At 41.7% G+C, this 72,089-nt stretch overlaps 4 protein-coding genes across 7 annotated transcripts; 2 read left to right on the plus strand and 2 right to left on the minus strand.

Moving 5' to 3' along the window:
• Window positions 1-1,083: 1,083 nt before the first annotated feature.
• Window positions 1,084-3,201, plus strand: LOC131233138 (uncharacterized). Its single transcript, XM_058229753.1, has one exon. It carries the CDS (start codon window positions 1,336-1,338, stop codon window positions 2,296-2,298), a length of 963 nt encoding a protein of 320 aa, XP_058085736.1. The 5' UTR covers window positions 1,084-1,335; the 3' UTR covers window positions 2,299-3,201.
• A 5,419-nt stretch (window positions 3,202-8,620) lies between these two features.
• Window positions 8,621-15,660, minus strand: LOC131233148 (protein SCO1 homolog 2, mitochondrial). Of its 4 annotated transcripts, none has more exons than XM_058229770.1 (7): window positions 15,448-15,660; window positions 13,608-13,734; window positions 13,358-13,433; window positions 11,721-11,927; window positions 9,961-10,050; window positions 9,713-9,845; window positions 8,621-9,271 (listed from the first exon to the last, which is right to left on the minus strand). In XM_058229770.1, exons 1-7 carry the CDS (start codon window positions 15,507-15,509, stop codon window positions 9,148-9,150), a joined length of 819 nt encoding a protein of 272 aa, XP_058085753.1. In that variant the 5' UTR covers window positions 15,510-15,660; the 3' UTR covers window positions 8,621-9,147. The 4 variants fall into 4 exon arrangements, with proteins under 4 accessions (XP_058085753.1, XP_058085747.1, XP_058085768.1 ...); XM_058229764.1 differs by having other exon boundaries at window positions 11,715-11,927; XM_058229785.1 differs by having other exon boundaries at window positions 11,715-11,927; window positions 13,358-13,491; window positions 13,608-13,729; window positions 15,448-15,657.
• A 4,882-nt stretch (window positions 15,661-20,542) lies between these two features.
• Window positions 20,543-52,111, minus strand: LOC131238028 (succinate dehydrogenase [ubiquinone] iron-sulfur subunit 3, mitochondrial-like). Its single transcript, XM_058236156.1, has 4 exons — window positions 51,995-52,111; window positions 22,739-22,977; window positions 22,443-22,652; window positions 20,543-20,846 (listed from the first exon to the last, which is right to left on the minus strand). Exons 1-4 carry the CDS (start codon window positions 52,109-52,111, stop codon window positions 20,669-20,671), a joined length of 744 nt encoding a protein of 247 aa, XP_058092139.1. The 3' UTR covers window positions 20,543-20,668.
• A 12,793-nt stretch (window positions 52,112-64,904) lies between these two features.
• On the plus strand, window positions 64,905-67,028 carry LOC131233175 (uncharacterized). Its single transcript, XM_058229794.1, has one exon. It carries the CDS (start codon window positions 65,405-65,407, stop codon window positions 66,800-66,802), a length of 1,398 nt encoding a protein of 465 aa, XP_058085777.1. The 5' UTR covers window positions 64,905-65,404; the 3' UTR covers window positions 66,803-67,028.
• Window positions 67,029-72,089: the final 5,061 nt, after the last annotated feature.

The raw sequence follows: 72,089 nt of genomic DNA on the forward strand, positions 1-72,089 counted from the left end.
GGATGTGCAGAGAACATGATAAGGTGCACTGGATGCAAGGTTTGGATTCCACATAAAAATCACGTGTGAGCCCCACACAGCTAGATACATGATACCTTTGATTGGACGGCCTGGATTGACAGGCATAAATAATGCAAATTTTGAATAGTAGACACGGGCAAGTTCAGTGTACAATCGATGCACCTGTTAAAGGATCCAAACAATTTCGTAGTTTCTCAGAAAACGAAGGTCATAACATCAAACCATCACTTAAAATAATCCCAGCCGACCAAAGTAGGGGACTACAGGCGTGATTAGATCATGAAACGAGGTCCCGTGGGCCTTCCTTTTTTTAAATGAATTTCCGGCCATCAAAAAGCAAAGGCCGTGAAAGAAGCTCTCTCGTGACAACACCCAAAGGCTAAAAAGAGTTTCTAAGTGCAATGGCTGATTCATTTTTCAAGTACACTCGCCTAGAGGGTTGAAATGATTCTTACATGTGTGATAATATCGGATCCTCTCATCTTCCAATTTCCAATTTTTAAATCCCAATTATTCGAAATCAAGCCGAGAAGATCACAGGGTGGGCCACACATGTAAAAAAAAAAAGGACAGTCAACAGAAATTGACTAATGGTCCAAATTTTATGTAGTTTATGGCCCTTCTGATCATCAGATTGGTCTGATTTTTTAGACGTGGCATCCAAAAAATAGAGATCACGCAACGAGAGGTTCAGATATTACTCACGTGTGATTCGTATTCGCGTGTGGGGAGAGTTCACTTAAGTGTACTCAAGCGGATCCTCCCATTAGTCTAAAACAAAAGTTATATGATACTCGGGCTGCGTATGACGCTTGATACGTAGGCACTCGAAACTTGTACAAGTGAAATATATTAAATAAATAAATAAAACCCTTTTTATTGTGCGTACAACTTTCGAAAATAATAAAATCACATTGTTTGAACAATCCTAACCTCTGATTCTTGCATACAGTTGGATATTTTCATTCTCAACCGTGCAATAAATGACCACCAATCAGATAGTTAGATTATTAAATAAGATTAATATTTTTCCTAATATAAATCTACACTAGGTAACATAATTTGGACGGTTTGATTTTACAATTTACGTGATATGTATGGAAAATCTAAGTGACTGTATGTCATCCATCATAAGCTGGCAGAGTATCAAAGTTTTTCTCTTAGAAAAGAGAAAAAGCAAAAAGAAGGGAAAGCTGGCAATCCCGTCTCACCCTTTTAAACAAACACAAACCGGAGCCCAAAACCATAGAAAGCAGAGGAAAAGAAAAAAACAGAGAGAGAAGAAAGCAAGGGAAGAAAAGAAGAAAGATAGCAATGAAAGGAAGAGGAGGAGGAGGAAGAGCAGGAAATGGAGGAAACCCAACAGATCTCCTTGTCTGTTTTCCATCTAGAGCCCATCTCACACTCATGCCAAAGCCCATCTGCAGCCCATCTCGACCGTCCACAGAGCCCAGCAAGCGCCACCATCAACGGCCCAGAGGGCAAGCTAGTCCACTCTTCAGAACGAAGCCCAGCAAGCCCAACACCTCCGACATCTCCGAACCCACATCCCCAAAAGTCACCTGCGCTGGTCAGATCAAAGTCAGGCCCAAGCCCACCTCGACATCTTCTTCCTGCAAGAACTGGCAGTCTGTCATGGAAGAGATTGAGAAGCTCCACAACAGCAACCATAGAAAAAGCAAAAAGAAGCCCACGTGGCTCGATTCTCTGGGCCTGAAAAAGGACATCATGCAGTTCTTGACTGCACTTAGGAGCCTGCGTTTCGATCTGAGGTGTTTTGGGTCTTTTCATGGGTCTGTTGTGGGTTCTGATATCTCTTCAGATGAGGAAGAAGATGAGGAAGATGAAGGGCAGGAAGAGAGAGAAAGCAGCCCTTCCAGGACTATCTTTTCGAAATGGTTCATGGTCTTGCAGGAAAACCAGAGTCATGGGCCGGGGAAAGAGATAGGAGGAGGAGCTGAAGAGAGAGGTGAATCTGCTGATGGGCCTGATGATCCTGTTGCACCACCGTCCAATGCTCTTTTGCTCATGAGGTGTAGGTCTGCACCTGCAAAAGGGTGGTTGGGAGGCGAGAGAGGAGGAGGGGGAGAAGAAAGAAAGGCGAAAGAAGAGGAGGAGAGTGCAAGAACGATATTGGAGGAAGAGAAGGAGAAGGAGAAGCTGGTTTTGATGAGCTATGCTCCTGATTTCTTTAAGGTATCTTCTGATATTGCAAGGGAGACTTGGGTTGTTGGGAGGAGAGATCCTTTCTCAAGGAGTCGAAGTTGGAAGAGATGATGGACGGTCATAATGATGACGATGGTGGATGATCATGGTATTTTTATTTTATTTTTAATGTTGGTATTTGTTTGGGGAATTGATATTTTACACACACGAATTACAAAGCACCCATTTTCCATTTTCGGAATTGAAAACAGTACCGGTCAGGCAGAGGCGTGCTTACAACTTCATTTGGAGGAGATCCACGCCGTCCATCAGGTGCGCCACCTAGTGTTTGTTCATGATGGCGAACATCACACCGATCCACAGCCCAGGTGGGCCTCACCATTGGAAAGAGTGTAAAATCATGCCTAAAACCTCTAAATTCATGTTGGCCCACCTAAGTTTCATAACATCCTTCCTTATTTTGGGGAATTCCCTTCATCATGGTGATTCGCGTTAGGTGAACGGATGGGATGACAACAGTCCGATCCCACAGTCAATTAATGATGGGCAGTCCCATCCCAACTCTTTCCCACGGTGTGGCCCACTTGAGCTCTTGACCATCATGAATTTTGGATTCCAGAGCGATCATGAGGAGATGCACCTAATGAACGGGGTGGATCTCATGCACGTTCTCTCCCACGTGCCACATGGTTGGCAGTAGGCACGCCCCTGTCTGACTCCACAAACTCAGGCTTGCGCGGTTCATTTCACTTCTCAAAATTGTTTCTGATTTGGGAATGGAAGTAGTGCAATTTTGTACTGTTTCAAAATGGGAAATGGGCGTTTAAAAATCAATGAGGTGGTTGTAGATATCAATTGCCTTTTTGGTCATTTCCTCATTTGAGTATGTTTTTGTTCGGAGAATCCAAGCCATAGGTTTTGATTTTGATTTTGATTTGATTTGAGATTGTGTTATTTTTGTACAGTTTTCTGTCTTCATTTCATACCATGTATCTATGTATCTATGTTTTGTGAGTTTGTGTTTTTTTTTTTTTTGGTCAACTCTTAACACTGTCATCTTCTACCTTCATTTCTGTTACCGATCTGATTATTCATACCTTCGCTATTCTATGCAACGACCCAAAATGCATTCATGCCACCTTCTTCGGACGTGGGGCCCAGTTGGACCCACCTTGTTAACTAAAACCATTGGATGGAATTGGCTCACCACGAATTACTCAAGGACATAATTTCCATGATCGGATGATCATAGCCATCCAATTAGGCATTCAAATGGTTTAACCGTTCGTCATATAGGCCCTTAATTAGATAGCCATGGTGATTTTGGGGCCATGAAAAGACCATGATGGACCAATCCTATACCAATGGTCCACCCGAAATAGGTGTCCCACCTAGGTTCCACCGTAAGAAGAATTGCTAATGGATATCATTGCTCCTTGAATCATTTCTTATGGCTAGACTCCTATGTTAGTCTTGCACCATTTAAAAATGGTTGTGAATTTTCAACCATGCACACAATCCAGACCGTCCAAATCACTGGCTCAACGGTGGATTGAGCATAACCAAAAAACTACGCTGACAAGATAATATTAACCATCTGATTTTTTTCCCTTCGGATTTGGGACACTCATTACTTTTAACCATCCATTTAGCATTAATTTGATAGTTAGGATTACTTTATCATGATGGTTTTAGAGATAAACTCCATCCACGATGGGGCCCACAATGATGGCCTGTATGTACATGGGCGCCCACGTGTGACAAGGAAGATTTTTTTTTTATTTCCTAGATCCAGATGTATCATATACTGCTCGGGTACACAGGTTGTACAGCGGGTTTTAATTTTGTACAAGACCAATGGTTTTAACGGTCCAAACTAGTTTTTGTGGGATTCGTAGTGGATGTACTTAAGCACCAAAATTCCAAAATATTTGAAGTCGTACCTGTACATATTTGGATCTTTTCCTGGTGAAATGAGGACCCGACACTTGCTGTATGTTTTTTCTCTCTTGACTGTCTATTCATCGACCATCATCCATTGGAGGGTCAGGATTCTTCCAATCCAAAGCACTTTTGGTGTTTGTACATCCATAATATTAACCGTTCGGATAAGTGAACGTGGGGCCCACTTGTCTCCACATGCTGGAAAGCCAAACGATCCTGTGCCATCTTCGGCCGAGCATTGTATAATACTCCCATTTCCATGTCATAAATGTTATCCTGTGGAGGTATTATACAATGCTCAGCTCCAGATATTGCACCCTACAGTTCGGGCTTTCAGGTTGTCCAGGTAGGGTCCATTATTTAGTGATCCGAACTGTTGAATTATGGGCCCCACTCTAATTAATCGACGCAGAAAAAATCTCCCTTTCAATAGCTAACTGACAAAAAAACGGTCAAAAAAGAAAATACAGCAATGTCAAATAATTCACGGCTAGGATCTTCCAATCAAGAGAAGTTTTGTTCCATGGCCCATCCACGATGAGTTCCGTTGGATCAATGTCCTGGGTCACTTGTACAAACCTAAAGCCCGACCGTAGTAGTACACTCTGTCAGTCCAACCAAAAAACACGCATCAACTATGGCCCATTTAGTAAGTCGCCTCACATCCCAGCAACGCGTCTTTTGTTTAAGAAATCCGAACCGTGCAAATGCTGAGCCCCACCATGAAGATCACGCAGGGAAAAAATCAGGTCTGTCCACCGTTCAGGCAGACCACGCTGTCGCGTTGATGGTCTGACTCAACACACGGGTTTGGGCCATCTACCATTTGGATCAGGTTGATTGGCAAATTATCCTCATGATGGGGCAGAGGTAGTTCCTGTCTGAAGTATATACCTGACACGTGGCACATTTGGAGGTGGATCAAGACAATGCACCTAGCGGGTCCCAGTCCATTGATGGACATTGGTTGAAAATCCCCCAAAACGGACATAAGTAACCATCCATTCAAAGGACAATTTCATTGGGATTTTCAACCATGGGCCATCCATAGAGAGAGCACTTAGATTATACGGTTGGGAAATCTAGTTGCCTGATCTGACTATATAACTGAAGAAGAGATGTACCCTCTTCAATAGTAGTTTTGATGACATGCATAGTATCCGTTGAGCTTTTTGAGTTGGGACAAGTGGACCACTTGGTTGTTATCTAGACCGCTGATTTGAATGTTCTCCAGATTCAATAAGCAATGCCCCAACATCTCCCCGGATTGGATGCCTGTATATTAGATGGTTGACAAGTGGACCACTTGGCTGTTCTCGTTTTGAGTGTGGATTGTTACCAAACTCTTCTTAACCGTCTATTTAGGAGAAAAGATAGGATTGACTCAGAGCTATGGACCCCACTTGCCAACACTTATTTAAGCTCTCGAGGATTACATAAGTACTCATAACCAAACACCCTACGTCACGGTAGGCCAACGGGTCATTTTCCCTGCAACGGCTATTAATAGCAAGTTGTCGTGACTATTGTCATTTTGGAAGTGCCACATAAATTGAATCAAAACCCCAATTTTATATTATATCCCTAACAGAGAATGGATCATTCAATGCTTGGATGAATCTAGCCCTTTCATTTGTTGCGTATAAATGAATACTAAAAGACAAAAGCTAGCAACGGCTCCCATTTAAGCGATGAGAGGCCCATTTATTGGATTGTCACCATAATCCAATCACAAGAAAATTTGGTTAAGATAATCAACGGCTGAGCTTACGGGATGCCCCATTCATATTATCATACACATGTTCGGCGGGGTAATCTGTTCCCTGTCAACGTAACTATTGATTCTGATAATATGTTCCCTTTCAACGTAACTATTGATTGGTGAGAATCGCATAATGATTCGGATTTAGAGTAGATTCTTCCATTCATGATGAATGATGATTCCTAAATATGTATTCCAAACTGAAAGATCATTTATAAAGCCGGCAGGATCAGACCAAGCATCCGAAAATCATTTCCCCTCCTAACTACCATTTGGGACTGAGGAGGATTCGTCCAATGATCTTATCTATATAAACTCCAGACCATCAGACCATATCAGGATTCATGCTGATGTTGGGAGTCAATGGTCCTTAACCCTTCTATCAGGGCCTCTAAACACACCAATATATTTTAGTCATGATGCATCCATGGTGGGTCCCACCATCTGGTTGATGATATCCCCAAGCCAGGAGAAGTCCAAATCCTTCAATAGTTGTCAAGAAATAGATGGTTCAGAAAGAAACAGAACAACGGTTCACATTCAATCAAGAGAAGGCTAAAACGTTCAATGGCTAAGATCTTTCCATCTCGGGAGCTTATTGACGTATTGGGTCATCGACAGTACTACCACCTACCATGACCCAACCCAAACGTCCTTGCAAACCTTCCTTCAACTACTTAAACCCAAACGTCCTTGCAAACCTTCCTTCAACTACTTAAACCCAAACGTCCTTGCAAACCTTCTCTTTCAAGGAGATAAGAGATAACTAAATGCAAAAACAATGGAATCTATCACTTATTAGGTTTTGAGAGATTAATCTCCTTACACTTGAGCCAATCAATAGCTGTTTTAGCAGTAGTGGTGTGGCCGAGAGCGTAATAATTCACTGTAGTTGCCTCCACCGTGGTAATTCCAGTTCAACCAGGCATACCCGTCTGATTTCAATCCAATGATTACGCTACGCGGGAGGTCATCAATTCATGCTAGGTTGATGGACACCACCCCAAGTCCTTTTTAAGGGGAGCCGATTAGGTGCAGCTCAGCCTCACCCAAGATAGTGTGACCCTTACCGTAGGACCCACCTTGATGTATGTGTTTTATATCCACATCGTCCTCCATTTTGCCAGATCATTTTACAGCATGAGGCCAAAAATGAAACAGATCCAAAAATCAGGTGGATCGTTCCATAGGAAACAATGGTGATTGACCTTTTAAAACCTCGTGGACCACAAAGTTTTGGATCAAGCCAATATTTGTTTTTTGCCTTCATCCAGGTTTATGTGACATTATCAAAAGGGCGCCCCACTGTCTTGGTGAGACCAGGGCCGAAACTAATCAGCTCCCCTTTCGCAACAACCATATGGTCAATATCACAGTTCTAAATAATTGCTATTCCCCTTTTTACGTTATATGAGCGAGCACCGTCTGCCAACAGGCAGTCCCCATTGTTTAATCATTTTGACTTGTAAGCAGGGGAGCGGACTGGGCAAGGCCAGGGTAACAGCTTAGTGGGTTAGGCCCTGACCGTGGGGCCCACCTTGATGTATGTATCAGTTTTTCCAGCTCATTTTATGGCATGATCCCAAAAATGGAGCAGATCCAAAGAGTGGACCCTACCACAGGAAACAGTGGTCATTGAATGCCCACCATTAAAAACTTATTGGGGCCACATAAGTTTTAGATCAAGCTGATATTTGTGTTTTCCCTTCATCCAGGTCATTGTGACCTGGTCCACAGCTTGGATGGCAAATAAACATTACAGTGCGCCCTAGGAATTTTTAAATGGTGGGTGTTTATTGACCACTATTTCCTGTGCGGTCCACTTGAGATTAGGATCTACTTAATATCTAGGACCATGCCCTAAAATGAGCTGGAAAACTGGACTTTGTGGACATACAACACATACATTAAGGTGGGCCCCATCGTCACAGCCTCACCAACTAAGCTGTTAGGCTGGCCTCACCTAATCCACTCGCTGTAAGCAGATGATTGAAAACTGACACATGTAAATTTCATTGAACTGGTAAAAGTTCGCCATCCTGACACCCAAGAGTTCATCATTAGACTGTCAAGTCCTGCGCGCACCTGTTCATCATTTCAGCAATTACATACGACTAGGTAAATGTTCACCGACCTCATACCTTGCCCAAATATAATTGTACTTAAGCAAAATAGAGTACCATCACTTCACATTTCAACGCATAATATCGGCAATCCCACAATACCGACCACTTTGGGTACTGTTAGCTGCAAAACCATGCATCTTATCTCATCACCTCCTTTTTCTTTTTCTTTTCCATTTTCTTAGTAAAAAGAAAGAAAGAAATTGAGGTGATTATGGAGGAGTTTGATTATTTCACCATTCCAGGCATGGCATCAGTGTTGAAATTGGGTCAAATGAAGAAACATGCCTTATACCGAAGTAATGGAAAAGATAGAATTCCAGGTAGAATAACAACCCAATTACAGTTGCAATAGTGAGTGGTTCCCTTAGAATGCAAGCACAGGAGGACTAACATGATTTTCTGTAGTTCCATTAATGCCAGTTAATTAACTGTTCAAAAAATTTCACCTGCTGTTTTGGCAAGGCGTCAATCAAGCTTTCTTAACCGTACTAGTTATTACCCCAAATATGAGCATTGCAATTACCCCCACATGGGCATTTTGGCCAGACAGACAAAAAGAAAAGAAAAGACATAAAGCACCGAAAAAGCATCAGAGAGATCATACCAGCATCTGTTTCTATAAATGGAGGATTAACTTTATATTAATGTAGGAGAAACATGATTTAAAAGATTCAACAAGGAAAGATGATATTGTTATTGAGAATGGAAGAAAGTGTTTCCTATTAGGCCATCAAACCCAAAGGACAGCCACACCTTTTACATGACCAGACTTGTTGGGACCCATCATGAATGGTCATGCCCCCAAAAGCTTTCCAGAATATTGTTCTTATTATTGAATGTGGATAATTAGCAGATCACTAGCTTAACATCAATTTGCAGGCAACCCATCGGAAAGAAAAAGAGCATTTAATGGGGGGTTTTGGGATATGGATCATCCATAACAGAGGGAGGCGATACTGGCATGGAATATGGATCACCGAAAGGTGGGGCCTATAAAGTGGCTGGACGAGCACAAATGCCACTTGGTTTTTTCAAGTGTTCCACGAGGATGCAAAAGGTGAAATGCAAGATCAGCTTTTAGAAAAAAGGAGGATACACTGCCATGAGAGGATCCTTCCAGAATCAGTTTTACACTTGTTTATCTGAACTAGAAGCTTTCTTCACTTCCTTCAGTATGGCTTCAGCCAATTGCTCTGCATCATACTCCACCCCGAAACATCTCACTATTTCCATGTTTGGGTCCATCAGGTACCTGCCGTGATAGATTACAATATTTGAAGTCAACTGAACCAGTATTGGTTGCATGGGTTCCCTCAAACAATATCAAGAAGTTCGCTAAGCACCAAAGCCACACATGTGGGAGACTTGATCCACACATCAGATGGGGGCCATGCAGACCATGTACGGATGACCTAACCTGAAAACCAGGCTAGTCAACTCATCAGGTGAGCCACAGATGTAGGAAAAACAATGGACATGTTACAAAAATACCAACTGTCCACGTTGAACATGCAAAAGTAGCCTGCCGGAAGAGTCGACCCACCAAATATTTTTGGCCAGGTAATCCACACAGGGTGCAGCGCAACGATCCATGGCTCAAATGTTCCATCAGTATGCCAACTTGGCATATGTGTGGTGCCTGTGTGTGGTAGTGCAAGTGGCTTAGGGTAACCTAGAAGGTGCTTCGGCTTACATGTTGTGTGAAGATTGGATGAGATAATCTTCACCATCTTCCTCAACCTTTTTAAAATAAACACGGAACTCCTGTGCAATCTGCCTTATTGCATCAATAGATCCCGTCAATCCAACTATTCTCCGATCAAATTCTGCAATTAGGAAGTCACAAGGACTGAAAGCTGAGCATGACTATTCGGAAGAACAAACCATAATTTAATTTAATGGAGAAAAAATGGTAATAGGTGGGCCATCTGAGAAGCTGACCTTTGAGGTATGCTCGGAGATGTGAAGGGGAATCCCTTAGAGGATCAATAGAGATGAAAACTGGTTTGATCTTCAGATTCTGTTGAGACTCTTGTTCCAGACAAAATACAAAACGTCAGTTGCTCATCGGCAATCATTAGAAAATGGAGAAACCGTTCCACAAATCACAGATGCAACAAACACTAATCACAAAAATAATAAAAACTACTAAATCATTCTACCCAAATCCATTATCAATTTCCTCAAAACCTAACTACAGAAATTCAACCTTGAAATGCAGATATTTGCATTTTGTTTCTTCAATTAACCTAATGCAAGGGCATTTTGACACCGGGCTTGAGTGGGGTGGCCTGTGGGATGCAAGGACACACACGAGGCGGGTGGCTCGTGTGAAGCGAAACCCATGTGAAGTGGGGCCCACGAGGGGGGTTCGGCCGAGGTCCTAACCCATGGGATGTGGGACGGATTGATTCATCATGCTCTATCAATTCGAGCTTTCAGAGGAAGTAGTTAATTGTCCTATATCAAAGTGGCATCAGCGCGGGAGGTCTCGTGTTTGAGACTCCTCATCAGGAGTGATTAATGCAGGGGCATTTTCACACCGGGCTCAAGTGGGGTGGCTTACGGGATTTAGGGGCACACTCGGGTGGGCGGCCCGTGTGAGGCAGGTGGTTCATGTGAGGCGGGCCCCACCTGTGTAAGGCAGGTGCCTCGTGTGAAACAGAACCCATGTGAAGTGGGACCCACGAGGGGGGTTCGGCTCAGGTCCTAAACCATGGGATGTGGGGCCTGGGCTTATGAGATAAAGGGATTGATTCGCCATGATCTATCAGTTCGAGCATTTAGAGCAAGTAGGTAATTGTCCTACATCATAACCTCAATAAGAAAGTGTGTGCTAGGTGCATGACTCTTTCTTTATAGCAATATATGATTGGATTAGAAGAGTTTAAGAGCTTAGATTGCTAGATGTCTAGTGCAATAACGTGTACATGGAATGTTGGCAATCTAGATTTGGACCATGTTAAAATAAAGATCATTCTGCACAGAGGAGGGTAAGAGAAATGATGATCCCTTCACATTCAACGGCACATCATATGGACCGATCAAAACTCTATTTACCATCCTAACTAAATGATCAAACGGAAATGTACAAGCCACTCCCCAGACTAAGATTATGGAATCCTATGCTCGCCCATGCGATATCTGGCCTGTTCATCAGGACTCCACAAAGTATTTCTGTGGCCTGAAAATAACATAAGTTGGATGATCCAGCAGTCACCAGGTGTTAACCACCAGAATAATGTAACTGTGCACCCTGTGGTTAGTCCACAAAATACCATACACGTGGCCCACGTTTTTAGTCCACAGAATACTGCACATCTGGACCACCTGGTAATTAGACTTGCCTAATTTTTGGAGCAGAGCACATAAACGGAGGAGAGCCACCTGATGAATGCCCTTGATCTTGCACAGTCCACATAGGTACATGTGGGAAGAGTATGATCCAAAATCATACCTCCACAAGTACGTTTTAGCATGGCCATTGCTTAAAACCATGGAAGTTTCAAGAAAAAAACAGGAATTAAATTCACGGAAACTAGTAGACTATAAATTAGATTTAGTCCGAAGAGAGTTCAATGTCTGTCTGCATCAAAAGCTGAAAATGCAGACTAACATATCATGAAAGGTAAGGAAACAAAAAAAGAAAGCAAGGTAAGCACTACAGAAGGGCAACTAAGCAAAGGTAGAAGGACCTGGACCTAGTATGTCAATGGCCTTGGCCATCTTTTGAATTTCCTTGGGGCCGACATCTGGAGAAGAAGTATATCCGAAGTACATGAGTACCCAATTTCCTCGAAGGTCTCTATCGGTTACCACATTGTTGTTCATATCAATAAGCCTAAATGGGCCTCCAATTGCAGGTCCTTTGATGGTATTTTGGTTGTTCCCTGTTCCTTGATGTGATCCTGTAAAACAAAGCAAGAATAGAGCAAGGCTTGCTTTAAGAAAACCTAACATTCTGGAAAAAAAAAAAAGTGTGCTGCTACAGTACGGTATATGGAATGAAGACAACGATACTTGCAGCAGAAACAGTTGTTATTATTATTATTTCTTTTTTAAAGGTCAGTAGAAACAGTTTATCCAGAGAAGATTCTTTCAATTCAAAATGCTTAATAGGAAAACTGACATTTGTGCAAGGACCAAGAATAAGTAAACAATCTCTCAAGGTTAATGAATTAGAATTTGGTTGAGTGTAACAACAATTGATCATACCATCCATCTAGTGGGCCTTTGAGGGACCACCATGCAAAAAACTCACCAACTGGACATTTCTAATCACCCGAAAAATAGCTTGCAAATGGAAAGTTACAACCAAAAGGACTCTTCTTTGTCATAATCACCCATTTTCTGGTCACGAATCAGATGATTAGGATTGTCTTGATCATAGTGATTTTTGAGCAATGGACAATCTAAGATAGGGGCACTAGATGGACAATCTGGATTAGTCATTGGTCATGCAGGGCATGGTTCTGGATTTATATATGAATTCTCTTATACTCTAGGATTTATTTTTATGTTTTATTGAGATACTAAAATGGTCAAACAGTTCTTGCTTTGCTTCATATTTTGAAACTACTAACTGCAACTTACCTCTGTTCAAAAGGTGTTGAGCAAGTATTCAATGAATTTCCAGCCATGCACTTCGACGGATATAGCGGTCCCATCTGCCCAAGATCGAAGGGTGCTTTTATGCGAAGACACCTCTTGAAAATTACTTTTCGTTGGGAATTGTTTGTAGAATTCCTTATTTTACTCATCAATTAACTTATGATTAACATAGATTTTGTAATTGATGTCAGATAATGTTTTCCCACCATACGCCACCTGTGCCAATATAAACTATAAAGATTGATAACTGTAACGCAACCTGTAAATCTATGAGTAAATGTGCCTGTAATAACAAGATAAAGCACTTACACCTACTAGTAATGAATTAGTTACGGGCAGTTGGGGACATTTAGAAGTTCCCAATTCACACGGATAACAAAAGAGGATGGTGCTAAACACAAGATCTATATGTTCTGGACCTTCCCATACATATCTCACCTTTGGGCAGAAAAAGCAGCAAAAATGGAAGCCTGCTTAATGTAGATTCCATCATTTGTCTGCTCTAAAATTCAAATTGTGCCTTTTGTTGGGTTGGAAGTTTCACCAACCACTATTTGGTTCTACATGCAAATGTTGCCTAACCAAGACAACAAAAACTGACAGCCAACAAGGCACAAGTAATATGACACAATTACATAGTTTCAACAGATAAGATGAGATAACCAGAATACAGTGGTTGAAGGAAACATGGGGGCACAGAGACAGTTGTAGTATATAGAAAAGGAACCTTTTGGAATTGCTCTCCTCTCATCGTTATAGTGGACAAACATGCCAGCTCCCGCAATCACTAGCAAACCTGCTGGCTGCAAAGAAACCAACATTTCATGCAAACCTGAATAGGTTACTCCAACAACTAGCAATCTACAAAATATATGGAACTTTGATTCAAGAAATAGCATTGAATGGTAGACACAAGAAAACAACAGTGTTATTACAAATAAATAACAGATTAGATTCAATTGACTTGAGGTACATACAACAGCATAAGTACTCCATGACCACGGCTGAGAATGTAATGATTTGTCAATGGTGTGGAGCCTCTTGTCCTCGGAATTTGGAGATGCAGCATAACCACGGAATTGAAATCTTCTAAAGGGACCTGACCTATAATCAAAACTCCTTGTTTAGAGCAGACGTGCGAAGAAACAATCATAAAGTGTTTCAATACACAATGCATGTTAACAATATGTATGACAAACATTCATATAATGATGATTAGATAACTCAGTAGCGCTGCCTGTATTACCACATGCATAAATGAATTGACTTTCTGTATAGGAGCCTGACTCATTTCGAGAAACTGAGATTTGGCATAAATAAATTGTAAGGAAAGAGTGTGAAGAATCAAATGCAAATGTGACAATATGTTCAGCTATATAAAATGAGCAAGATATCACATGACTGAAATTATTGCACATAAAAGCATTTTAGATAGAAATCAACGTTAGAAGAAAAAAAAAAAAAATGGATTTAAAAAACTAGGAAAAACTGTTTTTCCTTGGTTTATGTTTTTTGGTTCTCTGTGTTAGTTTAGTCCCACATTGGAAAGTTTATGGGAAATTTGAGCCTTTTACATTAGAATCCTCAACCCATTGTTTGTATTGGGAGTCAAGAGTATGCCTTGGGATCAACCTCGGACACGTGCACGGGCGGACTGTGGCCGTGGTCATGGCGAGGCACGGTGTGGTGTGGTGTGGTGTGTCTTTGATCAGACAAGTTTGTTTTCTCTGCATATGTAATGACATGATCATGCACATACGAACAAGAGAACCGACATGCACCGACACAAGTATTTAATGAGCCAGCAAAGCACATCCGTATGCGTATTGAGCTGCCCCATCGGTTGTCTCTTCTCTTCTATATATTCATCTCGTTTTCTCATAGTAACATGCCTCAGCTCTCTAGATTGTTTTCTTTTATTTCTTCCTTGTTATAGTTCTGCTATCTCTTTTTATTTGAACCAACAATCAATAACTTCATTAAAGGGGAGGATCTGCAACACCCTATCTTGCCCCTCATCAGGTTCAACTAAAGGGTAAAAAATCATTTAGTACATGAAAAAACTAGGGATCAACTTAGTAAAACAAAGGATACACAGGGTATTGCTGATGTGCAGGATTGCAAACATGTGGGCCCACAGCAATGATCCAAACTATAGATCTGATGATAAGCACATTAGATTTGGTAGATTTCTCCGAGATTATCAGCTTCTAACTGTTTCAGTAGCGGCTTAGAATGGAAATCTGGGACAAACCCTTCTGCAGAGTGGCCCACCTGCTCAATGGTTAGGATTATGGAATCATTGCGCAAATCATGCAACTATTTTCATCAGCAAACAATACACTTGTCAATTGACAGGGCCCTACCGGCATACGATAACAGCAGTTGCAAGAAAGGGACAAAGAAACTGGAAAGGAGAAGTGAGAAAATGAAAATAATAAATAAAGAATAAGAACAAATCGGAGATAGATGAAGGTGTGGATAGGAGTAAACAATCTATACAAGTGGCATGTGGGAGGGAAAGAAGGCACTGTACCAGAAGGTAGCACAGCTGCCTGTATGTGGTCAGTTATAAAATTTTAAAAAATAAAATAAAATAAAATAAATGGTAGCAAAATCTATAACCCAATCTAAGATATCTCTGTATGCGACCAAATCCAAAAAGAATAACAATAATAAAATTCCAAATCAGGATTCAAAGAACTTCACTGCTGAGGGGAGATTCCGTTATCAATTGAATAGAAGATTTCAGATAATATTCAAATTTTTATAAGAGAAAGAAGAGATAATAGAGAGAGAGAGAGAGATTTAGAATACCTTTGGAGAAGAAGAAGATTTAAAGAGAGCCTTGAGTGTTTCTGGAAATGCGATGCAAGCATGGTTTTCGACACTGATGAGGAGTTTCCTACATTGAGAGAGAAGGAGAGAGATTCTTGTCTGGCAAGTTTTCTTTGTGGGTTTTTTCAACTTCTGTCTTCAAAACCGCTTCGAAGGGAAATGAAGCAGTCTGAAACTGTAAAGAGGAGGGGCGTGAGGGGCGTGCTTGAATGAGGCCCTTCAGGTATCACACGGTTTGGCTGATGATGCGAACACGAGCCGGTTAGCTAATGTCAGAGTTCTTTGGACACTACCATGATGTATGTGTTTTTATCTAAGCCGTCCATCCATTTCTCCGTATCATTTTAGGACTAAGGTGGTCCCCACTACAGGAAACAGTGCGGATTGAACACTTACCATTGAAAACTTCTCGGGGCCACAGAAGTTTTGAAACAATCAGATATTTATGTTTTCCCTTCATCCAAGTCTCTGTGACCTTATCAAACAGTTTGGATGGGACATAAAATAAACATTACATGGGGCGCTTAGAAAGTTTTTAACGGTGGAAGTTCAATCAACATTGTTGTCCTGCGGTGTGGTCCACCTGAGATTTGGATCTGCCTTTCTTTTTGGATGGTTCTCAAAATGACGGTGTGGATAAAAGACATACATCAACGTGGCCCACAAAGCTTGACACCAGCTAGCTGGCTGTTGTTGGGGTCCCCAGCCAAACGGGACCAAAGTTCGTGGATTGTATATAAAATCCAATCTTTCTACCAGGTTCGATCCTCGACGTTAGCCCTCGGACGGAAATCAGATATATCCATAACTCAGATAGGCCACACCATGTGTGATCTCAAACATAGGTTTGATGTGTGTTTTTAATCAAACTCTTTGATCATTTGGAATTCACTGGGATAAAGAGAAGATACAAATATCATCCTTAAACAAGGACGGGTGGGCCACGCCACAGAGCTGGGTTGAAGTAGTGTAGACAATCCCCGTCCCTCACGGGCGGAACACGTGTCAGAGAACCGTCGAGATCCAGTCCATTCGTCAGTTAATGCACGCACCGTGACAATCAACCTCACATAATGTGGTCTGCTGATTAGGCAGCTCAACCATGTGAGAGAGGAATGGGCGGTTATAGGATCAAGTCCAACGGTCCAGATTCAACATACATGAGTGATTCACTTGATGAGTGCACTTCCCTGATTTTCGGCACATGGCATGTTCACAGTGTGCACTAAGCGATGAATGGCTCAGATCTCTGCCGCATGTGCAGTCTACTTGGATCTATGACTCGTGTTCCATCCAGGCCCCTGATTGAATCAGGACCCTTAAAAGCGGACCCGTACAGTTTACGACGAAGACAGCCAATTTGGGCTCCAGCAGATGGGTGTCCTTTAAAGTGGACATAGACCAAAATTGGTAGACTTCTCACATTCATTGGGTTCGCCCGAGTCGAGTCTAATCCAGGCCTATCCCTACAACGCATGGCTGGTTGTAAGTCCAGTGCATGATTTTTAAGACAACTCAGATGGATTCATTCGGTCATTTGGTCGTAAGTTGAGATGTGACTCGGCCCAGTCGGGCTGAGTCACCTGACTATTATCGATCTTGGGCTTGCAGTGTCAAAGTGGATCAGATGCAACCGAATCTGAGAGTGACTTGACAAGTTAGAGTCTTGAGTCTTAAAACCTTGGTCTTGGACTGAATGTAGCATGCACAGTGCATTCACGTACTATGCAGCAGGAGCTTGGCTTGAGATTGCAATTTGCTAGGCTTGGACCTATTAGATTAGCCTGTGGGTTAGGCTTGGGCCCAGCATACATGGCCGATTTTCAATTTTCACCTTTTTGAAGTATAGTTGAACTGCTTGTTTCACCAATTTAACCCAATAACTAGTAACTAAAAGGAAAGCATCATTATCATAATTTACCATTGCCAAACTAAATACAAGAATTTGTAATCATCGCACATTATGGAATATCTCTAATCAAAGCTACATAGTCGATGTATTTTGGTAATGATTTAACATTAATGTAAAAATGATATCATCATGATTTTATTACCAATAAATAAAATATAGAAATTGACAATCAAATTTATGCAGTCAGTAGATAGGTAATATAATTTGTAACTGTATACATTTCCTTACATTGTTGTGGCAATTAATGAAATAGATAGGCCTCAAGTTATTCTAGCCAAGTCAAAAATGTCTTGCCTGGCTAAATTGTTACAATTTTGCCTTAGAAATTAATATACACCTTCATTGGTTCTATGAACGTGATAGGGTCAATTAGCCGCTGATCTTAATAATCATGAATCATTTAGATCTACGAGGTTTACATAGGGACTTATTTAAAACTAGATGTGATTGGATTAGAAAAATGTTTAATCAACTTTACAAAGGCTTTTAACTATTAAGATTTTATTTACCATTAAAACTGCGTTGATCGTGCTTGATGAGGACCTGAAGCCCACATCTAATGGTCCACTATATGTTCAACATGAGATCTGGATCTATGGTGGTTGGTCCAAATGGTGAAAGGATTAGATTGTGAGTACATGCATGAATAGGATATTTTAATGAACTCTCCTCATAGCGCACTAAATAATAATAATAATAATAATAAAGCTTTGTAAGGTGTTGATATACCATAATTATGTACACTCCAAAATCCCAACTCTTCATATTTAAGATCCAACTCATAATTAGGGGTGTCAACGGGCCAGGTTAGGGCTGAGCCAAGCTTTGTCGAAGCTTGACCCGCATTGTCAAAAATTAGCCCAAGCCTAGCCCGGGCCATGATGGGCCTTAATAATCTAGCTCGATTCTAGTCCGAATGTTTTGTGTCAGGCATTTGGTGGAGAGTGGCGGCGAAAGAAGTGCTTCTTCTTGCCATGGGATTATGGTTTTTGAAACTCAGAGAGGAAAGAGGGATTTCAAAATGCCTTTTTCTTACTGGATTTTTGGTCTGTTCATCAGGTAGAGGGATGTATGGAGAGACATATAGGGAAGGATGCACACACTCATTAACCCTAACGGACCAGGCCAGGCTTATGACTTTCTAACTACTACTCCCAAGCTCAGCCCGATTGTAGAATGGGCTCGAGCCTAATTATCCAGCCAAAGCTGGCCTGAGGTAGGCCAGGCCCGAAAGCCCGCCGAGCCAAAGCGACCCACTGACACCCCAACTCATAAAGCCTATCCCCTGTGAGAGAGAGAGAGAGAGAGAGAGAGAGAGAGAGAGTTTTCACTGCATTCTTCTGTCCTTCTGCCATCAACTCCTTCGTGTGTGTGATGTGTATGCAGACTTTATCTGAAATAAATCAGAAAGAGACTTATGTTAAGAAGAGCATCATTGTGGAAGTCATTTATGCCATCAAATGTGTTAATGTATGATCTTAATTATCCTTTTATTTGAATTTTTTTTTTCTAAAAAGTTGATGTTGTAATAAATAGGATTCTTGGAAGGAACGGTATAATTGGATCTTAGACTATACTAAGTTTCCATTGCATTTGAACCCAAAAATCCAACTGTGATTAGCCTGACCTAGCTTTGGATTAAGCTTGGACGTATTAGCCTTGCCTGTGGGCAAGTTTGGGCCTTGCATGCGGCCTAGCTTTAATCATTTTAGCCTAGCTTGGCCAACCCAACCCACCTTGACCCAACTTCATATGTGTTTTATCCTATAAACACACCATTTAATCCTTGATTAGGAAAAACGTGAATTTGAATGTAGGCCGTTGATCTCTTTTCTCTGAGTCACCTGTTTCTTTATGCATGTGTGATGCCCTTGATTAATAGATATACATTTGACTAAAGTGGGAAACATGGATTTTGTCAATTATTTGACCGGGTTGCATCATAGATTCACACTTAAGCCAAACTAATTTTTTCCAAGCTGCGACCTAAGCTTATAGAGCTAGGCCCATGTGCAGCTTGGGCTTACTTGTCAAGCCGGCTCAGGCCTATAATGGCCCAGCCAATCTCAGTTCCCTACACAATCATGGTCCTATATGTGTTGTCCTAATAGAAAAACTTGATAGACAAAGGGTCAGAGCAGCCAGCCTGAACTGATAAATCTGAGGAAATTCACCATAAAAGCTAGCAATACCCAAGAATAGGCCAGTCTATAAAACATGATGCACCGGGGATCTAGGCCTTTTGGGGTCCTGGGTCTAACTTGAGGCCCTATACATTCCGCTTCTGGCCTATAACCTGGTCCATAACTTGCCATGTGACTTACAATGGACTAAGAAAAGAACTCTTTTTAACTTAAAAAAGGTGCAGATGATGAAGGTTGGGATTTTCCTGTTGAGAAGATTTCTGGGACCATGCTCCATCCACAGTGGGACGCATCAGAACAATGTTGAAAAGTCTCCATCGTCATTAATCTTGCTGTCCTCATCATAACTAACACTCGTAGGGAGATTATGTGAACTTCACTTGAGCATGGTATCCTAGCTTTCAGCTGTTGGGGCCTATGGTTCATGGACCCTTGATCATGTGCCCTGGAAATCACCTGGATCAAAGATCCTCGCCATTCATTCTCTTATCCACCTCCAATTTGATATAGTGCACCAATGATGGACCCCACTTTTACAAACTAAGAACCCAATTCAACTTCTTGTGCGTATCAGTCAAAGCATCGCGTAATTCCTCTCATTTCGTTGAGAGGATCATAAGCTCCTCATATACAAATCATACGGATGGATTATGGAATGTGATTGACCGGGACCATTCACGTAGTAGTGGGCAACGCAGGCATACCGTGCACAAGACATCAGGGTACTACACTCATCCAGTAAGCCACGTATACGAGTTTGGGCTACTGGACAGTCCACAGTGGACACTGACCAATAGTCCAGATTGCTTACATATACGGCATTCAACAGAAGCTATCACACACCAAATGGAAGCTGCGTCCAGGTTTTCGTTTTCAATTTGCACGTATGGTCCAGTGGAGCCCAAGGCTCGGTGGTCCAAGAAGCTGATACATAAGCTTAAGTAGGTGTCATCGATCAGGACCGTTCTTTCCCTACATGCCAATATTTGTTGGCCGTGATGACCAGATGATGCTAATAAACTCTATAACCGTCCCATCTTTTGAAAGTCAGAAACCATATGTATCACAAATCACTAAACATGTATCAACTAATGAAAACATTGCTGACGATAAGAGAAAAGAAAACATAGGGCATAGATAAAGATCAACCAATCGAAATGGGATAGGAGAGAAGGTGTTGGCCACTCATCATGGAAATAGCTTTAGCAGGGTTGAGGCTCTTGGGGCATGTTTTTGTGCAGTTTTGTATAGTCCTGCATCTGCACAGCTTCTTCATGTCTTCTGTTAAAGCTTGCAACCTCTCCTTTGCGAAATCATTTTGGCTGCACATACACATGATCATCCAATCAGCAACTTGGGTCCCATGCATGAGCGTGGATCTGACCCTTGCCTAAGTTTCAGAACGTGTCCAATGGACCCGTTAATGGGCCGGAAAACCTGAGTTAAAAACTCCTAGTCAACTGTCCACATTTAAATGTAAAAGGGCCCTATCTGACTGTAATACTAGCTAGAGCTATTGATGATCAGTCCTCTAGGTCTGTCCAACAAAACCTAGATAGAGTCTAGCCAAGCCATGACTGCCCATTAAAAACAGGCCTGAGCTAGGCCCCTAACAATTATTCACCCCTGATGATTATTCAGGTCGAGACCAAGCCCACTCACCCACTTTTGGTGCATGATTTGGGCTGTCCATATATTGTCCCCCATCATGCATGATATGTGACAACGGTTCCTTTGAAACCCTACGCCGGCCAGGGCTGGTCCTAGCTGATGGGTTCATGTACATAGCCTGAGACCAGCTTGATTAATAAACCAGCTTAAAGTTAAAGTCCAGGTCCAGCCCATGGATCTAAGGGCCTTATTTCTCAGTAGAAGCCTGTCTGAAATGGACGGCCCCAAAGCCTAAAATATAGTGGTTCATTAACCCTAGTATAGGCTAGAGACCATATGTTGGAGCAGACATTTTGGTCATGATTCATCCCTGATGGGCCCAAGCAAACAAGCAGGTACACTTCAGCTGTATGGATGTTTTCTAAACAATAAGCACTTTCTGGGAGGACAGGGCATGCTGGCAGAGCCTGCTGTGGGTTGGGTCAACCTGCTTCTGAAGTGGCCTTGAGTTGGTTAAATTGGTAGTGGCTTGGGCTCAGGTTAAAAATGTGGCCTGTTTAAGTAAATGTGTCAGATCGTGCAGTAGGGCAACTAGCTCAACCAGCTTCTGAAGTGGCTCTGTGGCTCTGGATCAGGTTAAATTGGTAGTGGCCTGTGCTTGGGTTAAAAATGTGGTCTATTTAAGTAAATGCATCGGCCTCGGGTTGAACCCTACCCAACTCAACCCAACCGCATAGCTTATCAATGGGTTAGCTAGATGACCCAAAACTCAAAATAACTAAATAGAGCTATAGAATAAAATATGAATGACCTATGTATGTTTGTATGCGTCCACTAATTTGTCAGGAAGGGCATGCCTTGAACATGATGCATCTATGTTTGTATATATCCATCCCCTAATTTTTCAGCAGTGGGCATGCTTTTAGCCCCAATTCCATTTCCATCTACTGTGGTTTTGCTGGGTAGGGTCAGGTCAATCAAACCCAGCCCGCCGGGTCGGGCCATGGGTTAATACGTTGCCGGTCAGTTCAATCTGTTATTCTTGGCCATGCGGTAAATGAATCAGGCTTGGACTAACCCCAAAGACAACCTGAACCCCATATTCAAACACAAGACCTTCATCTCTGATACCATGTCAGATAACCACCTTATCTAAAAGCTCGCCATAATAGGTTGGTGTATCAATGTATGTAAATGGACTTTAATAATATCTAAGAGCCTAACTATTCCATGCACACCATAGAACGTGTTATCAATCTCCAACCTTAAAAAAACGCCATTTAAGGTACCGAGTGGTCAGAAATTACCTGTCAGACATCCAACGGTAAACCTGAAGAAGCGCTGCGGGTCCCAGGAACTCTTCTGGGTTCCACCAGTAGGACGGACAGGATGTGCTGCAACAAGCGCACAGTATACACTCATACAGCCCATCTAGCTTCTTCCTATCCGCAGGTGACTGCCTGAATTCTCGGCCATCCTCTGGCAGTTTCTTTGCCTTGAGCCATGGCTCGATCAACCTACAAAGAGCATGTCGACATTATTAATACAATACAGCAGGCACACGAGAGGACAGTCATCAGGCAATGGGTCCAGGATTTCTTACTTGTATTGTTGATAGAAATTTGTGAGATCAACGACAAGGTCTTTGATCACGAACATATGAGGGAGTGGCGTTATTATAATCGCTTTGCTAGTGTTGGTGTCAATGGGCTTGAGGCATGCGACCGTGTTGGTACCGTCGATGTTCATGGCACATGAACCACATACGCCTTCCCTACATGACCTTCTGTAGCTCAAGGTTGAATCTACATCTGCTTTTATCTTTAGCTGCGCATCAAGCACCTACTTGTAAAATAACATAATTTAAAATATTTAGTAGTGTTACATATGAATTCCATCTTAGTAAACAATTACATTGGCTTTGGTAAATTTGTACATGTGGACCACCCAATAACTTATTTAGACCAGTCATTAGCCCAGCATACACTTCACCCTAACAAACTGATCACATTGATCAGAGGATCATAACCATTCAAACGATGGCCTTCTTTTTTTCATGCCGTGGATTAGCAAAGCGATTGGCTAGAGAATAAGAAATCCCTGGTGAGGCCCATGAAATCGATGGTTAACATTTACTTATTAAATGTAGGGGTGGTAGCAATAAGCAACTACTGCAGGGGCATTTTCATACCGGGCTCAAATGGAGTTGCCTGTGGGAAGCAAGGGCACACTCGGTGTAGGCGGCCCGTGTGAGGCCGGTGGCTCATGTGAGGCGGTACCCATGCGATTTGGGGCCTGGGAGGGAGGTTCAGCCGAGGTCCTAACCCATAAGATGAGATGTGAGACCTGGGCAATGAGATAAAGGGATTGATTCGTCATACTCTAACAGTTCGAGCTTTTCGAGCGAATGATTAATTGTCCTGCATCAGCAACCCTACCCATCTACCAAATGGGCCAATCATTCTAGCTCAGACATGACACGTGACCCATTACCCTATGGCCTGACTTAACCCACTAAATGTTGTTTTAAGCCGGACATGGCCCAACCCATTTTGCACTTGGAAATTGAAAATCTTTAAACCAGATACGACCTGACCCATTTAATTGTAACTGGGTTGGGTGGACCATCTAACATGACCTCTGACCTAACCTGTCACAACCCAACTCAGGCTTATATATACATAATTATACTATATACACTTAGTATTTTATTTTATTTTCCTTCCCTTATTATTATTATTATTATTATTATTATTATTATTATTATAATAGTTAGTTTTGGGCATTGGGCGGGGCTGAGTCATTTGGCCCAACCCATTGATAACCTATATAAGGTCAGGTTGGCTTGGGTTCAACCCAAGCCCGACCAATTTACTTAAATGGGTCACGTTTCTAGACCGAACCCAACTCTGCTCTACCTATTCATCACAATTATCTTATCTCACCAATATCAATATCAATGGGTGTTTTGGGCCCACACGCATTTATACACATGTCAACATGGCACTTCTGTCTGTCCGCTGTCAAAGCCATGTATCAGGTAGGACCAATGGAATACGACACTGTAACAAAAGCACAAAGACCAGAGATCTTAGCCTTCTGATTGTGAGAATTTTCCCTTTAATGTGATGAACTGAAACGCTAGAATTGGATGCCGGGCGTAGATTTTCCATCACAGCGACTATGGTGGCATTCAAACGGTTAGGATCAACTAACCGTACTACCGTGAGCATGGCCACTTTATTTACTCGGCCTAAATCTTAGGACATGTCCATGTAATGTGTCTTTTGTACAAAAGCCCATGGGAAGCATAAAGGCTCGGCAGGATCAGTCATCAGACCTGGATTAGCGATTGTGTCAATTTAGCTAGCTTGAAAATCAGGCCCAATCCATACCCCTCGGCCTAGATCCAATGCTGGGGCATCCCAAGCTTGGACACAGTTCAGATCAATTGATTAACTGTAACTTACGTATCAAGGAACACTATAACCTACATTAGTCTGAGAGGGCAGCATTTCTCTATGTGGTATTGAACTCGATCGGGTCAGACCATGCCCGAGTCGACTCACCGTGAGATCATACGGCTAAGTTCGTCTGAATAGTCGAATATTTTTAATAATTTTTAAGTGGACAGGCTTAAGCGGGCAAATGGTTAATAGTGGTCATGGATAAGCTACGCTAGACTTTGCCCATTAAGTAAACAGGTTGTGTTTAGCCAGACTCACCCAAGTTAGAGGTGCCTCATGGTAGCGAACTGAATTTGGTCGGACCAACCGTGAGTCAACTCGACACTAGTTGCATTAGACTAGTTTGAGTCTTAAAACTATTAGTGTACCTTATTTGTCAAGCATGATGAAGTTTGAAAATACTGACACTGAACTTCTTGTTACTATCGTGGAAGAATATTTCACTTTTTACGATTATATGAATGGAAATATATACAAATATATAGAATCTATTCTACGAAGGAAAGCTAAAAATAAGTCTAACTGTTACAAAACTTTTACTCCTGATTTGCCTAACTGTTACAGAAATTGTCTAGCTGTTACACCCAGATATTCAGCCTAATAATCAGGCTAAGATGGATCTTGTGCTTGATTTGAGGAGTCCTCCTTTATACGCCCCCGCAAGATGGAGTTGCCATCGGCTAAGACAATCTTGTTTTTTAGAGAATCTGTGCAATGTCGTGACAATGGTTTTGTCAGTAAATCCGTGAGCCGATCTTAAGTGTTGACATGATGAACATTGAGAATGCCACGTTGAACCATATCACGAACAAAATGTAAATCAATCTAAATATGCTTCATCTAAGAATGCTACACTGGATTCAAACTGAGGTGAGTTGCATCCAAATTATAACATAACAGTTTCGGTGAAGATTTCATTGCTAACCTGAGTTCTGTGAATAGTGATAGCAGCCACATAGTTTTTGAAGCTGTATTTGCAAAAGATTTATATTCAGCTTTGGTCGACGATCTTGCTACTGCTCTTTGTTTTTTTGAAATCCAAGATATGAGGTTTGATCCAAGAAAGCATATGTATGTGGAGGTGGATGTACGATCATTAAAATTGCCCGCCCAATCAGCATCGGAGTATGTTCTGAGAGCAAAATTGAAATTTTTTTGATGTGATGCCATGAAAGATTGTTTGCCTCAATTAGCGGAGAAGTCTCTTTGCAGCTGCCCAATGAGTTACTGTGGGTTTGTGCATAAACTGTGAGAGTTATTTACTGAGAAACAAATGTCCGAATGGGTGAGAGACAAATATTGAAGACCACCAATGATACTTCGAAGCTTAGTACTATCAAAAGATGTTGTACCATCAACCAACTTTAGAGATGTGCTTGTAGACAGCAGAGTAGAAACTTCTTTAGCACCTGTCATATTGGTTTTAGATAGGAAGTCCTGAATATATTTGTGTTGTGAGAGGAAGAGACTTGATATAGTAGAAATGACTTCCATCCCCAAAAAACAATGAAACATTAAAGAGCAAAAAACATGTATATGAGATGCCTTGATGACCATAACCATTGACCTAAAATAACATAAATCTCTAAATTATTTTAACCATAATAGGTAAATTTTTTATTGATCATCACATAGCTTTAAGATCTTTAATTGAATATGTTTAGATTAGATTTAGAGGATTCGAGTTGTCGGAAAACAAACTGCACAATTTCAGTAACATTTGGTCCCACCAAATCTACCTTCGATCCAATTGAAATCGGCTAAAATAAGATAGCATGCTATGACATAAATCCAAGGTAATTCGATTGCAATCGAATGTCACATTCAAACCGATTGAAGATTGTGTTTGGTCCGACTAAAGACCATATTCGGTCTGATTGAAAGTGTCAAAGTCTATCCAGTGGCTTTTCCTAACTCATTTCTATCCATTTTATGACCATTGGAACTCAATTCATTTATATATATCATTTGGTGTATAGGTATTTAAGAGGTTTTTGGTGCAATAAAAGGCCATGTGATTCCATATTGATATCACATATCATATACCTTTAATTTCATGAGTTTCAAGTTATCTTCCCTAAGATTTTCACTCTTATGAGGATTTCAACCTCTACCTTAAAGATGATCTTGAACTCCACCATTTAATGTTAAACTCAATCTTATAAGCATATCTTTTATCAAAATCCTCTACAAGACCCTTATAGGTAAATTCCCTAGGTTTTCAACTATCATATTAGTTGTAAGAAATTTTATCACCCTCCCATTATTATGGTCATTTCATATGAAACATCACATACAAGGTGTTTAATATTTGAGTTGAAGCATTAGCAAGCTTCGACATCTAAGATTTTCACTCTTATGAGGATTTTAACCTCTACCTTAAAGATGATCTTGAACTCCATCATTTAATGTTAAACTCAATCTTATTAGCATATCTTTTATCAAAATCCTTTACAAGACCCTTATAGGTAAATTCCCTAGGTTTTCAACTATCATATTAGTTGTAAGAAATTTTATCACCCTCCCATTATTATGGTCATTTCATATGAAGCATCACATACAAGGTGTTTAATATTTGAGTTGAAGCATTAGCAAGCTTCGACATCAATGATCAGGGGAGCAATTGATGAACTAATTTAAGTACGAAAGAGCTTTGAAGAATCAATTCAAATATGATGCGTAAAAGAGGCTTAATCCGACAAGTAAGTGTCATTTAGTGAGTCCATACTTTCTTTCCTCTTGTAAGATTTATGTTAAGAGTTTGTAATCTAAATTCGATAGGTTTTTGTGCAGGACCTAGGTTCTTGTGTATGGCTGAATTCATCAAACATGAGTGTGAATGTGTTAATCTCAGTCGGAGCCTTCAGTAGAAGTAAACGTAAATCCTTAAATTAAGACCAAGTTCATGGCTAACCTATAGAAAACTACGTAAGTCTTTGAGTGAGGTGATATTTGTGTAGAATTGTAAAGATTAAAGGTTAACCTGATTTAAAACCTTCAACAGTGAAATCCAATGCACTCATGGGTTGTATGCGTCCACCTAGAGTGAATTAGGGAAACCAAATTGTTATATATGCTTGCGTTTGGGATTGTCATTTGAGAACTTGTTTAATTATGCTGATGTGATTGATGAATTATATATATGCATAATTAAATAAATGTTATAATGTAATAGTTAGCACATCCCAAATACTCATGTACACTATCGTATATATACTAATTGTTTCATTAAAATATAATTTGTACTCTATGTGATTGGACCCTCTATTAGCTTGGAGGCCTTATAGTTAATTGACTTAATTTAAGTAAAACAATTGTATGTTTGGTAATAAAATTTTATTTGGTCCTAAGAATATAATCTTCATTTTATAACTCCACTAAACTTCAGCGCATAGTAGCCCACCACCACATACAATCTAAAAAACTAGAGCAACAATCATATGAGTAAGATCGTCTAAATAATGGAATACTTTTAGTAGCATTCCCGTGCATTACCGTGCCCTCAAAATGATCGATCGAGATCATCCAAGGTGCACCTTATCTATTGATTTTTTGGGCAGTTGCACCCTGTTTATTGATTTTTTTGGGCACATGAACTAATGTTACATCAAATAAATGGGCGTGGATTAGATACTACCCTCGCATGTTCTGAGCTTGGGACAGGCGGAGGCTCCTAGGGCCACTAAGGGGCCACCGTGATTTATGAGTTTTATCCACACCGCTCATCTATACTTCAATATCATTTTAGATAGCTAAACCAACAATAAGGAAGATCTAAGTCTAAGTGAATCACACCATAGGAAGCAACAGTACTAAGGACGCCCACCATTGAAATCTTCTTAGGTTCCACTGTGTCAATTATTTTCCATCTAACCTGTTGATATGGCCATATATAATTGGATGAAGCGAAAAAATAGATATTGTCTTGATCCAAAACTTTTGTGGTCCCTAAGAAATTTTCAACGGTAGGAATTTAACTCCCACTGTGTGGTCCATTTGGGCATTGGACATTCCTTATTTTCGGCTTCATAATCTAAAATGATATGTAAAGATGAATGAATGGTGTGGATAAATTTCATATCACAATGGCCCCTTAGTTGCCCGAGCTCGGAATAGGCGGAGGTAGTACCTAATCTGCCCCTTAAATAAATCCACTCTTTCAATGTTTCACGTCATTTTTATTGTACAATCCCAACCATCTAAAATCCTGAACAAATGAAGGTTTTAAAAATGAAAATATAGGCATATGCAATAAAAGACCCACCTCTCAAGAGGAGCTCACAAGATGAACGGGCTATGCAACTAATTGTGGGTCCAACATGTATGAGTTGTTGGGGGAGCAGATTAGGTGAGACCCCTATTTACCGAGGTGGGTGGACCCCTGACTGTGGGGCCAGCTGTGATGTATGTGACTATATCAACACTGTCCATTCATTAAAAAATTCTTGCAGGCCACAATATCAATGGATCAAGATGATATTTATATGGTCTCTTAATCTAGGTGTTTTTGACCTTACTAATATATTGGATGGAAAATAAACATTATGGTGAAAATAACCATGATTGCTTCCTGTGGTGTGGTCCACCTAAGATTCGAGACAACTTTATTTTTCCAATCATGTCCTAAAATGAGCTTTTCAAACTGGTGTGGGGATTTAATCATGATTTCTTCCTATGGTGTGGTCCACCTAAGATTTGAGACAACTTTATTTTTGAGATCAAGTCCTGAAATGAGCTTTTCAAACTGGTTGGATGGTGTGGATTTAAGGAACATACATCAAAGCCAGCCCCACACTGTCTCACCTAATCCGGTACGGATTACGGGTCAGGAGGAAAAAAACCACGAGTCTTTCACTTAGTCAAAATTTTAAAGCTCGTCGTCGGACCTCCCAGTCACCAACTACTCCCTCCAACAGACCTTTAGTGGACCCCCACCTAATTGGATGGAAGCTAGAGTACCATGTGCCTCTACCTTAAGAATGCGGATTGGATATTGTCCCTGCCTGTAATGACTACCCTACTGACAAGATGGGGCTGAGGTTAGAAACGGAGGTCAAGAACAACTTTAAGGGAATCTGTAGGGCCCACCGTGATGTATATGTTTTATCAACTCCTTACATCCATATTGATATATTATTTTACAGCACAACACGAGCCTAAAAAGGGGGCAAACTGAAGGTCAGGTGCACCATAATGGAAACAATGAGGATTGAATTCTTACAGATGAAAACCTTCTAAAGCTCACCTTGGTGTTTGTTTGCCATCTCACCTGTTCGCAGGGTCACATTAAACGTACATGAAAGGAAAAATATAAATATCAGCTTGATCGGGAACTTCTATACCTGCAGATAAATTTTCAATGATAGGCTTTCAATCCTCCCTGCTTAATGTGGTTTGGTCCGCTCAAACTTACAATCCACATGCCTTAAAAAACTATCTCATAAATAAGGATGAAAATCATAGATAAAATATATAAGTCATGGTAGGCCCTGTAAAGCCCGGTAGGATCTCTAGATTGGTCCGGGTAGGGCGTAGTAGGCAGCCACTCACATTTCAAACATCTTTGAGTGGCTCTATGGCCGACAAGATCCTGCCATCCAATCAAATCTTGCCGGTCTAATGATAAAGTAGAGAAGTTGGTTAAATTTTACCAAGGTAATAACTCTTTACAAATTTAAGTGTGTGTGTATATATATATACACACACACACGTCTAATTTTTATTTTTATCTTTTAATGCTCTTCTAAAACTTAAGCAGATAAAAATCTTTTCACAGGCTTAGGAAGTTTTGGATCAAGCTAGTATTTGTATTTTTCATTGATCCAGGTCTGGTTGGCCTAATCAAGGAGTTGGATGGCAAATAAACATTACCTATTGGCCTTGGGAAGTTTTTAACACTGGACGTTCAATCACTACTGTTTACAGTGGTGTGGTGAACGTGAGAATTTGATTTGCTTGATGTTTGGGAATACAACGTAAAATGGGATGGAAAAACGGATGGACGGCGTGGATATACGTCACATAATCAAGGTGGCCCCACGGTAAGGGTAACACCTGTTCCGCTCCTGGGGTCGGTGCCGCGGTACCCAATCCGCTTCCCATCCCATGTGCTGTGTGTGCGCCATCCCACGTGAAAGTTCTGCCGTTGAATATTAGTACACGGTCAATGATGCATTTAAGGCCACATCTAGGTAGCGTGGGCTTACTTCCGCTTTGAAGATTTAACCAAAGAGCGTGGGCCGGTTCATCTGTGACGTTTGTAAAATGAGTTTATTCTGCAACACAGTATGTAGGCCCTACCGTACTATTCTCATGACATCTAATCCGTTCATCATGTGAGTCTCATCATATTCTCATTGGAATACAAAATTAAAATCCGATCCAAATATCAGGTGGGCCAAACCATATAAAATCATGCCTAAAACCTATAAAATCATGCAACGAAGCTCACAATAGTTTTGGAATGGCCTTAGTTTTCAGTGTGTCCATATATCATGGTGTGACCCATCTTTTGAATGGATTGGATGGCATATAAAATACATGCTGGGAACCACATACAATCCAGAAGGTTTTAATGGTCCATGTCCCCATCCCAAATGTTCCCTGTGGTGTGATCCAAATATTTGATTGATCAGTCTGAATTTCGGCATACAGGATGAAATTGAAGGGAGTAATCTTATGGATGAATTGGATTTGGACTGTATATCACAGAGGGCCCCACAAACCACATTGTCGACCAAGCTTATGCTACAAACAATGAAGAGGAAGCAGACTCTCAAACGGTTGCGGTCCACACTCAAGAGGTATGATGCAATGCTCGGGAAGAGTGAGGCCCTTGCTTGGCACGATTGGGGCCCACCGTTGAATGATAAAAAATCTGATGTGGGACACCTTTGATGGACTACGTCACGAAAGTCTTCATAATTAGGCGTTTAATCAAAGAAAGACCACAGTCCACATTTAACTGCGAAGGTAAAGAGATTCGGTGGAAGAGATCTTCCAATCAGGGAGATTTTTGGGACACTGTCCATCTATGGTGGGGGTTATCTTGTCAATGGTCTGGATCAGTGAGCCATGGGCTTCATTTGCTTACGTGGAAAACCCAAAGATCTTATGCAAATTCTCACGTACGAACAGCATCCTCCAGACGCTGTGTGGTCTTAAATGCTCAAGATTTTGTACGTGTGGGTCCATGTTCGGTGATCTAAACTGTTGATACGTCTCCTCGCAGATGCCATCAAATTCTCCTAATTAGATGGATCCTAACCAATCAATATTTCCTTTTGATTTTTCTCCCTGAATGAGAGCCATTGGACGTGTATACATAGGCCACTATATCGAAGGTTTTATATTATTTTATTTGTTAATTTTAATTAATCTTTTAATTGGTGGGATGTGTTCATCATATTCCACCGGCCTGAACCACCTTTGTATACACACGGCGTGTATGTATGTCGTAGTGGGATTCTCTGTCTCTCTCTCTTCTAAAAATTATTTCCTTCTACTCCCTGGGCGTGTGAGAAAATGTGTTAGTGTGTGTGTGTGTGTATATATATATATATATATATTTGTGTTGAGTTTCACACAATGTATGTCCTCTTTTAAGGCTATACATTAGATGATTATATCCCAAGATAATGTAGCAGAAAACTGTTGTTCTATCAACGAACGAAAACTATTTCAAAGAGAGTGATTGAGTCCACACCTTGTTTAACAATGACACAACTTTTACATCGGCTAGAAATACTGGTTTCAAAATTGATTAAACAGGTGTACCATTATATATTTTACTTATTTATTCTAGTTTGAATATTTTTTATACTATTATTTTCAATATGAAATTATCATTGAAGGGAAAATAATTAGATGGTAAAGACATGCATTAAATCTTTGGTACAATTGAGCTTATTGTCATTGGACCATGAAAGGATGATGATTGTGGGTTGGGATTGAAAAAGAGGTGCGATGGGCTGGGATGGGCCCAGATACTACAAGACACACCAGCAAGGACTTGGAAAATCAATCCAAGCTCAAAATAATGACTGGGGTAAGACCTAAATTTCCTCTCCAAATAAGGAAGAGAGAGAAATTAGTTAAATAAGATTTCCTCTCCAAATTTCAAATTTTTAGAGACAAAAGGATAATTTTACCTAACCAATTCAGTTATAATAACAAAGGGCTAATTAGAACATGCCATTATTTAAAATTGGGAGAGAACATATTTTTTTAAAGAATTAACAAAATAAAAAGGTCATTTTGAAAAATTCAACAAAATTTTGCAAGAAACAAGTTTAGACGTCCAATTTGCGCAGGCTATCATTGATAAACCACACATGAGATGAGAATGATTTAATATTTATTGGAAAGCTCCAAAATGCTACTTGGTTGCATTAATGATCAAACAACTTAGTTATCAGGAAAAAAGGGTAGGTAAATCGCGCTAAAAAATCAGACTTCATCGCACGCCGTAATCCTTCCAACACAACCACCTCCGTTCGTAGGCCCTATGCCCTATATCTCATAGAAGTATCAATGGCCCATTGACTTCTATGCCATAGCAAAAATCCACTCATGGTACTACACATTAGAGAAAAATTCACAAAAAATAATCATTTCTTGATTTTAGAAAATTCACGTAAAAACACCTAAAATAAGGCATTTTATGCCAGGCCCATGCCCACCCTTGTGCCCTAGTTAATAGGTCCAAGCCCATTCCATGCTGAGCGGGCCGCCCTGACCATTGCCAACCCTAATCCAGAGGCACCCCATGTGGACCATGTCTCATCTTCCTTGGATTTTCGATGGTTGGAATTACTTACACGTGAGAAGTTTCATACTCATGAGGACTACCCCAAACTGTAGTCCTCGAAATCACCCACTTGGAAGAATTGCTCTGATTGAACGGCCTTGACTGTCTACATATGCTCGTTGAATACGGACTGTTGACCCTTAATGTTTTAAGTGAGACGGAGTTCCAGGGCTCGGTTGCATCAGAACTTGAATAGTGTCCAGATGAGAACTTGTTTTCACATGGAGGGCCTGTGGTTCATTGATCCTGACCATTGATCTGAACTGATCCACAGTGCAAAGGTGAAGATTAATAAATACTTCCAGGTAAGCCCACAGGCGTGTACAAGGAAGACCAACTACACCTACCACATGTACTACTGTACCAGACAGGTGAAGAGGTGAAGCTATTCAATCACCGGGTCGGCCGGTGTTAGAAACGGCTGGACAGCTTAGGATATCTTCTGGCAAGTTTTCCACAGCCGTACAATTGTTTTCTGAACTTTCGCCCACCTGATTAATAGACCGATCTGATTCTTATGCCACGACATTCATATAAAAGATTCCCTTATGTATCGTTTGGACCGGGTAAATATGTGCTAGTCTACACGAGATGCCTTCTACACGTGTGTGGGAGTACCAAAGCTCCCATCAGACGTTGTGATGCATCACGACCTTATAATTGAATAGAAGTCCATATTGGGGTAATCAGATCTTCCAATGGCTGGGATTTATTGATCATGATCTACAACAATCTTGTCATCTTGATGTACAATTCCCACGAACAGCATTTTGGGTACAGCTGCGCCCCACCAACTTTTTCCTATGAAATAATAAGAGAAAACATTTAATACACTGTAAGAGTATGATGGATGATATGCGGGCATTTATAGAGTACTTAGAAATTGCACTCATGGTGTCCAATCAATTTAAATTAAACCGTACAAGTTATGAGTTTCAGTATAGATATATCATATACTTATTTGATCATCTGACTCTTCGATTTGAGGACAGTTATTGGACGATTAAAAATTAAAAATATTCAATGGTTCTATTTCAACAAACAAGCGTCCACGGATGAGGTTGGAATTCTTCAACCAATCCGGCTCTGAGAATATGATTTAGCAACAGTGGGTTCCACAATGTGGTCGGTTTATTTATAGTCAACTTTTGCCACGTGTACAATGTGTGAGTGCATGTGTATCAAGCATCATGCTCAGCCACAGTATCAAATAACTCCCTCACAAAAATAAAATAAATTGAGATTTACGATGGGGGTTGGTAAGGTTGGATTAAGAAAATTCAACGGTGATCGCTTTCAAGATGGCCCACAATGGCGCATTACCACCACACCGACAAGAAATCTAACTAAATTTGCTATTACAAGGCAACCGTAGATAGCTAAGGATTGTTAGCTCCTTTTCTCTGCCACCACTCATCTTCGATGGCGTATATCTAAAACTTCGAGCTAGATTAACCACCGTCGAATTACCAACGAACTAAATATTTTTATTTCGTGTTGCCACGTGTCAGGTTGTTTGGGTAACGAGGAATACTCTGGCAGAGTGTGATGGATGATATGCAGGCGTCGTATACAACTCAAATTACACGGTCCAAATCATGGGCCCCGGTTTAGATGTATCATTAAAAAAAAAAATTGCACTCATTCAACCATCTGACTATAGGATTAGCGGTAATTTTATTGGACGGTTAAAAATGAAAACCATCCAACTACCCTGTTTCAAAAGAAAGTGTCCACGAATCAGCGGTTGGGATTGTTCAACTGATTTGATTTTGGGACTATGAAGTAGTGATAATGACTGCCATAATTTAGTCCGCCTAATTTGAGTTATTTTATGCCACGTGTAAAATCTCCCAGTACCTGTGTAACAAGCGTCACCTGCAGCTGGAGTATCAAATAACTCCCAGATACGGAGTTATGGCCTTGAATTTGGGAAAAGTGGCCCCCCCAAGTCTTGTTAGTCCAGATAGTTGATCGTATGGATCCCATCATTTACAAGTCATGCCCCAGATAACCCCTAGATTGCAAGCTTGTCCTAATCTATGTTCGTTCGTTTCTCGATTAAATGTTGGCCGTTACAGACCGTCTATTTTCGGTACGTTGATGGAAGGATTAGGATTGCTCGATCAAGAAGATTTCTATGGTGTCCTCTATACGTGGTGGGGCTAATAAGAACAACAGTATGGATCAGGGAATGGAGGGAAGATTAGCAGTGAAATCGGGCTTTCAGAGCAGAGAACTCAACCTGTGATCTAGACCATTGGTCTATTGGTACTCACCGTAGATAGACCATATCTTAAATGTCCCTTTCGCAGGAAGATCCTAACTTTTCAATTTATGGCCCGCAATCGACGGTCAGGAAGACAAAATACAGAAAGGTCCGCATCCAACTAAGAAAAGGCCTTCGAGTAAATTTTTATAACAATATAGCAAGATTTTGTAATTCTAAATGATGCCTGTAACGGTAGCCTGGACGGTTGAACCATAGGCCTACTTTTTAGCAAACTAAAACCTGATAATCAATACCTTGCTCAATTTCCCTTTTACATACACACACACTTATTTTACCAATCCATAGAAACTTCATTTTAGGTAAAGAAAGATATAGAAAAGCTGTTCCTAAATAATCACTACACTTTTATGGTATTATTAAAAAAAAAACCTTCAAAAACCAAATTACAGTATTATTTATGCAATTCAATCAAATACAAGGTTAGATTTGTGATCAAGAGCGTGTATTTAAATTTTATATGTGTTTATGAAATGTATTAGTATGAAAGTTATAATTAACTCAATGTTTCATTGACCTCATGCTGTAATGATGTTGGGGACAAAACATACAAGTCCGCAGACTCGGACTAAATGCCTCGGGCCACCAAAGGATGTGTCAAATCCGAGGAGTTATTCGCTAGACCGAGGCAAAGGTTGAGTCGGCCCCGACGGGTCGGTAGGGTCGTCAGTGTCTCGGGCATGCTTCGGGCGGACCTCTTTATCGGATCGACCGTCACAAGATGAAGCCGCACTCCGGATGTCTTGGGATAAGATTCCCGATCCCGAAGCTCACGGATCGGATGAAGGCATGAGACGGGCACGATCCTGTTTCCGTGATCCCAGGAGAAGATTCCGTGATCCCAGGAGAAGATCTCGCGCACAATACCAGGAAGAGAATCCTCGTACGATTAAATGCCCCAGCAGCTATAAAAGAAGGGGGGCCCTCACCTTGAGAGGTACGAAAATAAATTCCTCCAAAAGACTTTTCAATACTTTAAGACCCCGAGTCCAGGGCCCGACTTTGGCATCGGAGGGTCCCTGCGCTAGCCAGGGTCTCCTTTGTCCTTTTCGTGTAGGCATACAAGGATCCAGGAGGACGAACCAGATAATTGCATCAACGATTTGGCGCCTGTGGGAACATGCAAAAAGCCATCCCGTACCTCTATATTGAGTCCAATGGTGATGACTAGAAGGACTCAGAAGAAGATTTGAATGAGAACGCGAACAGGCCACCAATCGCCATTCCCCCAGCCCAGAACGCACCTAACAACCGCCAACGGGGCGGCCGGAACAAGCAACAATCCGGGTCGCGACGATGGGCGGTTGGACAAGGAGGTTCAAGAAATCCGCTCGATATGAATACGATGAAGCAGATGCGGGAACGAATGTATCAGCAAATGCAACCACTCCCGCATCCTCAAGGGGAGACGGCGCACGTACCGACGGCGGCGGTTGTCAACCTTCCGCGCCGCACTCTTTCCGGCCGAGCCAACCCTAAGGCGGTCGGAACCATCTCCAGGCGCACCAACGCCTCCTCCCCGACCGATCTTCGACGAAATAGAACGAAGAAGGCGCAATCGCCCTTCCATGGAAGGCACGACAGAGCAGCGAACCTTGGAAAGCCGACATTCAAAATTTCAAAAAAGAAGTGCGGGAAGAGATGGCAAAAGAGATGGCAGACATAAAGCACGGCCGGAATGTATATTCAACCGGGTCCGAAGCGAAAGCGTCCCCCTTTGTGGACTCGGTAATGAAAGCCCGATTGCCCGAGAGGTTTCGATTACCTCAAATCACTCCTTTCACCTAAGACCGACCCGACCGAGCATATTGAGTGCTTCGAACCTATATGGAACTCCATGATGCCTCGGATGCAGTAATGTGTCGGGCCTTTTCTCTTACATTGACCGATGTAGCTCGACTGTGGTTCAAACAGCTGAAGCCAAAATCCATCAGTTCATTCGTTGAGCTAAGCAACGCCTTCCTCACCAACTTCATCGGCGGAAAGAAAAAATTAAAGCCCCCTGCACATCTGAATAACCTAGTTCAGAAGCAGGGAGAGCTATTGAAAGATTACATCAAGCGTTTTAATTTCGAATCCCTTCAAGTTCAAAAATCGTAAGAAACGGCCCTCAATGCACTCATGCAAGGAGTTAGGATAAGCCATTCCTGGCATCTCTAGACAAAACTCCGCCCGATACTCGAGAATTTATGTCACGGTCCGATAAATATGCCAACGCCGAGGAAGCGCGAATCCTGCGTGAAACCAAAACCTCGGCCAAAGAGTCGGCAAAAAAAACTCGACCGGGGGAAGGAAACGCAAAGAGGATCAAGCACGTGACGAGCGAAGGAAAACGGCCGGATCGAAAATTTTCCACATATACTCCCGAATAAGACTCGGGAAGAGGTATTGATGGAAATAAAAAACGAAGGCTTTGTCGGCCCAGTAAGCTCCGGAGTAATCCTAATCGGCGGGATAAGGATAATATTGCCATTATCATCGCGATCACGGGCATAACACAAGTGATTGCCGTCACTTAAAAGAAGAGATCGAAAGACTCATAAAAGACGGCCGACTCAGAGAACATATGGTCAAAGCTGGGGCATCTGAGGCGCGCCCGACCGAGAGTCAGCCTATGGAAGAAATCCGGACGATTATCGGCGGTCCACAATGTGGGGGCGACTCAAACAACGCGCGAAGGAATCACGCACGAAAACTTAGTCAGCCTCAGTCCGAGCTCATGATTATAGATCGGCCATCAAAGGAGAAGAAAAGAGAAAGATATTGCATCTCGTTCACAGAAGAAGATGCCCGAGGCATCTATCACCCCCACGATGACGCATTGATTGTCACCCTGACTATCGCTAACCGAAAGGTGTTTCGTATACTAGTCGATACGGGGTCATCTGCAGACGTATTATTTACCCAGGCGTTCGACAAAATGGGGATCGAACGATCCACACTGCGCCCAGTTCGGACCCCGTTGATCGGTTTTTCCGGAGGACAGGTGCTGCCTGAAGGAACTGTCTCATTACCACTCACTGCTGGCAATGCTCCACATCAGACGACGATGATGATTGACTTCCTGGTCGTCGATCAACCCTCGGTATACAATGCGATACTCGGCCGACCTTCATTGAGTCTCCTCCAGGCAGTGGTATCCACATACCATCTTACAATGAAATTCCCGACCGAGTCAGGAGTCGGAATTGTTAAGGGAGACCAGCAAGACGCAAGGCGATGTTACATGATAGCTGTAAAAGGAGCCGCCGACAAGATTCCGACCAACATATTAACAATCGAATCGTTGGACCCTCGGGCGAGAATTATGAACGAGGACACGGTCGAAGATCTTGTCTCAATCGCCTTAGTCGAAACAGATGAATCCAAGACAGTGCGAATTGGCTCATCTCTGCAGGCCCCTTTGAGAGAAAAGCTGATCGCCTTGCTCCGAGAGTACGCCGACGTATTCGCTTGGAATCATGAAGATATGCAAGGGATCGACCCCTCCGTGGTGACTCACCGGCTTAACGTCGATCCGTCATATCGACCGATCCGACAGAAGCGACGACCGCTTGGCCCTGAACGATACACCATCAACAAACTCCTCCCGGCTAATTTCATAGAAGAAATACACTATCCAGAGTGGGTCGCGAATGTCGTGCTTGTGAAGAAGTCCAACGGGAAATGGCGAGTATTGATTATACGACTTGAATAAAGCTGCCCCAAAGATAGCTTTCCGAGGATAGACCTAGATAGTACAGCAGGACATGAGCTCCTTAGCTTCATGGATGCTTATTCGGATATAATCAAATTGTAATGCATCAAACAGAAATTCAGAATATAATCAAATTGTAATGCATCAAACAGATAAATCAAAAACTACCTTTCACCGACAAAGGCCTTTATTGTTACCGAGTGATGCCATTTGTCTAAAAATGCCGGTGCAACTTATCAAAGGTTAGTTAACAAAATTTTTGCTCGACTTATAGGCCGAACCATGGAGGTATACATCGACGACATGCTTGTCAAGAGCATACACGCGGCGGATCATGTGAATGATTTGGAAGAAATGTTTCTAATCCTACGGAAGTTCCGGATGAAGCTGAATCCAAGTAAATGTGCTTTTGGAGTAGGCTCCGGAAAATTCCTCGGTTTCTTAGTCAGCGAGGAATAGAGGCAAACCCTGAGAAGATAAGGCTCTGATTGATATGGAATCCCCCAAAACCATTAAGGACGTCCAAAGATTGACCGGACGAGTCGCAGCACTTAATCGATTCCTGTCCAGAGCTACGGATAAATGTCTCCCTTTCTTCAATCAATTGAAAGGGAGACAAGCGATGGGTTGGACGGAAGAGTGTGAAGCAGCATTCCAGCAATTAAAATCATATCTCGGTTCTGCACCTCTCTTATCAAAACCCGAACCAGGGGAGTCGTTGCTCCTCTACCTAGCCGTGTCCTAGGCAGCGGTTAGCTCGGCTTTGATACGAGAATCTGAAGGAAAGCAACTGCCGGTTTACTATGTCAGCAAAGCATTACTGCCGGCAGAAACAAGATACCCAAGCTTGGAGAAAGTTGCCTTGGCTTTAATAACTTCATCTCGGCGGCTTAAGCCGTATTTCCATGCCCACACCATCATTGTAATGACCGACCTTCCGCTTCGCCAGGTACTTCCGGCCGACTCACCAAATGGGCTATCGAGCTGAGTGAGTTTGATATTCAATACCGACCAAAGGCAGCAATCAAAGGGCAAGCCGTAGCTGATTTTATCGCCGAAGGAACACCTTCAACCGAACTCTCAGTGAACGATACGCCGAAGGTCGATGCAGTGCCCGCCTCGACCGCTTCCCCTTGCCCTATTCCATGGAATCTGTATGTCGACGGTTCTTCCAACTCGAAGGCCAGGGGGGCTGGGGTTGTGCTGGAAACCCCCGATCATACCTATATACAGTATGCCTTACGACTTGGATTTCAAGCGTCGAACAATACGGCGGAATATGAAGCGTTGCTACTCGGCCTCCGACTCGCCGCTAGCATGGAGGTCACGCACCTAAGCGTTTTCAGCGACTCTCAGTTGGTTGTTAACCAAGTTACCGGTGTATACCAAGACCGGCTAAGGGCTTACATGGAGAAAGCGAAAGAACTTATCAACGAATTTCAATTCTGTCGTGTGACTCGGATCCCTCGCACGGAAAACAGCAAAGCCGATTTGCTAGCAAAGCTCGCCTCGGCCAAAGAAGACGAAATACCCAGGTCCGTCCCTGTCGAATACGTCGATAAACCAAGTATAGACGAGCCAATTAGCGAGGCCGTCAATACAATCGACTCGGAACCATCCTGGATTGATCCAATCCGCCAATTCCTTGACGAAGGAAAGTTGCCAGAAGATCGCACCGAGGCCCGACGAATTAGGATCCGAGCTTCCCGTTACACCATACTCAACGGGACCCTTTATAAGAAAGGATACTACGCCCCGTTGCTGCGGTACCTCAAACCCACCGAGGCAAACTATGTGTTACGGGAAATTCATGAAGGAATCTGCGGAAACCACGCTGGAGGGCGATCCCTCGCCTACAAGGTCTTACGACAGGGATACTACCGGCCCACTATCCAACATGACGCTCGTGAGCTCGTTCAAAAATGCGACGATGCCAACGGTTTGCGGCAATTCCGAGGCAAGCACCCGAGGCATTGACACCGATGACCGGTCCCTGGCCTTTCGCACAATGGGGCATCGACCTCATAGACCGCTCCCTATGGGAAAAGGGCAGACAAGTTTTCTGTGGTAGCAGTGGACTATTTTACGAAGTGGGCCGAGGCGGAACCATTAGCCAAATAACCGAGCATAAGATCACCGAGTTTGTATGGAAAAACATTATCTGCCGATTCGGAGTACCGTACCATTGTCACAGACAATGGAAGGCAATTTGATAATAGGAGCTTTCGTGAGATGTGCAAGAACCTCGGGATCAGGAATATTTATTCATCACCGCATCACCCTCAAACCAACGGACAAGTCGAGGCAGTTAACAAGATTATCAAGCAACATCTTCGGACCAAGCTTGGCCGGGCCAAAGGAGCATGGGCCGAAGAGCTCCCGAAAATTCTTTGGGCTTACCGAACTACAGCTCGAACAGCCACAGGAGAGACCCCGTTTTCACTAGCTTATGGCTCGGAAGCCGTCACTCCCGTCGAAATCGGATTACCTTCGGCTCGAATCACCTTATTCAATGCAGAAGAAAATGAAGAACTCCTTGCACTCGGACTCGACCTTCTGGACGAACAAAGGGAAAGGGCGAGGCTGCGCACGGAGGCTCGACAACGACAAGTGACTCGGTTCTACAATACCCGAGTTAAGATTAGAAGATTCCGAAGGGGAGATATGGTTCTTCGGAAAGTGTTTTCCAACACTAAGGAGTTTGGGTCGGGTACACTGGGACCCAATTGGGAAGGACCCTATATCGTCTCGGGCACCATTAGACCAGGAACATATCGGCTGGAAGACCTAAACGGACAGTCATTGCCTCATCCATGGAACGCTGAACACCTCAAGGTCTACTATCCTTAGCTTACTATTTGATGTTTAAAGACATGCTTTTTCATTCGTCCGAATACGTGTAAGTACAAAAGCAACCGAATACATCGGAGCAAAAAAATATTTACATATAAAAAAAAAAACCAAAGTCTTCATGCGTCGGCCCCGTCCCCGGCAGTTGTGTCTTCAGCGGCGGCGTCCGGATTCTCGGATTCTGAGGCTGCCCCGCCTTCGAGTTCTGAAAGGTCAAGGTCAGGAAAAGACTTCTTTATATCCTTGACGCAGATATCCGCTCTGGAACAGGCGATCCCTCTCGTCCTCAAACTCGGCCGACTCAAGGAATGCTTGGACGGCCTGGTCCCTAGCCGTCTCGGCCTCCCGAGTCTTCTCCTCGGCCTGCTGAATGCGCTCCGCCGCCTCAAGCTTAGCCCGAGCTAAGTCATCCGCGCACGAAGCATGGATTTAGAACTCGCCGATTCTCCTCTTCGGCTTTGGAGAGTCGAACCTGCCTCGAGCGACCTCCGCCTTCGCCGTCAGGGCCCTTCGAAGAAGCCGCCTCGCCTCGCGTCTTGGCCTTTCCGAGCAAGAGACGCCCGCTGTCGCGGGCCGGATCTCGGCCTCGCAGAAGAGCCTGTAGCCGATGAGTTGAGGATAGCTCCTTGCCGGCCTTGATTAAGCAAGGAGCGAGTTCAAAAAGCATCCGGGGTCGGTCTGCGATGACGGGGCGTTGTACAGTTTCACGAACTCTCTTTCACACCCATGGGCAGGCCCAAGGAACCATCCCCGACACCACTTGTTGCAGGATTGAGCGGCCCCTCCTGGTTCGTCTCTTCCCCTCGGGAGGACGGTCCTCGTCTCTTCCTCCCCTCTTGAGGTCGTGGCCCCGGTCTCTCCTTCCCGACTCGGCACCGCGTCTCAACGCGTGCCGAGTCAGGTGCCGACGATCCGAAGCAGCAATCGCCGTCTCTTCCGCCCTTTCGTCCGGGTCGGGAATCACGCGAGGAGGGGCGTAAGAGCTCGCTGGCTCTTTCTCCTTCTGCGGCACCCTTTGCCTCTTCGGTGGCCGAGGCTCTGAAAGAAGAACTGACCGCGGAGGAGCCTTCAACTTCGTGACGGGTCTAAGGGCAGGACGAGCTCCAGTCATCTCCGGTTCGGGGACAATCCTTAGGTTGGGACGAGCTTTGGGCAGATCTGCAAAAACAAAAAAAAGGAAGGGGAGAGTAAGGCGAAGTAAGTCGGTGGAAATTTGGAAAATTCAGAAGATTCGTTCTTAATTACCTGTAACTTCCGAGTCCAGACATGCTGATTTTCTAATCTTGCACGCAATTACAAAAAAACAAAAATAAATAAATAAATATATCTGAGGCATATCAAGGATCATATAATTCCTTCTCCTAATCCAAAGAGTCAGAAGGGGGGAGGTCGGACAAAAAAAAAAAAAAAAAAAAAAATGAAAAAGGGCGAGGAGAGAAGACCCAAGTCACCGGCTTTCTGAAATGTCCGAGGGACACGAGCCTCGCAAGACCCGGACTCGTCCGTCTCCCATCGACCACATGCCCAGAACCAACGCTCTTTCCAATGTTTGTTGGAAGTGGGAGGGTCGGTTATCAGGGAACCGCCTCCGCCTCGCCAAGCAGCAAAGACGTAGAAGCCAGGGTAGTTCGGATTTACCCGCACTTGGTCCAGGTGGAGAAACTCGTCGACTGGTGGCTGTTCCATCTCAACCCACAACACCGCACATCCGAGTAAGTTCCTCCACCCATTCGGGACTATCTGTCCCGGGGCAATCTGTATGCGAGACAAAACTCCCCGGACGATGGTCTGAAGGGGCAGACGCAAAGGGTGATCTGGCAGGTCATTCGGGCGAGGAAGATACGTGATGACCGACTCGGGGATATGATACCCGACTCGGATTCTGTCCAAGTCCGCTTCAGTCAAGACTGAAGGAACCGGACCGCTTAAATCTTCCCCCGATTCTTCCCCTTCAGACTCGGCCTGCGCCGATTCATCAGCAGGAACTGGGTCAGGGGTTCCTCCGGCAATTAAAATTTCATCTTCTTCCTCTTCATCTTCCTCCATGTCCCTTGGTAAGTTGGGCCTCCCCGGGCGGGTTAATAAGGATGACCCGCCACGAGAAGGAACGACGGAAGCAGGGCGCTCCGCCTGATCGTCGGTGACTCTCTCAGGCATACAAGCAGCGTTGGCATCCACTGCTATCTCCGTTAGTAAAGAGGGCGATTCCGCAACGTTCCAAAAACGTTGCGCTTCGCCTTCGTCTCCGGAAACTCCCACCTGGGGGCTTTGAGAACTCCTATCCGCCATTATTATTATGTAATAAAGAGGAAGGAGAAACTCACCGGAGAGAAAGGAACAGTGGCGGAAAGAAGTGCCGACGATAAAGAGAGAAGAAAGGAAGGAGATGAAAGGCTACGCAAATCCCAGAGAAAACGCAGAGCGAGAATGGCAAGAGCAGTAAAAGTTCGAAGTGCGGGACCCCTGACGTTTTATAAGGTCGCCCTACGGCGGAGACATTAATGGGGAAATGATTCGACGCCTGCATCGATTCCCCCACTCGACACGTGGAGCACGCCGACTAGCAACAATAATAGCTTTACTACGTGTCCAATCCTCATTGGCGGGACCTGCGATTTGATAGCTGACGGCGCATACGATGTCAGAAGCTGAACCGTCCCCATCAAAGGTCTCAATGAATGCGCTTAACGACTACTTCTCGTCTCGGACTAAGTTATGAACCGACTCAGCACTCGCTACTCCTCAGTGTCATATGAAAACACTCGGAGTAAGGGGGCTTACTGTTGGGGACAAAACATACAAGTCCGCAGACTCGGACTCACGGCCTCGCGCCACCAAAGGATGTGTCAAATCCGAGGAGTTATTCGCTAGACCGAGGCAAAGGTTGAGTCGGCCCCGACGGGTCGGCAGGGTGGTCAGTGTCTCGGGCATGCTTCGGGCGGACCTCTTTATCGGATCGACCGTCACAAGATGAAGCCGCACTCCGGATGTCTTGGGATAAGATTCCCGATCCCGAAGCTCACGGGATCGGATGAAGGCATGAGACGGGCACGATCCTGTTTCCGTGATCCCAGGAGAAGATTCCGTGATCCCGGGAGAAGATCTCGCGCACAATACCAGGAAGAGAATCCTCGTACGATTAAATGCCCCAGCAGCTATAAAAAAAGGGGGGGCCCTCACCTTGAGAGGTACGAAAACAAATTCCTCCAAAAGACTTTTCAATACTTTAAGACCCCGAGTCCAGGCCTGACTTTGGCATCGGAGGGTCCCCTGCGCTAGCCAGGGTCTCCTTTGTCCTTATGAAAGTTATAATTAACTCAATGTTTCATTGACCTCATGCTGTAATGACTAAGTAAAACCAAATTTAATTATCCAATAGTCAAGTTAACTACTTAGTTGTAATAGACAATTAGGCATTTTGAAAAAGTAGAGATTAGCCCTTTTTAATAAATTATTTTTACCTTATATTCAAGGATTTGTTCTTTCATTATAATTATAGCCAATATATCCCTCCATTTAATAAAGACAAACATATAAATAAATAAATATTTTAATTATATAAGACTTTATTGAATAATATTTTAAAAAATACTGAAACTTGAAAATCTCTAGAGAAATTGGCGATAACGAGATTTGTTAACGCAACTTAAAGAAGAATTAATACAACGAGGTCCAACACCCAAAATGAATGCGGAGCTTCGGAGATCTACGAAATTGGAACGGTACATGATAAGGTGGAGCCGGAAGAATACTATGGTATGACCATCTTTCCAAAGGACACGTGGAAGCATGATGTACAAATCCGGTCCGCTCAAATTCAGGTCCCTATTATAGATGGTTTATGTTTTAATTCCTAGTCGACAAATCCATCCATCTGATACTGTGGCCATTAAGCGACGGTGAACGCAAGAACTGTTAAGGTCAAATATGCAGTGGGAAAACTGTATAAAAAGTAATGGACAGGATTTTCAGCCATCCGTCCTTTGCCAGCATATGGGTGGGCCTGATTTATTCAATAGAGCAACGTGTCTTGTGGCGAGATGCCTTACCATATTCCGGTTCTTCCGGCTCTATCGTATCATATCAGGATCGGATTAGGTGTTACCCGGGTAACAATTAGTGGGTATTTCCCTGACCGTGGGGCTTACCTTGATGTATGTGTTGTATATCCACGCCGTTCATCAGTTTTTCCAGCTCATTTTAGGGCATTTTCCCAAAAATGAAACGGATCCATTTCTCAAGTAGACTACACTGCAGGAAACGAGGTCATTGAACACCAACCATTAAAAAACATAGTAAGGCCCACCGTAATTTTTGTTTGCCATCCAAACTTTTGATAAGGTCACAGAGACATGGATGGAGGTAAAAAACAAATATCTGCTTGATCCAAAACTTCCGTGGTCTCCAATAAACATTTAATGGTAGAGATTCAATTCCTAATGTGTGGTCAATTTAAGATTTGGGTCTGCTTCATTTTTTGGACCATGCTATAGAATGGGCTGGAAAAACTTGTGGACGGTGTGGATATACAACATATACATGAAGATGCCCCTCACAGCAAAGCAACACCTACGTCAAGATGGGGCCATTTCTATTAGATCAACGGCTTTGATCACGAAACAGCGTGCCCCACGTGTATGGAATCTAGGACGTCAGCAAAGATGTGAGCAGGTGAACCTGTAACGTTGCACTGTATCTCTCCAGTCATTACAGCCATTGATATAAGCGTATGTACGGTTACTTGAGATTGTTTGATTCCGAATGTGCGGTGAGAATAGCGGCTGTAAAGGTAGAAAAAGGAAAATAAAAATAAAAATAAAAACTGGGAAAAAGCTAAGAAAAGAAAGATATATTCCAAAAAAATTCAAAAGAAATTTAGCTTTTGAGAATATGTTCGGTGGCCGCTGCTTTAATCCTAAGTCACTGATCTCGCTAGAAGTTTCATCCAAATGGTCCATTTGTAGGCCCCTCTGTTTTTGTAGTCCACACCCTCTTTTTTAAACCTTTTGCATTAGCACAATACCAAAATGCACTGCTCAAATACCAAAAAGTAGAAATGACGTGTACCTATGATAGTATGATGTAAGAGTTCGTTTTCCTCCGACGCGATGCAGGATACGCGATTTGTCGCCACCCACTAGGGCCCATATGCTGAGATAGTCCTATGATTTGGATCATTCATACTCTCGCTGCTATCTGTTTTAGTAAAATTACTAATTAAGTGACGATCCAAACCTTTCATTTTAGATTTGAATTCTGGCCATTGAAATTTTCTTTTCATTTTTCAGGTAATGAACGTTGCAATCAGAGCATAAGTTTCCAATGTTTCCCGTATAGGATTGTTTCCACAATATTGACGGTTTAGATCGTTGGACCACTCAGCATGTGGGCCCCAGTGCGCGACCACAGATGCTGTAACCTGGGTTACGATGGAGGCAAAATGAACTCATGAGTGAAATGATAAAGGGTCGAAATATTCAATCTCAGAGTTTTTTTTTTTCCGGATACCCTCCATCCAAGTGGAGCCTTGTTAAATAAACGGTTTGGGACAGTAAAAAGAATCCAGATCCAACGGCTAAAGTCTCGATGTATCGTATCGTAATTCGTCGGGATGTATGTATTCCAGAAAAACACTTGACGTATGGAAGCGGATTGCGTCCCGCCCCTGGTGGGAAATCGCTCCAGGAAGGGGTTCCGTGGGCGCACCGTGATTTAAAAATTTTATCCACACCGTTAATCCATTTTTAAATATATTTTTAGAATTTTATCCGAAAAAATGAGGCATATATAAGGCCCAAATCGACCACAGTACTATAAGCAGCTGTGATAATGACGGTGACCGTTGAAATCTTTCTAGAGCCACCATCCAACCTGTTCATAAGGTAACATGGAGGTGGATGAAGGGAAAAAACAAATTTCAAATTGATCCAAAACTTCTGTGTTCCCCAAGAAGTTTGTAACGGTAGGAATTCAATCCCCATTTTGTGTCCCACTTGCGACTTGGATCTACCTTTCTATTTTAGCAGCATATAATAAAATTATCTGTAAAAATGTATGAACGGAGTGGATAAAACACATACATTACGGTGGGCCCCACATAAGTTGGACCGATTCCGTCCAGACGGGGGGGCAGGAAGCAACCCGCTTCCATGAGACATCTCCCCTGATTTTGCACGCTTACGAATGGAAGATGAGATTCCCGTCGCACGTGCAACCCTGACGATTTCGTGTGGACTTTGGCCATTGAACAGGCGCCTTTTCTCGTGAGCGTTCCCTCACCAGAAAGTCATGCCAGTTAGCATATCAAGTGGGCCGCACGTGTTTGAGAAAAGGGGTCCGTAGAAGAGATGACCAATATACTAGATTCGACTTGCACGTGGCCTACTGATAAGTAGACCACCCTAGATTTTGGGCCAGTAAATTTTCTTGTGGGGCCTCATCCGATGAATGGTACAGATCTTGCACGTGTTCCAGGTCGACATGTGTGCCTCGTATCGTAGCATGCTTACTTGGCATTTGGACCTACTGCACAGGTACTCGAAATATATTCCTTCCATCCGAGAGAGAGTTTTGGTGTTTGTTTGGCACATCGTGATAAGTGGTGGTGTCTCCTCGGTAGTCGTGGCATACTTGTATGCCAATCCAAACCGTAGAATTGACGGGGTCCATAGTGCATGGAGCATAGCCTGAAAATCACTCTGATCGAATGATCGTATCCGTCCAATTCAAGCCATCAAATGTATATACGAGAAGCATTTTATTTTCTGTCCTTATTGGGTGTGTGAAATTGGACGATGCCAGCCTTGTTCCATTCCTGTTCCCAAGAGAGCCAGTGACGGTCTGGATTTACAGTACGTAGGCCATACATAGACGTCATGGTAGGGTTCAAGACCATGAGTCACCACCATTTACTACGTGGAGAGTCATTTCAAACAAGCTCTTCGATGAAATGTTCAGGCCGGTTTGACTGGAAAATGAGATAGTAACTGGCCTCTGGTTGGATCCGTACAATGGGGTGCACCTCTGTGTCCTTGGATGCACGTGCTTGGACATTATTGTACGTGTCTGATTTGTTCTTTCGTCAAACATGTCTCATGATGTTCACATCTCTCTCTCTCTCTCTCTCTCTCTCTCTCTCTCACACAAATTCGCTAAGCCAGACCACGTGTATAAGACCCTGTACCAACCCAACATTGCATGTGCCACTGGCGTACGTGCAAGATCCAAATGGTCCATTGTGTGGGTCACACTTTAGATATTTGGTCCACAAAAAACATCACGTGTACGCTTAGCAACACTCCATGGGCCGACTATGTATGGTCCAGATTGAAAGCCTCTAGACACATATATGGTGAAAACATTGATCTGAACCGTCCACTAGCTGCATTGCATTTCCCGATGCTGCGACGACTTTGATTGGAAGATCTGCATCCTCCGATCAGTATGAATAAAGTCTTTTAGTGGACCATGAAAACCGAGTCCAAGTTTATAAACGGTCTAGATTGATAAATGGAACTTCCACGTGTTTAGAAGCCCCAGGGCGCACTAAGAGCGTCAGTGTACCTTGCGCGCATACGAGCTTTTACTAAACCCAATGTACAGACACATACGCACACGCTGGATGGAGAATAACCTGGACGTCAGTTTTACACAATGTAAAAAAGAAATGGTGAAGACTCTTAACCTGGACACGTGTCATATAGAAATCCAGACCGTCCAAATCGTGGATCCAATCGCAGATGGAGCATAACCTAAAAGTTTTATTGAAAAGATAATATTACCCATCTGATTTCATCCACTCACTATTTTACTTTTAATGGATGGGTTGGATTTCATCATCAGTGAAATTTTAGAGAAATATTCCATCTCCAAAGAGAGTCCCACTGTTCGGATGGTCTGGATAGTTGCAAATCAGTGCTGCATGGGAGAAAGATGAGTCACTATCATTTTTTTAAATGGTGAAAAACTAACAGAGTCATCTATTCCGTGTGTCCTGTTTATAGGTACAGGTCCAGCTGAGCAAGCAGACCTGGAATGGCTCGTAGACTCCACTCATTTGCATTGCTGTCAGTTGAAAACATCACATACACTGCAAGTTCAGTGTATATTCTTCACACCAGAATCCTACGTATCAATTCGGGAAATTATTTGATACTGTGGCAGGGTGTGATGAATGATTGTATACGTGGCATACGCTAGCTCATTTTCTACGGTCTAAATTCGAGGACCCACTGTAGATAGGTCATCTTTCAAAATATTTTTGACTGATTGATGTGAATTTGTTTGTTGAATTCATTCATTGACTGTATTCCATTTAAACCCTACAGTAAGTGTCCCCTAATCAACCATTAAGAGATCAAATCAGTATAATAACCTTCTGACCAGCGTACTATCCATCATCCATTGCATTACACCAAATAGCAATGTTGTTGGATTTTTGGGGCAAGAAACACAATAGAACCAACAAGATTTCCCAAAAATCAAATTTAATATTATGATAATCTAAATTATTGATGATGATGAAGATTGATGAAGCTTGATGCTCTGCACTATTTATGCTTATAAAAAACTAAGATCGGAGAATATTTTTGTGGTGTATATATATATATATATATTTATGGAAACGCTCACCTGTGAACTAGTTCCTACGTACTACGTACGAACTTTTTTGAGAACCCATCATACGTGATTTCAATCCAAAATCTGAACCGTTCATGTGAAGCAGCACATCCTGAAACCCCTCAGGCCCAAGTTTTACTTTGATCTAAAACTTTGATGGGCCATGAAAAATGACAACAGTTTCTTCCCTTGATTTGCATTTCTCTTTGCTATGGCCCACCAGAATATTAGATCCGGGTGAAAATTTGTCACATGGAGTTTTATGGGATTCCGCATCACATGGACCGTTCAGATTAGACACACATGGCACATGTGCAAAGGTGCGCACGTGCATAGGTGCGCAGGGGAGTATGACTTTCCATGTGTGTGTGTGTATGAGGAGACTGAATTATTTATAAAAATGAAGAATGCAGTAGTTTAACCTATCACAATTCTGATTAAAGTCTTCGTGTTGTAAGAGTTTATCTTTCTATAATATTGTGCTACATGGTTGATTTATCATCATAATTGAAGTGTGGCCTCATCAAGTCGTGATGAGAAACATCACACGTCCCTAATTAAGGGCCAAAGAGAGATCATTGCATGTGCTAATTTAGCATGTGAGTGCGGGATCCAGTCTGCTCAGGAGATGAGAAACACATGCATGTTTTGGGTAGACCATGGTTTTCTAACCACTCAATTATGTCTAGGCGTGTGGCCCACCTAACAAAAGCATTGACCAAAGATTCCAACGTTGGCATCATAAGAAAGACATTATATAAAACATGCCACTTTTATACATGTGGTGCATTTATTTATGGCACTTTCAGGAGTATGAGTCTATAGTGGGGTTTGCTATGATACACCTTGGCTTGTTGAAATGGAAGAAATTAAGTTAACAATGATTGTCTTCCACCCTAGCATGACTGTCTTTTCTCTTGATGGTTGTTTGTGCTGTTGATATCCTTTCTTAATTGGCAATATATATATTCAATGAGACTTCAGTCTAATCCCAACATTTCAAGGTAATTCTATGTGAAACAATCGGCAAACTCTGACTACGTAAGTTCAGCGTGAACTTATAGCTCTAATAAACCACTGATGAAAGTCAGTTTGGAATTCTATTATGTTTTTAAGTTTATTTTTACCAAAGGTTCATGAACTTGAGGTTGAGAGTCATCCAGCTTTTCTTGAGCTTGTTTCAAGCCTTTCATTTTTATGCCGTTTTTGACTACCTTATTGTCCAGTGTTGTGATGTCGGCCATGTCGACAAAGTATCTATTGCCACACTTCTTTAAGCTTTCTTCGAGCTACCTTATTTTAATTGTGAATTCGACCATTCTCTCATCAATTAATGAGAAACTCATCATGAAACTTCTTCCATAGTGCAGCCTGAAAAATGCCTGATAGGATACTATCTTACAATGTGTTATTCGGATTAATCCTGACATTTATACGAGTTCGTCACCCATACTTATCCCTTCCATTGAAATTTATTGGTTTAATATCATTTCTTTAGAAACATGCTTCGGTCGTATTGCATATGGCTAAAAATAGTTTGTTGTCTGCTAACACAAATTCGACCTTATCTTGATTCCAAAAAATCACGAACTGGTGTAATAATGTTGGAATATATAAGAATGAATTTATCTAATATCTACCTAACAAGGTGTTGTAATTTGATGAAGTGTCGACCCAAAAAAAAAAAAAAAATCAACACCTTCTTAGTTTCCACTATCAAATCAAAAGGTAAGACCTCTTGTACTATCGTTACATTTCCAACAAAATTACCAACCGTGACTTCAGTTGAAATTAAGTCATCTAGAGTTTTTTTTTTCCCCTCAATTTGGCCATTATACTAGTCAAGAGAATATTTATAGTTATGCCATTGTCGACCAATATCCTAGTGACTATGCATCCTTACAAGTGAACAGAAATGTATATCGGCTTCAGATGTTAAGTCATATTACATACATGTATTTCAATGACTACTCTTTCAGAAGGTGTATTTGGAGCAATAAAGGCTGTTGACACACTCATCTTGTCTGCTTCATAATCAAAGAATGCACGTTGTATGATCATAGAAGAATTAAGTTGTTCCACATCTCCCTCCATCTTGTTTGACCTAAAAACATAATGGTAGGGCGAGTACCATGTTGCCGTCTAGTATAATTGGTGGCAATCCCAAATTGAATTATTGAATTTGGAAATTGCTTCCTAGGCGTTTCCGAATTCGGTTGTTGTTCATTGTTTTCAGCCACAATATGTCCATGTGAAGTATCATTTATCTGAACATCTAGGTTGGATGAAGTTTCTCCCAACGCATTTGCTTTTTCGATGAGTTCTTCAATTAACAAATTGTCCCCTGAAAAGCATTCGTCACTACGATATTTGGTCGAGCCACTTAACCATATTGTGCGAATCATCTTTCATGGTTAAATCCACCATATTCAGTATTATTTTTTTATTTTCCATCCATGAAATCATTGACATCGATCGTGGTTGTGTTGTCATCGTACAAGGTTTCTCATTTATGACTACTAATTAATCCTTTCATCTGGTGGCTCGTTGCCTTTGCCAACAACGTTTTTGGGTACTAATCATCCCTTCCGGTATAGTTAGGAACTTAGAGTTCTTAAGCTTTCTCCATATTCCTTCCTGAGTCAGGGGAGGTTTAACCGTCTTTTTTTCTAGCATTAAATCTTGTCGACTGTTGTTCATAGGATGCCATTTTTTGGTTGTTGCTGAGAATACTCTTCTTCCTTCACTTGTATCATAAGCTAAGAATACTTTTCTTCCTTCACCTTTACTTCAACCGAAGTAACTACGTGATCAGCCGAAGTGGCCTTGCACATTGATCATATAAGTTTGGTGATGCTATTTTTCGGTCTTAATTCCATAGCTGCTTGCCATGTCAGCACATATTTTTCTTTTGGTTGACATACTACATCTTGATTGTTATTGGCCCCCAGAGCAATCTTTTGTCATGGTCAAATCAATTCCTATGGATTGATCACTATCATGTTAACTTCCATGATCGCTGGAAATGGATCGGTGTCAATTAACATAACTTATTTCTCTTTTTCAAAAAATTTCAGTAATTATCGATCAATGTTCTCATGGATATCGTTCTTGAAAACAACACATTTGTTAGTAGTATTCATGCCATTTGCAAAATTCAATCTTTTTGAACTTTTCGACCATAGGTATTTTATGATTAATAGGGACTTTGATAAAATTTTCAACCAATATTATACTAAAGATTTCATTGGCCCGAGTAATATCAAAGATATATGTCCATTGAGGTTTATGTGTTGTTGGCACCGTCATTTCTGTTTTAACTAGTGCTGAACAAATAAATGACTATTCGACCACTAATTCGATCACTGCCACATTATAATTAAGATCATAATAATGTCCCAATCGATGAAGGTTTTCTTTTTCTTTTCTTTTTTCTTTTTTTCCTTTTGAAGAAGAGCTTCATATTAGGATATTTTTCTAATTAAATCATAAAGGTTGACAAACTCTATTCTGTTGAATTTCTTACGGAGTTTGAATTTCAGACCATTATGGGCCAATATACAAATTTGGTATCGATCGTGACTACTTTGCATCAGGTTTTTTTTTTTTTTTTTTTTTTTTGTTATTTTGAATTAACCAATATAATTTTCGACCGATTCTCTAAGTAATTGTCAAAAATGGGCAAAATTGGCCATAAAAATTTCCCTATCTCTGTAGAAGAACTGGGTATGGAAAATTTTTGCATTTCTTAACATATTTGAATAGAATTTGGCAACAAATTAGAGTATAAAGTCAAAGCCATTGCAGTTAATGAATTGCCAAACAATTATAACTTGTAATAGTCAAGTTTACTAAACTACATGGTAAATTGACTTGTATGTTTTATGGTCGATTGGCAAGTATCACCTATGAATAGTGTAAAATCGGGTCGGTAATTCATTGGTAATGGATATTGCCATTCGATCCACTCAGGATAGGGTTTGTGATAAATTGGAGTGATGATTTGATGGAGAACTTGACTTGCCACTTCTTGGACTAATTACATAATTTTATCTCGGTCCATATGGAGAGGTTCAGCTATTAGAGGTGGCTCAAGATAAGGCTGATTTCTAGGGAAAGGTAAGCCCGTTAGTACATGATTTCTAGTTTTAGGAACGAAATTCTGATTCTCCTGTTCAAATCGTATGACCTCAGTAAGAGAAACCATCCATGCTTCTTATATTGGAGTAGGAGGTGTATTCCATTGTAAAATTAGTACTATCGGTATTGGCTGTGCTAGAGCTAAATTTTCGACAGAGCCTGCTTCAATAACAGGAGGGTGCGTAGTTTACTGCGATGCAACAGGCTGATGTAGAGTCTGCTGAAGGACAACATGTTGAGGCATGGTTTGTTGAGGAACACCAGGCATCATTTCAGCAATGATAGCCATCATCCTATTCATACTCTCGGCTTGACTAACCATCCTTTTGTTGAAGGTTTTGACCTGATTTTGCAATTGCTCAACTTGAGCTCGTGACTAATCTGCAAGGTGATTGAATCCCTATTTACATGTCACACAACCCAACCAACATTATGTGTAGAGGATTAGTATGAGACATAGATGCCCTATCCGAGTTGGAGGAACTAGGTGCCAGGGTTTAACAAAACGTCGGGTGTTGGTTGTGCCTGCAATTCCCCATCGATCAATGGAGGTTCATGAGTGGAAGAAGTATTACGACCACCTCTTCGACTCATGTTTAGAAATAAGAATTGGTATATTTTTTACAGCAAAGTAGTTAGATGTCCCACGGGGTGTGTCGAAACTTGTTCGTTTTGCACAGTTAGTGCAGATATAAATATTTATGACAACCAATGAGCTTTTAGGCCCATCAAGGGTGGCAAACCTGCTTTGCTACTTTTTCTGGTTTAGGTTTTTATGGTCACATGAGGTGTGTATAGGTATGCCAGAACCGAATGTGCGACTCGATTCTAACCAAACAACTTGACCCCTAGTGCTAATATAGGCATATGCGATGACTACGACCATATATGACCATGATATGAGCAAATCATTCACCTATTTAGCAACTCACAAATTATTTTAGAGAATGATCAAGCGATAGTTGGAAGATGGGATTCTACCTCCAACGATGGGTTCATCTTTGCCTTTCGTATATAACAACTTTTTATACCTAGCTATCGTTAAACTAAAAGGAAATACTACCAGTCAGTTGAGGCGTAGTTGCAAGAAACTTTTTTGAATGAATAACTGCTTTATTAAGAACAAATAAAGTCCAACATATGGGTGTAGATTTGAATTACAACTAATCAATACCGCTACTCTTAAAATAAAGCTAATGATTAAAAGATTATGCTAGGATAAGATAAGATAAGATAAATTTAACTGGATTTGTGAGATTGGTATGAGCCGATTTGCTTTGTAAATTTTCTCTGTTGTTTATAAACTTCTCTGCTACACAAATGTTCTGCATCTATTTCTCGTTTTTACTTCAACCATTACAGGAGCTGTCTCTTTGTATTCTTCTAACTGTTTCACTTCTCTTGACTGCTTTTTGTCCCTTCAGCTTCTCAACCATGCCCCGTCATCAAATGACGTATACCGCCAACTCAATATCAGTTGTGCTATCATAAAAAGTGTTTCAAATATCTTTAAAAATCTTTTTGTATGCTAGATTCTTTTTATGCAACAATACTTGCCACTCCATTATTGATTAATCCAAGAGCCAAAAATAAGGTATTATAGTTGTAATTCTAACAATTTGAATCGACTGATCATAAAGTGTACCGTGGAGATCATTTATGGAAAAGTAGTCCAGGTACAAATAATTTGCCCCATCTAATTGTTAAGGACAATCATTGATTGCTCCAAAGAATCGTTTCTATTCCCATTCATGGCCTCGAAAGCTGATGGTTGGTGACTGATCAAATCATCCAATCTGTGTTTTTCACAATCTAAGCAAAGAAATGTGATCTGAACCTTATATAAAATCTGGATCCATCAATTGAAGCCAAGAGTCCCCATGCAACTAGGAACTCTGAGTTATAGTGCTCTGACAGAGCTGAATCAATATTTCTCAATATTATTATTATTATGATGATTATTATTATTATTATTTGCAAGGCATTAGCGTTTCATTGAATTTAGTGAGAAAGAGTAGAAGCGGATTAATTCCCTGGTGATCCCATATTATATATCCACACGGTCTATCCATTTTGCCATATTACTTTAGGGCTTGAACCCAAAAATGAAGCGGGACCAAACCGCACCATACAAGGAACAAGGGTGCAATGACACCTACCGTTGAAACCTTCCCAAGGCTGCCGTGCTGTTTATTTGCCATTTACCCTGGTGGTCATGAGGTCACAAAAATCTAGACGAAGAGAAACACAATTATTCAAAGCTTTTGTGGCTCCCAAGAAGCTTCCAATGGTAGACTATTATTAATCATCATTGTTTCTTGTAGCGTGGTTCACTTCAGTTCGGGAGTTGATTCAAAAAGTTCATATGCTAAAATGCGCTGACAAAACGATTGGACGGTGCGGATACAATACATAAATAGCAGTGGGACACAAAGCGCTTGCCACTGGGATACCCCCACTTAAGTCCAACTTACCAGAAATCTACCTTGCCTGCCGGTTCTTTCTTTCTTTCTTTCTTTCTTTTTTTTTTTTTTTTAATGAGGGTCAGCTTGTTAGTACACACCCATGTCAGTACCCACACTCCATGTTAGCCACTCCCACTTGGGATCGATATTAAAGACCTCTAGTGCTGAAATAAGGTATCTCCACTCAGTCTTCCAGTTGAGCTATGGATCATTCTTTTAACTTATTTTAAGACATGAACCGAAAAATGAAGAAACATCGAGGAGAAATGAAATGTCTTTTATTGAAAACTTTCTGTAGTACAAGTGTAATGTTTATATACCGTTCAAGCCATCTACAAAGTCACTCCCACTGGGATGAATTGAAATATGATCCAGCCACAAGAATGTTTCAACAGTGGACGTTTATTCCTCACTTTTCATGTCATGTGGCCCACTTGAGTTTTAGATCTGCCTCAATTTCGGGCTAGTATCCCAACATGAGGTAGAGAAATTGATGAATGGTAGATTTCTCACTAACAATAAGGTGAGCCTCACTTCGCTTCCAACCATCGGAAGGCAGTTGCAGGTCGGTGGCGATATGCAACCATTTGGTTTTGCTGTCACCACCAGAGGCCCACTGTGATGTATGTGTTTTATCCACGCTGTCCATCCATTTCGCCTTCTCAATTTAGAGCATCAGCCTAAAAATGAGGCTGATCTATTAAATACCGATTGAGATAATGCTTGTTGTTAATTGCAGCCATACACGTGGCTTCTGATGCAAGTACAAGATCCAAACTACTCGTCAAAGGACTCCACTTACATTCATCCAAGTACGTTGAATATAGATGGCTCTTGCATTTTTATTTTTATTTTCCGTCCGTTGATTTTTGTTCACGTACTGCCCAAATGATGTGGAGCGGATTGGGTGAGGCCTTGATAGGACGAGATTTGAATGGGCCATCTATTACTATTAAGAGATGGTCCAATGCAACGGTCTAAGACGAACCACGCGAAATTTATTTGAAAGTAATACAGTCAAAAGGGGTTAGCCCACACCCACATCCATAGCTCAGCTGGCCGATTTTGAGTTTGGGGACCAATCCAGAGAGGCATGGATCATGCTAGTAGGCGTGTGTAGGGCCAGTGCAAGTACAGTCGCGTCCAGTTCACTTTATCTACCCACGGCATGATTTTGCGTGTACGAGATTAATTAACGGGAAGCGGATTGGCTGGTGTACCTCACGCCAGCTTTATAGCTGGTGTATTGACGTCAGCAATTAATGTGGGTCTGATCACGAGGTATGTATTATAGCCAAACCGTCCATCCATTTGGAGAGCTTGTATTAAGGTTTGAGACAAAAACTATGACAGATCAAACCATCAAGTAGACCACAGTACAAAAAGAAGTGGGAGATTGGACGTCTACCATTCAAACCCTTTTTAGGGCCACAGAAGTTTTGGATCAATATGAAATTTGCTTTTCCTCTTCATCCAGGTCTTTGTGACCTTATGAACCGATTTAATGGAAAATAAACATTATGGTGGGCCCTACGAATTTTTTAAGGGTGAAAATCATTATCTCAGCTGCTATTTGTAGTGTGGTCCATCTAATCTTTGGATATGACTCATTTTTTGGCTAATTCTCTAAAATGATCTCTAAAAATAGATGAGCTGTGTAGATATAATAAATACATAACTGTGGAGCCTACATAACTGTGGAGCCCACGTAACTTTGATCTACTTTGATCCGTTCGTACAACTCGGAGCTCGAGGAACGTCAGTGCTCGTCTTCGCCCGACACGTACCTATAGCAGCTATATAGGTACTAACGTGTAAGTGTGTCTTGCCGACGTGGTACACCGGCCAATCCGCTTCCTAATTAAGGTACTGCCGTGTAAGTGTGTCTCGCCGACGGTATTAGTCTGCGTTGCGTCCGAGAGAGCGAATGTAAATCGCGGCACATGTGCAGCGTGGCGAACGTGTAAAACATCCAAAACATGTAAGAGGTGCGGCCCCATTTGAAGTTACCACCTGAAACCAGGATGGTCCACTCATCATGTCCCAATCCCGGCGTGTACATCAAACACAGGCCGTTAATCACTTTCTTCCTATCATTTTTTCTCGTATGAATCTGATCAGCCCGATTTACCGGCCATCATTTGTTCACAGCTGGCCCCACCTAATGATGAACCCCATCTGCACCCCTGCGCCAGTTTGCCACATATACCTGGTTTGATAGGAAGCGGATTGCGTACTGCGTAAACTTTGTGGGGCTTACCATCATTTATGTATTTTATCTACTCCGTCCATCCATCGTAGCAGATAATTCTAGGGTCGAACCCTAAATTGAAGCATATCCAAAGCTCAAGTGGACCACACCACAGGAAACAATGTGAATTGAGCTTCTACCGATGAAAACTTCTTACCAGCCACACAAGTTTCGGATGAAGCTTATTTTTGTTTTGTTGATTATTTTTCCCTTTATCCATGTCCGTGTGATCTTAAGAATGGATTGGACGGCAAATAAATGTTACTGTAAGCTCCAGGTGGGTTTTAACAGTGGAAATCATTATTCCCTCGGTTTCATGTGATGTGGTGCACTTGAGCTTTGGCTATACTTCATTTTGGCCGCTGACCATAAAATTATCTGAAAAAATGGATGGACGGCGTGGATAAATTACATACATTCATGAATGCCCAACATAGTTACTAAATACAATAAAAGCGTACTGATTACTCAGTAGGCAATACGGTTTCGGTTTGATCTCTTCAATTCCAGCACTGCCCATCAGTGAATAGCTTACGTAAACATTGAGCCACGTGGCTGTCTAGAATGTATGAAATTCAAGGGTCCTTGTGCTGTAACTGTCAAGAACGGTAAAAGAGCGACAACCCCTTCTAACATTCCGTGTGGGACTTGGAATGCGTGAGAAATGAGATATTTCAAATAGTGTAGGGTTTTAATTTTTGTAAGGTGGCCAACCACAGAAAGCGTAGGAGTTGTTGTTACACATGAAAAGGACGTCGTACGCAAGGTATGGATACATGCAGTACATAAATAACTGAAGGGCAATTTCGTCATTTTTGCATGTGGGAAGGCCCGATCTTGGGGTGTGCTAGTTGCACACATCCCTCAGTACTTGCTCACTAGGTGATCTGCTGGACAGATCTGTACAGATGGATGGGACAGCTCATTCGTTGAGCACTGGACCCCACATGGACCATGACCGAGAAAATGAAGGTGATCGAACGATCCGACCGTCCGACCACAGCGAGCACAAGATGGGTGGTCAGCATTCTTTGAATCGGATTGACTAGTTAGAATCATCAAATCATCTGTAAGCTTTCAGCATGGGAGCCGATTGAGTCGGGTAATTCATAAACATGAAAACCCAACTCGTATCCAAACTTAGTTGAGTCGAGGTGACTCAAAAACTCGAGCAAGTTTCTTGGAAATTTATATGATTTTTTTCTGATTTTTTTAGTATATTAAATATTTATAAATATAAATAATTTATAATGATGTTGAGGTGTGCCTAGGGACTCTTGTTTTCTTGATTTCCTTTTTCCAATTCTGTTGAGTTTTGCTGAACTTTTCTAGTCTATAAAATATTTATAAAATATAAATAATATACATAATGTGAGTGTACTTAGTTGCTCTAGTTTTCTCAATTTTTTTTTTTTTTTTTTTCAATTCTGTTGAGTTTTTGCTGGTTGAACAGGGTTTTCCCATGTTTTATTGACCTGCTTTGAGATGGGGTTCTACACAATTCTTGGTGAAGCATGATCAAGTCTAACTTGGGCCATTTAAGTGGGAAGTTTTTCCATTTTAGTGTGTGTATGTATATAGAACTCACCTGTTTACATTCTTATGTGAGCACCCGTGTCCACCTTTACACGTGTTATGGGCATAGAATTTAAATGGCCTGTGCGGTACAACACCCGTATCCTCTTTGCTAAATACGACACCCGAGTGGGCTACGGAAAAAGGAAGCAATTGCCTACCATGATCTGTGTTTCTCGTTGTCATGGCCCATTGGAGTTTTGGATTAAGCTGAAAATTGGGCTCATAAAATTTGAAGGAATGCCACATCACATGGGCCATCCAGCTTCTGTACCCATGGTACGTGTGCAAAGGCGCACACCAGTGCTCTCTCTATATGAGATTTTAGGCTATGCCACATCAACTGTTTGAATCTTGTACACATCGCGCTCAATTAGCAATGTGCAATTAGTATTCTTCCATGATATATATATATATATATATATATATATATATGAAAACGCTCACCTGCGAACCAATTCATACTTACTACGTATGAACTTTTTTGAGAACCCATCATCCGTGATGTGGATCCAAAATCTGAACCGTTCATGTGAAGCAGAACCTCGTGAAACCCCTTGGGCCCAAGTTTCACTTTAATCTAACACTTTGATAAGCCATGAAAAATTAAAATAGTTTACTCCTTTGATTTGCATTTCTCTTTTCTATGGCCTACCAGAATTTTAGATCGGGTTGAAAATTTGTCACATGGGATTTCACGGGATTCCACATCACATGGACCGTTCAGATTAGACACCCATGGCACGTGTGCAAAGGTGCGCACGTGCGTAGGTGCGCAGGGGAGCATGACTCTATATATATATATATATATATATAATCTGTGTAGCTACTCATGTATGTTATTTTTGGATGGATGGTTACATCAAATATGAGGTATGGTTCAACTAATCTAATGGTCCAAATGAAAGAAAAGAAAATTGAATAATAGCTCATGCTTACATGTAAATAATTAAATAAAAGAAGCCAAAAACGAAAGTATATATAAAATACAGCAATGCAAAGAAAATGAAGATAATAAATGAGATGAATACAAGCTGTTTTGAACTAATGATTTAAATTAATAGCCGGTCCACAAGAAAATGTGAAAACACATGGAAAAGGGAGTAAAAACATCCTATAATATTTGAATATATGATTAGTAACTTTGAATTTTCTAAAGACCCATGTGCCAATACCGTGCACATGTGTGAGTTCTGGGCTGTTCATAAACTGAGACACACCGTTGTTTTAATCTGGTCCACTTACAAAGGGGTCACAAGTGTATGTTGAATATGGACCGTCGTTTGTTTTTTTCTGACTTTTCCAATTTTACAAACGCCTGTCCCACTTGATGACGGCATAAGCCTGCTTTTTCGCCATGGAATGTTCAGGAGGGCCCCACCTGATGAATGGACTGGGCTTGGGTTTCTGATTTATTCAAAGGAGGAAGGTTCTTTTACATAAAAAGAAATTTCCTATAAAAAAAAAAGAAAAAAAAAAGAAAAAGAAATATAAATGTTCCATTTACCATAAGAGGATTGGCAGATCTTACTAGAATATTATTAAAACGAATTTTATTAATTATTCAACACTCGTGTGGGAGCCCTACAGCTACAAACACAGCCACACTTGAGAATATGAAGCACTTGTGCTAGATCAAATCTTTCCATAAGGTAGCTACACCATTTGCATCTTCTGCCCTAAAAAACAGACCATTCCACACATCAGATGGGCCACAGTATAAAAAAAACAAGTCGATGGCTAAAAAAAATTCGACTGAAATACTTTTTACATTAAGCCCACACGAGTAGTACTGAAAGCTCCTGATCTGGGGGGGTAAAATGTACGTATTATTTCCAACCAGATGGAAAGCTCAGATCTTCTACACGTGTTTTGTACTGGCACGTGTGGCTACATGTAAATGGCAGGACGCCCGACTCGTGTGGAAATAGCAAACTCAGTTTAAATGATGTTTGCATAGAGCAATATTTATCATGCATTAGTGACCTGCATTGATATTAACCGCTAGATATTGCGTAAAACAGTAGAACCCCAGTAACAAAAGTTTTATGTAGGTGACTTTTATCACCGTCTTTTAAGAGGGGCCAAGATCAAGTGGATTCTTGCCATCGTTAGTTCTTCAGACCATGTAATAAGATTCATCTACAGCTAACTGTAACTATGGTAGTATGTCTCAAGAAAGATTCAGTGCACGTCCAGTATCATTTACTAAATTACTAACCTTATAACGAACCTGATGGTCCACTTGATGGGCCACCTTATCAAAGCTCCCATGCTGGTAAAATTGCATCAAATGAGGGTTTCTGGTACTGTTCCATTAATAGAAAATTTCTGGGACTGTTGCTCTAATAAACTAATCCTGACCGTCCAGTAACTGGTGACGGATTGGATAGTTGTGAATTTCTAATCACCAGTATTTTTTGGATCAAGACTCGCCCAAGACATGGTCCACTGATTGGTCGGTCCAGATCCATTTGAAATGATCAATGGTTTGGAGGGTTAGCTCCTTTCATTACATGGTGCCACCCATCCAGCTGATTCTTAAACCGGATCTAACTTCTGTTCTTTTTCAATCCTTATTAATTTATGCATGGAGAAATGCTAATACAAATTGCGAGAGGAAACATTGAGGAAGCTATTCACATACAGCTCGTCAGTGCGATATCTGGGCCATTCATCAGGGAGAGTCTTCAGTGAAGAAGACTTGGCCCCCAGATCAGACCCTTCAAGTCATCAGGTGGACCATACATGTTTGAGGGAAATTGGAAAGGAATAATGACCACCGGTCTATTAGTCGACTCAACTTTTTTGAGAACTGTATGCTAATGAACTTACAACCGTCCGATGTCTGACGACTGCAGCAGTATAACTTTCACCAGAACATGTCCACGATGGACCCCACTAGCTGAGTCGATGGGATCTTACACAGGTCTAGCAAGTTGGCACATGTGCTACCAATAGCGTTTCTTTGTATATACTACGGCAAATGCTTCAGCATTTACTTTTGTTGTTGAAGTGGGACAGCCCCACATCGTAACTTAACAACATACATCTGCCCATTCTGCCTGCATATAGAAATAGTTACATGATCAGAACCGTCCATCATCTAGGAAATAATTTGATTCTAATAATATTACCAAGGTAATTATGTTGAATATGAGCCATTTAAAAAATATCTTTTCACGATCCACATTTAAATCGAAATTTCTATTGTAAGGATATTTCATTTAGCACAAGTTTCTTACTGCAAAACGTCTATTGGAGAATCCAGAAAATGGACAATTACGATCATAATCCATCTTAGAAGTGGGACACAATAAGGTGATACACGTGTGTGATATAACATCGCGATATAGAGAAAAGAGATAGAGGATGTTTGAAAGATGTGGTGGTGGTGGTTCTCCTCTAACTTTTCTTCATTTCTTCAACAACCACTCTTAACCCTAATTTGATTGCCTGCCCACTTCATTAATCTCTCTCTCTCACATCCTAACCTTGGTTTAACCTCTCTTTCTCTCTCTCGTTATATTAATATTGGTTTTACCTGATATTTTCTTGCTTTCATACTCAAACCCAAACCCAAACCCTATTTCTGAAACTTTGACCGGCTACAACCCGTCAGCTGCTCCCTAATGGTGACCCCACGCCTCAATCTCTAGAGGATCTTGTTTTTTATAAGTGGAAACGTGAGCAGAAGCCGCCTCTCTTTTAGAGGAGAACAAACCTCACCTCCCCTTCTCTCTCTTCCAACCCTAATTCAACCCTGCCCCCAAAAAGAAACCCTTGTCTCTTCTCTCTCTCTCCTCCTTCAAGATCTGTTGGCTGTTGCTGTTGTTACTTTCTTTCTTTCTCGTCCTTCCACAACCCTTCTCTTCCCAGAGAAGAAAGAAATCAAAGAGAGAGGGAGACAGAAGAGGAGTGTTCCCATGTGCAGATCAGAGCTTTAAAGAAATGGGTACTTCCTTCTGATGGCTCTTCCATTTACTACCTCCTGATTGCAGGATCTTCTTTAATTTCCTTGTAAGTGATTGGAAAATATTTCTCTCTCTCTCTCTCTCTCTCTCTCTCTCTCTCTCTCTCTCTCTCTCTCTCTTCTGTCAGTAGCCATGGATTCCGGTAACAGTGGAAGTATGCAGTCATCTAGTGGCGGGGGTGACGAGGAATATGATTCCCGTACCGAATCGTTTTCCGCCTTCTTGAATTCTTCCGGACAGATCAGTGGTCCGATGATGACCCCAGCACCACCATCTTCTTCTCACCACCACCACCACAACCACCATCACCCATCTCTCTTCGATCCTCTCTCTAATTACCTCGATACCTTCCCACGATCTCCACCACCGCCTCCCAATGTCAATTCCCTACCAAATCTCGACATGGCCTGGACCCGAGGCCCACGATCCGAACCCAATTGCACCAACATCAGTGGGCTAGTAGGATCATCATCGTCATCCACCCCACACATCACCGGCCCACATGGATCCAATCGCATACCATACAATCCTATCAACCCATTGATGCCGTTACCATCAGGTGGTTCTGATACCAACGGTTGTGCTTCAGCGACCATCGATCAACCCAACCCCAGCCGCAACCCCAAGAAACGATCCAGGGCTTCCCGTCGGGCCCCCACCACCGTCCTCACGACGGACACATCCAATTTCCGTGCCATGGTTCAAGAGTTCACTGGAATCCCCGCACCGCCATTCTCCGCTTCCACCTTCCCACGGACCCGGCTCGATCTCTTTAACACTCCCTCCGCCATGAGGATGTCACTCACAGACCCGCCACCGCCTTATCTCCTCCGTCCGTTTGTGCAGAAGGTCCCACCTCCTTATCTCAGCTCTTCTTCCACTTCATTATCTTCTTCTTCTTCTACCATGGTTGATGTTGGTGCTTCTACAACAGCTACTAATACTGCTACTAATAGTATTAGTACCTTTGCTAATTCTACAACTAGTAGTAGCAATACTAGTACTACTTCTAATGCAATTCCAACTAATAACTACCAACTGCTCTCTGATCTGGGTCTTACAAAACAAAATCAAAGCATGCTCAACATGAACAATCCAATCTTCACCTTCCAATCTTCTCCTCTAAAATACCCATTATCCAATTTACCTGCATTTGGTTCAAAATCAGTACCACAATTGTCGATCCCATCGTCGGCTGACTCGCAGCTTAGGGTTGGAATGTTGGATGGATTTTCCATGAACCATGGGCATGTTAGTGCACACCATGGCCCGCTTTCAAGCCTCATCGCGCCGGACGGTAGGAACGACAATCCTCCACGTTGGGGGACGGACGGAGCGGGTCCAAGTGATGGGGATCAAGTGCATTCAAGGCCGTTTGGGAATTATGGCGGTTCACAACAGCAGCGGGTTAGTAGCTGCAAGCTGAATTACAATGCTTCTTCATCGGATTTCCATGCGGAGAAGGGACCAGAGAATGTGCCATCAAGAGGAGAAGGTATGGTAGATTCATGGATTTGTTCTTCAGATTAGAGAATATGGAAGAAAATGAGAACTTGAAAAAGAAAAACAGAAAGGAAAAAAAAAAAGATTAGGAAGAGAGAGAGAGAGAGGATTTGGTTCCCTGCATGTTCACTACCGTCAATATACAGCACTATCTTTAACATTTCTATGTAAATATAGTCTATTTTGTTCATTTCCTCTATGATTATACAGGCACAAAGACATTATTATGAAATTTTTGGTTTTTTCTTTCTTTTCATTATCTTTCTTTTTGTTTTCTTCTCTAAACTAAACTGATCACAAACAGTCAGGCTACCACATCTTGTAGTACCTTACCACATTTAATTTCCCACCAACATCCCATCTATGCAGGAGATCGGTACCGTGAAACCAGTAGTCCTCGCCATGAAGGTCACCTGAGATAAAAATCCAGCCGTTCTGATCATCAGGTGTGCCGCCATGGATAACCGATGCTCCGACTCAACATTCAGGCGTGACCACCTATTTAACGAATCAGATTGAGTTTAGAGAAGGTCGATCTGGATGGTGGGGCCTGACCTTTTCATGGAACTGAATTCCCACACAATTGGCATGTTGGGGGAAGCACCACAAGTTGTGGTACCGTTGCGTGTTTTTTATCAGTTCTCCTTTCTTGTTGCACTGCTCTAAGAGGAATGTGTCATAACCCATGAAGCAAGTAGTCGTCCTTCTCTCTATCTGACTAAACTAATAATAATCAAAAGACAAAACGAATAGCTAGATGCAATGCAAGTGATACTTTTGAATTTTTCTTCTTGTTTTTTCTTCTTTTTTTTTTCTTTTTTTTTTTTAAATAAAAAAAAAATAATGGGTGTTGGAGTGATTGGTGGCGAGATTTGGGGAATCGTTTGGGCGCCGAAATCTTGAAATGGAGTTTAAATTCCTCCCTTATAAAAAGATCCCAGCAACTGCTCTTAGTAATAATAATTTAAAAAAAAAGGATATTAACAATGGCACTTGGCTAAGTAAATACATCTTTTCATCTCTTTATTTGAATAACTGAGGAGATTATTCATTTACAAGACATGATTAGCTTGTGATCCATACACGCCCATGTTATTCAATTGAATGATGAAAATGAAATTTGAGGGATTTTATTCATTTATTTAATTTGGATATGGGTTTTTACTTAGCCGCTAATTACCTTTTTGTGGGTGGCTAAAAGGGCAGGATTCACTTCACATCATTGCATTTTCTTTTATTAGTCATTGATTACTATATGTTTGAACCGCTAGGCAGCACCGGAGCTCTGGGGCCCACAGTATCATGGTCCTCGATATTAGAACCCGGAGCCAAAAATCAGATGCGTATCATCAGGATAAGGAGAGAGACCCTCTTAGAATCATCCTGACGCAAATCTCCGGTGGGCCACACCGGGAGAATTTAGAGATTTTAGCGGTGATTTGACATTGTTCCCTGTGGTGTGGCCCACTTGAGTTTTGTATCGGGTTTATTTTTGTGCTGTACGGTCAAGATGGGGACCACAGCTGAAGGACAGAGTAGATGCCACATGCACCGCATGATGGGCACCCCAGAGCATGGGCAACACCTGTTGTTGAGGATTCCGGTCCTTCTCCATTTATTTTTGAATGATCTTGCAAAAGGGTAGATGATTATCTATGAGGTTTGGGAAATTGGGGAAAAGAGGGGGAAAAGCCAAGCTTTTTCATTTTCTTTGTTATTTTTCCAATATTTTTCAATCATATAGGAAAAGGAGAGATGATTAGCCATTGGATTTTGAGAGATTGGGGCCTTTGAGGTCTGACATGTGGTTCTTTTATTTATTTATTTGAAATCATGGTGGCCCATGCCAGTGAATTATCTGGTTTTTAGCAATGATGTTATCTCTTGTTGTCTTAGAGGGTCATGTGAAGGAGATGGATGGATGCACTAAAAGCTTGCCAGTACTGATGAGGACATGGCTAGTTTCCACCACACCCCATTCCTTCAACTGGGTCCCATATTTTGGTGATCAAAACCGTTGATCTAATAGATCGCCTTCAATTACAGTTTGTACTAAAGAAAATAACAAAAACCCAGTTGGATGGCTTGGATTTTCCCGTTTTGGATGTTTCGGGGTCATTTCATGTCATTCAAATACTCGGGCCGAGGATGAAATAGTGGCAACCATCTGAAAAGGTCTTACTGTTTCGACCCAACTCAAAAGACATGAAGCTTTTCGTATCCCTCACAAAAAGCTGGCAACCACACCACCCTCTCTGCTGCCAAAGCATATATTCAAATGCCTTTATCATACAAGAAAACAAAACAGCAGATTATTCTATCTAAACCTTGCTTAAAACAATCTCCTCGGTATTTAATTTAATTTTATTTTATGGGTGGACCTTTGACATTTCTATAGTGCAAGAAACCTAACTACTAGAAAAATAAATACTGACATGAGTTCCTTCTGGTAGTATGCATGGGGATATATATATTAATTGAGAACGTCTAAGTCCAACCGGTTGGACTGCATGTTTGGGTCCACCCAGCTTATAATTTCCAATGTATTAAGTACAAGTGAGATATATACCTTTCCAATAGATCAGCCACACAGTGTGGATCACCTAATGCAAAAGCCAACCCTTTCTACCAATCAGGTGGGCCATAACATAGAAAACAATGTATAGCCGTTGGTAAGTAGTTAAAGGAGATTTTCTGATTTTTCAGCAGGGTCCTCATCTTGGGTCCAACCCATTGGACGGGATGGATGTTGAACGTGCATGAGAAGTTATTTGCTGGCTGCCATAACTTATGGTCCAGTGGTTGGAGTTAGACCTTTTCATATTAATTATATGATATTACATGATAATGCAGCGAGTACAGTGAACCATGAAGATCATGGTCCCATAGTTGATGCCATATGGCTAAAAGACCACATTGACCCGCAGTATGAACTTCTAATCAATGGTCATCAACCCCACTTCAAATTGGACTATCAAAATGACGCAGGGTCTTTCTCAAGAGGATAACTATTCAAAATACACGAAACTTCTCTGGACTCCTCGCAAAGCTTTCTTGAATCCACGGGAAAAAAGAGAGCAAGAAAATAGAAATAAATTCTAATAAATTTAAAATTGACTGAGGAATGAAAAAAAACAAGTACATAACTCTTTAAATAGGGATACCAAGCAATTAAAAAAAAAAAAATCAGACTTAAACTATAGCTAAAACTTGTAAAATTCACGATTTACTATAAATAGTAAACTTACTATTTATAGAAGGTCATGATGTGTACTAGTATGTAAGGTTTTCGGCCAAAAATAGTAAGTATCCTATTTGGCTTCACTAAGCTGTTCTTTTAATTTTTATAAGCTCTTTTTACATTGGGCACAACTCCTAAAGCCCAATGGATCAAGAGTTATAATTAAACTAATTAAACTAAAACTTAGTATTTATAATAAAAACGGAATTAAAATAGGAAAACGACTGTCAGTCCGCCATTATTTCGCAAATCCGGCTTGTGCAACCCGGCATAGCGGGGTTGGTTGGCTAAAGTAGCTCGTTCTACCCCCAAAATTATATATTTACATCCGATAACTCATTCCAAATTGCAAGATACGCCTGATTTAAGGTCGAATAACTCAGATTACTTCTGTCATCGATCCATCTTAGCCGTGTAACTATCCGCAACCCGCTCTACATCATAAAAGCAGATGTCCGGATCATCCATTCATTGTAAGAGCCCTGATCTACTAAAAAGCTTTGGAGAGTAAGCTCATCTGAAAATGCGCATGGCATTCAATTTTATTATCATATGTGCGCCCTTTCCGACCTAAAAATAAAGAAAATTTCAAGCTCAAATAGACTACAAGACATGAAAATAAAAATAAAAATAAAAAATCAGAAGCCATCATTGAAAACCCTTTAAAAGCAGACCGTTAATTTTTAGAACATAAGCCCCACTGGAATAAATGGACACCCAAAAGAATCATACCATTCCAAAACTCACCATAACCAAAATTTGGGAATGATTTTACATGGTATGCCCCAGCCAAGTTTTAAATCAACCTTATTATACGGTTATAAGCAAGAGAACGAGGATAGAGGGTTGGGATTGGATATCTTGCACACATCAATGATAGGCCCTAGACACAGCGTCCCATGTTAAGATCAACCCACAAGCTTTGTAATGGATCCAGGCCCTTCACTATTATATTTGGGTCTATGCCTAATACAAAGTGGGCCCCACATCACGAACGGTCTAGGTTGATCATGTATACAAAGTATGTGGTGAAAGTGGGCATGGTTACTATACAATTCCTCAAACGCTACTCGGGCTCAAAAATCTCAAACAGGGATCCTTCCTGGGGATTTTTTTAAGGGCTTTTTATATTAATAAAAATAAAAAAATAATAATAAATTTCTAAATCGGTTAGATGTGCATTATTTTATGTTTGGTCTTCCTTGTCAACTTATGCAGTCGAATATCTCATCTTCCGTTCTTTTTCCTTTCTTTGTCATACGGTAGGGTCGGAACAACTGGAATACAGTAGAACAGTCTCTCTATTGCACACGTGGAAGTGTAGCTTTTACTTTTGAGACCGACCATATTTCTGTCCGTACTTTGTATGACACATGGTCCAAAAAATACCTTGATTAGATGATTTCAATCATATGATCAGTGGCCTTAAAATTAACGGTGGAAAACAAAAAGAATTAAAGATAAAACATTTATAGCGGGAGGTGTGCTTTTAAAGGGTCCACCAAATAATAATCCATGATCGGTACGCGTTACATCTCCTGCCACGTGTAACGTCTAGGGAAGGCTCTACCGTATTCCGGTTCTTCCGGCTCTACTGTATAATCTCCTGTTTTTCTTGTTGTCAACTCATATGTCAGTTCACCACCATTTTAGAAATGGTAATGACTCGTCATTGTCGTCAATCTCACACATGACATATTTGTATGGAAATCCTGATCGTCCAAATCGCTAAACCAATTATGGATGAGCATAAAATGAAAATTAAGCTGAAGAGAGATAACATTCAACATCTTACTTTTCCTTTGCCATCCATCCATTTGATAGTTACCAAATACGCGATTAGGATTGCTTCAGCGCCGTTGTTTTAGAGAATACTCCATCCAAAATCAGCCCACAATTTAGACGGTCTGGATAACCTTCCATTTGAGAGACACGTGTGAGGAGGATAAGTCACCACTATTCTCAAAATGACGAGTAACTATCACCGGAGTCGTAGGCTCATTTTCTTATTTTATAAGCATCGTCTTGTGTAAGCTATGATGAAAGAAGAGTGGGAGCTGACGCAATCGGGTC

The sequence above is a fragment of the Magnolia sinica genome, chromosome 2 (assembly GCF_029962835.1).
Source record: "Magnolia sinica isolate HGM2019 chromosome 2, MsV1, whole genome shotgun sequence".
Lineage (NCBI taxonomy): Eukaryota > Viridiplantae > Streptophyta > Magnoliopsida > Magnoliales > Magnoliaceae > Magnolia > Magnolia sinica.

Coding starts and splice junctions, on each gene's coding strand:
- LOC131233175 (XM_058229794.1), top strand. CDS start 65,405: ATGGATTCCGGTAACAGTGGAAGTATGCAGTCATCTAGTGGCGGGGGT.
- LOC131233148 (XM_058229764.1), bottom strand. CDS start 15,509: ATGCTTGCATCGCATTTCCAGAAACACTCAAGGCTCTCTTTAAATCTT. Junction 9,846..9,960: donor TCTCCGAGCATACCTCAAAG/GTCAGCTTCTCA, acceptor TCCTAATTGCAG/AATTTGATCGGAGAATAGTT. Junction 9,272..9,712: donor ATCCAATCTTCACACAACAT/GTAAGCCGAAGC, acceptor CTATCACGGCAG/GTACCTGATGGACCCAAACA.
- LOC131238028 (XM_058236156.1), bottom strand. CDS start 52,111: ATGGCCGACATCACAACACTGGACAATAAGGTAGTCAAAAACGGCATA. Junction 22,978..51,994: donor CTCAAGTTCATGAACCTTTG/GTAAAAATAAAC, acceptor TTTTACAAGTAG/GTGCTTGATGCGCAGCTAAA. Junction 22,653..22,738: donor AATTTCTATCAACAATACAA/GTAAGAAATCCT, acceptor TGCTCTTTGTAG/GTTGATCGAGCCATGGCTCA.
- LOC131233138 (XM_058229753.1), top strand. CDS start 1,336: ATGAAAGGAAGAGGAGGAGGAGGAAGAGCAGGAAATGGAGGAAACCCA.